This window comes from Loxodonta africana, chromosome 9 (assembly GCF_030014295.1).
Source record: "Loxodonta africana isolate mLoxAfr1 chromosome 9, mLoxAfr1.hap2, whole genome shotgun sequence".
Lineage (NCBI taxonomy): Eukaryota > Metazoa > Chordata > Mammalia > Proboscidea > Elephantidae > Loxodonta > Loxodonta africana.
This window is the reverse complement of record NC_087350.1, coordinates 17,707,147-17,779,235: the sequence shown is the minus strand read 5'-3', so window position 1 is coordinate 17,779,235 and position 72,089 is coordinate 17,707,147. Positions and strand designations below refer to the sequence as shown.

At 39.1% G+C, this 72,089-nt stretch overlaps 1 protein-coding gene and 1 pseudogene across 4 annotated transcripts; one reads left to right on the top strand and one right to left on the bottom strand.

Annotated features, from left to right (window-relative positions):
• Nucleotides 1–12,439: 12,439 nt before the first annotated feature.
• Nucleotides 12,440–65,574, bottom strand: LOC100674703 (zinc finger protein 782-like). Of its 4 annotated transcripts, none has more exons than XM_010587472.3 (5): nt 65,457–65,574; nt 62,713–62,771; nt 21,839–21,965; nt 19,967–20,062; nt 12,440–17,874 (listed from the first exon to the last, which is right to left on the bottom strand). In XM_010587472.3, the coding sequence occupies exons 1-5, from the start codon at nt 65,521–65,523 to the stop codon at nt 15,749–15,751; spliced, it is 2,475 nt and encodes an 824-aa protein (XP_010585774.3). In that variant the 5' UTR covers nt 65,524–65,574; the 3' UTR covers nt 12,440–15,748. The 4 variants fall into 4 exon arrangements, with proteins under 4 accessions (XP_010585774.3, XP_023400438.2, XP_023400437.2 ...); XM_023544670.2 differs by having other exon boundaries at nt 65,452–65,569; XM_023544669.2 differs by lacking the exon at nt 19,967–20,062.
• Nucleotides 49,522–50,714, top strand: LOC100674417 (zinc finger protein Pegasus-like; annotated as a pseudogene).
• Nucleotides 65,575–72,089: the final 6,515 nt, after the last annotated feature.

Sequence of the window (72,089 nt, the reverse complement as noted above, 5' to 3'; positions counted from 1 at the left end):
TGCCTTCCAACCTATGTGGTGTAATGTTCTAGAAAAGACTAAGCAGGAATCTTCACACAGTATAGGTGTGGTAGATATGATGACAAGACTGAGTAAGGAGATTGGCAAAAAGACCACTACTGCACCACATGAGTAGACTTGGAAAAGTTTTATGTCTGGAGAGAGCAGAGGTTGGAGAGAGTGGTGAAAAGCCACTCTGGTTGTGGCTGACGGACAGGAGACAGGGGTGTGGGTTGTCAGGAAAGGGGACACCAGAGGAGGAGAGGGACAAGGGGAACAGAAACGTGAAGAGGGAGAGGATAGTTAAGGTTAGCATTGTGAATGTAGTCCACACTGACGACCACGAAACCGGTGAATTCAGAAGAGCACAGGCTGGAGGTGGGACCGGTAAACTGCTCAGGCAGGGGAAAATCAGATCCATATGTTCCCTGGGTGTGCTGGTGACCAGCAACCAGAACCCTCAGGAAACTTGTAATGAGTATATGATTGAGGGGGACAACCAATCATTTAGTCATATTTGGAGGGGAGAACCCTCAAAAAGAATCCCATAAGATGAGAAGAAAACGGGAAGTTTCATGTAAAGAGAAACACACACATACACAGCCTCTCTCTCTCTCAAGAAAAATAAATTGCCAGGACCTGACAATCAGTAACATTAATAGAGAGAGAGAGGAAAAAAAAAAAAAAAGGAAAGAAAAAAAAATTAAAATCACAGTAGGAAAAGCAGAAGTCATGGCCGATGCAACCGAGGCCCCCCAGTGAAGGTCACCTGCAGGAAGAAGGGGGTGGCAGGAGATGACAGGCAGAAGGAATTCTTACATTTTCTGGGAAACAGAATTTGACAGTTTCCACTCTCAAATTATTTCAAATATATTTAGAATAGCGACAAGAAGACTAAAGCAACAAAAACATTTTTCAGAAGAAATAATTTCTATGATCCCAACTCGACATCCCCATTTATTTGGATTTCTTTAATTTTTCATTCATATGTCCAGTTGTTTATGTTGTCATCATTTCTGTGTAACTTCAGGTTCTAAGTTTTTCACAGTATTTTGTCGAATGAGGTGGAATTTTCCTCATTTAGCACTAAATACTGATACATATTCTTTCAAAGAATCTGTGTAACGTATTTTACTTAACGAGAGCAATAATGATCTTTTTAGTCTTTTATGGACTATCAATAACAATGAAGCCATGAACGGAAGCTTATTAGTAATTTCAAACTCTATCTTTAGGATAAATGCACAAAAAGTGTTAAAAGTTTATGAACTTTTTTATTTATAAGATGATTCATTTTATATTATAAATCAAATAAAAAATATTTTACTTCTTTAAAAATGCCATAATTCTTACAGCATAAGCGATAAATCAGCAGACAATTCCCTGTCACTTCCTTTTGTCTTTCCTCCATTTCCCGAATGCTGCTGGTCAGACCCCTAGATCTAAGGAAAGCACCCATATGCTCTGAACCCAGTAACTAAGTTTTAAAATTTTTATTGAGGTGAAATTAACAATGTAAAATTGATCATTTTAATGTGAGCAATTCAGTAGCATCTAGTATACCAATCATTAATGTTGTGCGGCCACCACCGCTATCTAGTCCAAAGCATTTCCATTGCCCTAAATTAAAACCTCTTACCCATTACGAAGGAGCCCTGGTGGTGCAGTGGTTAAGTGCTCGTCTACTAACCAAAAGGTCAGCAGTTTGAACCCACCAGCCGCTCCGTGGGAGAAAGATGTCGCAGTCTGCTTCCCTAACAATTACAGCCTTGGAAACCCTACGGGGCAGTTCTACTCTATCCTACAGAGTTGCTGAGCCAGAATCAATTGGGCAGCAATGGGTTTGGTTTTGGTTTACTCATCAAGCAGTTTGTCCCCATTCGTCTCTCCCCCAAACCCTGGTAACCACCAATCTGTGTTTTGTCTGTATGGATTCACCTATCCAGATATTTCATATAAATAGAATCTACACAATGCGACCTTTTGTGTCTGGCTTATTTAACTTAGCAGAATATTTTGGTGGTTCATCGACATTGTAGGATATTGATCAGTAGCTCATTCTTTATGAAGTACGTATGAATACACCATGATTAGTTTATTCATCCACTGAATTACAACTGAGCTGTTCCACATTTGGCTATTATAAACAGTGCTGCTATGAACATGCATGCACGTATACTTGTTTGAGTACCTGTTTTCACTTATTTTGGGTATATAACCAGGAGTGAAATTGTAGGGTCGCATAGTTATTCTATTTTTAACTTTTTGAGAAACCACCACACTGTTCCAATGTCTGAACGATTCTGCATTCCCGCCAGCGATGTATGAGGATTCCAGTGTCTTCACATCCTCACTAAAACTTGTTATTTTGCATTGTTTTGTTTATAACCGTTCTAGTAGGTGTGAGGTGGTATTTCATTGTGGTTTTGGTTTGCTTCCTGTAATAACCAATGATGTTGAGCATTTTTCATGTGTCTGTTGGTCATTTGTATTCATCTTTGGAGAAATGTCTCTGCAAGTCCTTTGCTCGTATTTTAATTGGGTTATTTTCCTTTTTGTTGTTGAGTTGGAAGAGTTCTTTATATACTCTGGATATTGGACCCTTACCAGATGTATGATCCAATAAAGAAATTTTAAAAAAGAAAAATGCATGTGGTATTGATTCTAGATTTCCTGAAAGATATAATCTATTTCAAAAATTGGATTTTATTATTAATACTTGCTGATGGAGATAACTTCTTAGAATATGGAGAAAATCAAATGTAATTGTGGAATCCATGGGAGTGAGAGCAAACTGTAAAGATATACAACCCCTTGTTACCAGCCATAAATGTGATTGTGAATCTGTGCTTTCATTCCATGGTTAAATCTTCATTCCTGCCCAACGGACAGTTCCAGAAAGGCTTCCAGCCTTTCATAGTCCAGAACGCCCACAAGTCAAAAAATCTGATAGAATCAATTAATATTTATTTTCTGATTACAGCAAAAATATGAGAAATATTTAAATAAAAACTAATTGCAACACTCAGAGGTGATCGCTCTTAGTATTTGAGTATATTTCCTTTTATCCCATGGTCTTTGCATAAACACCGTAATTATTACTTTTTTTTTTTTTTAGATCTGGGAACATATTACAAACAATATTGAAAAGTTATTAAAGTATATTGTTGATATTTTCAATGAATATAAATTAACACTTATAATTTTTAATAGCTGCATGGTTTATTATTCATTCAAGTAAAACTATATTGTAAAGCCTAAACTTTCACGTGATGCCTTACCATCTTTGAGACTCATAAGGCCCCAAAGGCCTGTGAGCCCCCCACCAGCAGGAATGGCTCCTATTATAGATGGAATTGTGTGCCCCCATTTGGGAACAGGGATAGCAGTTATGTTAATGAGACCATATCAGTGTAGGATGTGTCTTAAACCAATCACCTTTGAGATATAAAAAGTGCAGATTAGGCACAAAGGAGTAAGCACAAATGGAGGGGAATATACACACCACGTGAAGATTTCCAAGGAACTCAGGAACAGAAAGTGAAAAGAGACAAGGATTTTCTCTCAGAGCTGACAGAGAGAGAAAGCCTTCCCCCAGAGGCAGCACCCTGAATTCCAACTTTTAGCCTTTTAAACTGTGAGAAAATAAACTTCTGTTCATTAATGCCACCCACTTGTGATATCTGTTATAGCAGCATTAGGAAACTAAGACAGCTCCCCACCTGGCTAATTCCCCTATCAGCTGGACCAGCTGCACTCCATCAGTCCCGAACCTAATGAGTTTCACCTCCCTGTCAAGCCTGGGGAATTACTCAAACAAGTCAATCACACTCTCCCAAGGAAACCAGAGGGCACAGCACCCTATTATTACTATATAGCTTGCCTTCCACAGCCACTGCTTGTTTAGTTTCTTCCAACTGTAACCCTGTGTGGCCCTGAATGGCATGCATTGTCCTCTCCCCCAGAGCTGTGAGTATATGTGACCAATAAACTGAGGCCACCTCATCTGTCCAGTATTGGATGCTGTGTTCTGCCATTCCCAGGACTCTAAGGGGAACACTTTCTCAACCGAACTGAACCTCTAATAGAATTTATTATGTAACTCATTGCCTGCTTTGGAAATGTTCACTGACTCTAAAGCTTCAGACCACTTTTATGTACACTTATGGTTTCTATGAGTTATAAACCATTATCTCAATAATTATTCTCAAAGGTGCAATTTCTTTAGCACCCAGCAGGTTGGTGTTATATCAGGATCTTTATTCCTGAGTTGAGAATGAAGACCATCTCTGAAAGGACCAGAAATCATGGCCATAATGTGCCAAGGGTGGCCACAACCAGGAAAGGGGCTAGCAGATGCCTCTGGGCCTTCCTGTAGGCTTCACCCCAACTCTACCCTGATAGTTACTTAACGGGAATAAGAGAATCCAGAACTCCAAGTGGGGCTCAAGGGTCATCCAGAGCCCTGCACATTCTTCTCAAAATCCTGACCCTAAGATGAAAGGAGTATATATTGGAGAGGCTGTCAAATGAGCTGGGCTGCAGACCATGACGTTCATAAGTTTCGTGTGAGTAGCTCTAAGGAGTGGTTCTTGACAATTTTGAGTCATTTATGTTAGTGACCATAAGGTTTTCATTGGCTTATTTTTGGAAGATTCCCAGGCCCTTAGTCTGTGTTAGTCTGGAAACCACTGAAACCTGTCTACCATTGGGTGACCCTGCTGGTATGTGAAATACTGGTGGGGTAACTTCCAGCACCATAGCAACACTCAAACCACCACAGTATGACAAACTGGATGATACGAAGAACATGGCATCAGGACTCGTGGAAGACTCACTAACAACATGTGGTATGTAGATGACACAACCTTGTTTGCCAAAAGTGAAACAACTTAAAGTGTTTACTGATGAAGGTCAAAAACTACAGCCTTCAATATGAATTAGACTTGAACATAAAGAAAATGAGAATCCTCATAACTGGCCCAATAAATAACATCACGATAACTGGTGAAGAAATTGAAGTTGCCAAGGATTTCAGTTTACTCGGATCAACATTCAGTACCTATGGAAGTTAAGCAGTCAAGAAATCAAATGATATACTGCTTTGGGCAAATCTTCTGCAAAAAACCTTAAAATCTTAAAAAGCAAAGACGTCACTTTGATGACTAAGGTGTGCCTGACCCAAGCCCTGGTTTTTTCAATTGCCTCATATGCATGTAAAAGCTGGACAATGAAAAAGAAAGACTGAAGGAGAATTGATGCATTTGAATCCTGGTTTCAGTAAAGAATACTGAATATACCCTGTACTGCCAGATGAATGAACAAATCCATTTTGGAGGAAGTACAGCCAGAATGCTTCTTAGAAGCGAGGATGGCGAGGCTTTGTATTGCTTACTTTGGACATGTCATCAGGAAAGACCAATCACTAGAAGAGGGCATTGAGTCTGCAATAGCAGCTGCTTACAGGAGCTCTCAGGTGGGATGTCACATTGTTAATCTGCAACAGCTGCCATTCTTAAGAGCATGGTTTAGGGCTGGATATGCAATCCTCCAGGCAGTGACTCTTACAGTGAGTCTGCAATAGCTGCAGCTCCCAGGTAGGGAGTCTGGTGATAGATCTCCACAGCTGGGGCGTCCGGGAAGGAGGGGTGGAATCTTGTGGTGAATAATCAGCAACAGTTGGTGATCTCAGACAGGGAATCTGGTACTGGAGTACAACAGCCATCTCAAGAAGAGATTTGATGCACTGAACACTATTGACTGAAGACCAGATGAGTTGTGGAATGACATCAAGGACACCATACACAAAGAAAGCAAGAGGTCATTAAAAAGACAAGAAAGAAAGAAAGAAAAGACCAAAATGTATGTCAGAAGAGACTCTGAAACTTGCTTTTGAATGTAGAGTATCTAAAGCAAACTGAAGGAATGATAAAGTAAAGGAGATGAAGGAAAGATTTCAAAGGGTGGCTCAATAAGACAAAGTAAAGTACTATTAATGACACATGCAAAGACCTGGAGACAGAAAATCAGAAGGGAAGAATACACTCAGCATTTCTATAAGCTGAAAGAACTGAAGAAAAACTTCAAGCCTCAAGTTGCAATACTGATGGAATCTATGGGGAAAATATTAAACGATGCAGGAAACATCAAAAGAAAATGGAAGGAACCCAGAAAGTCGCTGTACCAAAAAGAATTGGTTGCCGTTCAATCATTTCAGGAGGTGGCACATGATCAAGAACTGATGGCAACAAAAGAGGCCCAAGCTGCACTGAAGGCGTTAGCAAAAAACAAGCTTCAGAAATTGACAGAATATCATTTAGGATGTTTCAACAAACAGATGCAGCACTGGAAGTACTCATTTGTCTACGTCAAGAAATTTGAAAGACAACTACCTGGCCAACCAACTGGAAGAGATCATATTTGTACCCATGCCAAAGAAAGAAGATCGAACAGAATGTGGAAATTATCGAACAATATCATTAATACCACACATAAGTAAAATTCTTCTGAAGATAATTCAAAAGCAACGACAATAGTACATCAATAGAGAACTGCCAGAAATCCAAGCTGGATTCAGAAGAGAACATGGAACATAGGATATTGTTACTGATGTCAGATGGATCATGGCTAAAAGCAGAGAATACCAGAAAGATGTTTACCTGTGTTTTACTGACTGTGCAAAGGCATTCGACTGTGTGGATTGTAACAAATTATGGATAACACTGCAAAGAGTGGGAATTCCAGAACACTTAACTGTGCTCATGAGGAACCTGTACTTAGACCAAGAGGCAGTCATTCAAACAGAACAAGGGGATACTGCATGGTTTAAAATCAGGAAAGGTTGCGTCAGGGGTGTATTCTTTCACCATACTTATTTGATCTGTATGCTGAGCAAATAATCTGAGAAGCTGGACTGTATGAATAACGGGGCATCAGGATTGGAGGAAGACACATTAACAACCTGTGTTATGCAGATTACACAACCTTGTTTGCTGAAAATGAAGAGTACTTGAAGCACCTACTGATGAAGATCAAAGACAATAGCCTTCAGTATGGATTACACCTCAACATAAAGAAAACAAAAACTCTCACAACCTGACCAATAATAAACAGCATGATAAGCGGAGAAAAGATTGAAGTTGTCAAGGATTTCATTTTACTTGGATCCACAATCAGCACCCATGGAAGTGGCAGTGAAGAAATCAGAGGATGCACTGTATTGGGCAAATCCGCTGCAAAAGATCTCTTTATAGTATTAAAAAGCGAAGATGTCACTTTAAGGACTAAGGTGCGCCTGACGCAAGCCATGGTATTTTCAATCACCTCGTGTACATGTGAAAGCTGGACAATGAATAAGGAAGACTGAAAAAGAATTGAAGCCTATGAGTTACGGTGCTGGTGGAGAACACTGAATATACCATGGACTGCCAGAAGAACGAATAAATCTATCTTGGAAGACATAAAGCCAGAATGCTCATTAGAAGCAAGTACGGTGAGACTTTGTCTCGCGTACTTTGGACATGTTATCAGAAGGGACCAGTCCCTGGAGAAGGACATCAAGCTTGGTAGAGGGTCAATGAAAAAGAGGAAGATCCTCAACGAGATGGACTGACAGAGTAGCTTAACAATGGGCTCAAAAACACACCAATGAGGATGGGACAGAACCCGGCAGCATTTTGTTTTGTTGTACACAGGGTCACTATGAGTCAGAGTTGACCCAATGGCACCTAACAACATATAAACAACAACATATGAACAGAAAACCAAATCCACTGCCGTCGAGTTGATACCAACTCATAGCTACCCCATAGAACAAGGCAGAACTACCCCATAGGATTTTCAAGGCTGTCATCTTTACAGACGCAGACTGCCACATCTTTCTCCACAGTGTGGCCTATAGGTTCAAACTGCTGACCTGTCAATTAGCAGCTAAGTGTTTAACCACTGAGCCACCAGGATTCCATTATATAAACAAAAGCTGAGGGAATTTGCTACTATTAGACCTGTCATACAAGAAATGCTAAAGGGTGTCCTTTATTGGAAATGAAAGGGCACACTAGGCAAGAGACTAAACAACAAAGCCACACATATGGGGTGTAGGGGTCTCTCCATTAAAGGTAGTTTCTTGCCACGTTTAAAGGACAAATTTAAGGTATTTTTGGTTGATACAGTTGTTACATCCTTCAGGCTTTATAATGGAAAATGCATAAAAATAAATGTAAATTTATGTTAAATGGTACATGATATATAAAATGCAGTGGAGGAGCAGGGAGAAGGCTGATAGAGAAACAGAGTCTTTGTATGTTACTGAAGTTAAGCTGGTATTAATTTAGGCCAGGCTGTTACAAATCTAAGACATAAAACATAATCCTCATGGTAACCACAAAGAATATAACTAAAAAAAAAAAACACAAAGGGAAAGGAGGAAGAAAACAGAACGGTTCACTACAAAAAAAAGTCACCTATACACAAAGGGCAATATTGGAGGAGATGTGAGGCAAAGAAGGCGTAAGACACAATATTCAGCAAAAAGGCAGAAGTCTTCCCCATCAGTAATTACAAAGAATGTAAATGGTTAAACACCTCAGTCAAACTGTGGAGTGTCAGAATAGATTAAAGTATATGATCCAACAATATGCTGTCAACAAGAGACACATCTTAGGCACAAAAACACAACTTAGTTGAAAGCATGGAAAAATACTTTGTGCAGATAGTAAAAAAAAGAGAGCTGGCACAGCAATTTTAACATCAAACAAAATAGGCTTCAAGTCAATATCTATTATAACAGGGCAAAGAGTGACATTATATAAAAGTGCCAATTAATCAAGATGTAACAATTATATATGTAAATGTGCCTAATATCAGAGTCCAAAATATACAAAAAAAAAAAAAAACTGACAAATTTGTAGAGAAATTTACAGTAATAGTTGGGAACTTTAATACATAACTTTCAATAATGGATAGAATATCTAAAATTAGTATCAATAAGATAGAGGTTTTGACCAATGCTATAAACCAACTAGACCTAACAGACATATAGAGAACACTCTACCCGACAGAAGAATAGTTTACACCCTTCTCCAGAGCACATGGATTATTCTCCACAATAGACGATATTATCAGGTCACAAAGCAAGTCTCAACAAATTTAAAAAGATTAAAATCATACAAAGTGTCTTTTCTGACCACAATGGAATAAAACAAAAAATTAATAACAGAAGGAAAACTGGGAAACATACAAATATGGGGAAATTAGATAACATTCTATTTAAAAAACCCAATTGATCAAGGGAGAAATTAGAAAATACTTAGAATTGAACAAAAATGAAAACACAACATACCAAAATTTATGAGATGCAGTGAAGACAGCACTCAGTGAGAGATTTAGAATGGTAAATGCCTACATTAAAAAAGAAGAAATGCAACGATAAAAATAATGCAAGAGAGATCTCATGTCAATAAACCTAATTTTACAACTAAAGGAATTACAAAAAGAGAAAACCAGGCCCAAAGTTACCAGAAAGAAGGAAATAACAAAGGTAAGAACAGAGATAAATGAAAGAGAGAATGCAGAATCAAAGAAACCATAGGTTGGTTTTTTGAGATCAATAAAATTAACAAACCTTTAGCGAGACTGACAAAAAAAAGGCAGTGAAAGATCTAAAATTAGAAAATAGAGACATTACACCTGACTCTACAGAAATAAAAAGGATCATAAGAGAATACTTTGAAAAACTGTAGCATTAATAGATTAGATAACTTAGAGGAAACGGACAAATTGCTAGAAACACATAAACTTCCTACATTTACTCAAGAAGAAATAGAAAATCTTAATACGCCCATAACAAGTGAAGTGATTAAATCAGTAATTCAAAACTTCTCAAGAAATAAAACTCCTTGACCAGATGGCTTCATTGGGGAAATTCTATCAAACATTTATAGAAAACTAAAAAAAAAAAAAAAGTTTTTTTTCACAACTGCAATACTGATTAAACATTTCAAAAAAAATAGAAGGAACACTTCCAAACTCATGCTATAAGGCCAGCATTACCTTGATAGCAAAGCCAGAGAGACACCACAAGAAAACAGCAGACCAATATCCCTTATGAATATAGATGCAAAACCCTTAAAAAAATGCTATTAAACTGAATTTTAAAAAGCTAACAAAAGGATTAAACCCCATGATCAAGTGGGATTTATCCCAGGAATGCAAGGGATTCAGTGTTAGAAAATAAATTGATGTAATACACCACATTAGAAGAACAAAGGAAAAGAATCGTATGAACAACTCAATCAACACAAAAAAGCATTTCACAAAATCCAGTGCCCCTTCACCATTAAAACACTCAACAAGCTATGAATGGAACGGGAATTTCTCATTATACTAAACAGTATTTATGAAAAAACCCATCGCTAATACCATACTATATGGAGATCCTACCCCTTAAAAACAGGAATAGGACAACAATACCTGCTCTCACCACTGCGACTTAACATCATTCTGGAAGTCCAACTTAGATGAATTAAGCAAGAAAAGGACAGAAAGCCATCCAAAACAGGAAGCGAGGATGGCAAGACTGTTGTCTCGCTTACGCTGGACATTTAACCAGGAGGGACCAATTGATGGAGAAAGACATCATGCTCAGCAGAAAAAAACAGAGGGTCAACAAAAAAGAGGGAGACCCTCAATGAGATGGACTGACACAGCAACTGCGATAATGGGCTCAAACATAGCAACAAATGTCGGGATGGCAACAGCAACTAAGAACAACAACAAAGCAGGAACGAAGTAAAAGTATTCCTCTTTGCAAATGACATGAACCTATATATAGAAAACTCCCAAGGTTCCACATGAAAGCTATTAGAGCTCATAAATGAATTCAGCAAAGTGACAGGATACAAGGTCAACCCACAAAAACCAGTCAGGATTCTATATATTAGCAATGAGCATTCTGAAAAGTAAATTAAGGAAGCAATTCCATTGATAATAGCATCTAAAAGAATACATATCACACAATAAATTTAACCAGGAAGGTGAAATGCTTGTACACTAAAAACCATAAAACATTACTGAGGTTTTAAAAACAAATAAATGGAAGGACATTTTGCATTCACAAATTAGAAGACTTAATGTTAAGATGCTAACACTACCCACAGGCATCTACAGATTCAATGCAATCCACATTAAAACTCCAACAGCCTTCTTCGCAGAAATGTAAACAATCCTCAAATTTATGTGAAACATCAAGGTGCCTCCAGTATCCAAAACGATCTTGAAAAAGAACAAACTAAGATGACGTATACTTCCTGATTTCAAAACATACTATAAAGCTACAGTAATCAAAACCAGCCTGGTACTGGTAAAATGTTACACATGTAGACCGATGGAATAGAACTGAGTAGCCAGAAATAAACCCATACACCTACGGCCAACTGATGTTCAACAAATATGCTAAATCCAATCATAATGCTTCAGGACCTAGTTTTTGCTTCAGGGTAATGCTTCAGAACCTAGTTTTTAACAAATGAATTCTTAGATGTGACACCAAAAGCATAAGCATTAAGAGACAAAAGCAACAAATTGGACTTCATCAAAATTAAAAACTTTGATGCATCAAAGTGAAGTGATAACCAAGAGACCAGCAGAAAAATTTTGCAACCATGTATCTGCCAAGTGTTTAAAATCTAGAATATATAAAGCACTCCTGCAACTGAAAACAGACGATGAACAGCCCATTCAGAAAATGGGTAAAGAACATGAATAAACATTTCACTGAAGAGAATATACTCATGGTCAACAAGGACATGAAAAGTTGCTGAACATTATTAGTAATCAGGAAATGCAAAACAAAACCACAATGAGATACCACTTCACCCCCACTAGAAGGGCTATGATGAAAACAAGAAACACCAAAATGAAAACAGTAGGTGTTGGTGAGGATATGGAGAAGTTGGAACCCTCATCCATTGCTAGTGGGGATGCAAAATGGTATGCCTATGTGGAAGAGTTTGATAGCTCCTCAAAAAGTTAAACACAGAACTACGATGTGACCCAGCAATTCCAATGTAGATATATACCCAAAACAATTGAGAGCAGGAACACAAACAGAAACTTGTACACCAATGTTCACTGTAGCACTATTCACAATAACCAACAGGTAGAAACAACCGAAATGTCCATCAACAGATAAATGAATAAAGAAAATGCTGTATATACATACAATGGAATATTACTTAGCCATAGAGAAAAGAAATTCTGATAAATACTACAACATGGTAGTAGTATGAACCTTGAAAACATTATACCAAGGAAATCAGTCACAAAAGAACATATTGTATGAGCCCACTTAAATGCGATAGGCTAATGTATGGAGACCAAAATTTATTAGTGGTTACCATGGTGGGAGGAAGTGGCGGGGGGGGGGGGCCGGGGAGACAGTCATTGGTTAGGAATTGATTTTCTGTTAATGGTGGTGGAATAATTTGGAAAAGGATAGTAGAGATGGTTGCACATTATGAATGTAATCATTGTCACTGAATTCTACATATAAAGATTGTTGAATTGACAAATGTTTTGGCATATGTACTTTTAATAGGCACAACTATCCACCATTTTTTCAAAGTAAATTCAAGAAATATTAATGATGGTAGTGGTGGTTCGTAATAAAACAGTACTAACACATATATGACAACTGCCATGTGCCAGATGTTCTTCCATTTGCATTAGATAAATTTAATCACCATAGCAACCTTACAATGTAGGTGATAAAAAAAAAACAAAAAACCTTACAATGTAGGTGATATGATCCCAATTTTGCAGATGGGGACACTAAGGTACACAAATAGTGTCCTATCCAATGTCCCACAGGGATCTGGTATTTCAGCACATGGAGTCTAGCTGCAAGTACATGTTATCAACCACTATGTTATATATATCACCAACCCCTGCAAGAAAAGAGCAGAGGACCCTACATGACACTATCATAAGACAGCACAAATGTAGATACTGCATGGGTTATAGAGGATTAGGATTTACACAATGCAACAGCATTATTTGCCTAGGATGGCCATAACAGAGTACCACAAAATGGGTAGCTCAGAAATTTGTCGCAGTCCAGGAGGCTAGGAGTCTGGCAACAGGATGTCAGCCATGTTGATTCCTTCTGACAGCTCTAAGAATCTCTTCCATGTCTCTCACCTATCTTCTGGTGATGAATGGCTTCCCTTGGCATTCCACGGTTTATAGATTCATCTTCACATGGCTGTCCTTCCTCTGTCTCTGTCTCTCTTCTCTCTTTTATAACACCACTCATATCTGATTAGGATATACCCTCTCCAGTGTGATCTCATATTAACATTTTCAAAGACCCTATTTTTAAGCAAGGTCACATTTGGAGGTACCGGGGGTTGGGAGTTCAACATGTTTTCAGGGTACACAAATTCAATCCACGACACCAAGCTATGCAGGCACTTCACTGAAGCATATAAAGAATATGGAAGATAGAGGCTATTTTCTTACTGGGCACCACTATTCACAGCTACTCTTCAAATTAATCAGGGTCATTTTTACAAAAACTGTTTGTGGCCTTTATATTTTATATATTGGTAACACTAAATGCATTGCTGACCCTGAAGCAGTACAAAAGTTTACAGAAAATATCGTTTGGCTTTTTTGCCAAAGAGGCCATTCTGTAACAACGGTTTTTCCTATACACAAATGCGAAGACAATAGCAGAAAGGGGATGAGGGATGGCACTTTTTTTTTCAAACATTTCTCAGAAATGGTTTATTGGTCAAGAGCTATCTGGAAAAGCTAGGCTTATATCATGGTAGTTATTAAGCACAGAGTACAGAATTCCTTCTACAATGACGTGGGCTCCATCACATATCAAATAGCTATTAAATGGCATGCGTACATACAGACAAGTCCTACAAAGCCCAGGGAATATTCACGTACACATTTAATGCTCTGGCTCTGGTAATGCACTTTATTCCTGGTTTTTCAGAAGCTTTCTATACCCAGGGCATGTCTATAAATATTTTGTAGTGTTATTAAAAGTTCTGACATTACATATAAAGAGCTGTGATGTAAAAGTCTCTAGATAAAGGTTTCTACACACATTTTCCAAGTTGATAGATTTCCCTCAGAACAATCGAGATAAAGTTTGAAAATTTGTTGAAAACTTCCACATATCCAGAACAATTTATACCCTTAATTACATGATATTTAATGAGAAATTTCTTGGTAAAGACTGCCCTGTGTCTGCTGAAATGCTGGACTTCTCCACTGGTATTAATACATCATTAATAACGAACTGTGGATTAAGACTTAAAATCACTTAAGGATGTGGTGAGGACTCTCTCCCGTGTGGTTTTTCCATTATACACTGAGTCTTGACTTCAAACACAACCATGTTCATAGGCTGTATTAACTGAGGGATCTCTACATAACTAGTACAGCCAAACCTGAAAAAGCTCAGTAGAAAATAACTTATTTCTGTATCACCAAAACTTCAACATTGTACATGGGGGGAATTTCCTGGTCACTCTTGGACCCTGGCTTCTTCCATTATGTGGCCTTGTATCTTCTGTTCACGCGTCCCAAGGTCTTCAAGTGAGTAATTTCTATTCCATTTTGATGAGGAACATACACAGAACATGGAAGATTTGAAGGGGTGTCTTTTATAGGACTCATCACTGACCCCCACATTATAAAATTAGTCATAAATTAGTGACATACCCCACTTGAAAGAAATAGTGGTTGGGAAACTTACAACAGGCGTGAGCTTAGGGAGGAGAAGAAATGGTTATTGGTATGAAATTAGTCAATATATGACATATGGAAATTACCAGTGTGTAAGTCAAGTTGAAAGTTGACCTCTGGTATGAAGGACGGTCCACATCCCTGATCTGCCTAAGATTGCTTTTGTATGTGTGTTGATATACTATGATATCTGTACCCTCTGAGAATTTTTTGCTGTATTGAGAAAGGTGGCTTCCAATTACTAGTCATCACACTTCACATTCTAGGTTTTCTTTACTGTGTGATTCCTCTGATGTTCAATGACCTGTGAGATTTCCAGAAGAATGTCTGCACATTTACCTTGCTTTTAGAGAACTTCTGTGAAATATGAGTTTTCTGAGGGCTAAGTTCATACCTTTTCCTATATTACCTTCAACAGCTTTCTTGCCTGGGTGGGTAAAAAAGTGAGGTCTGACTTTCTGTGAAATGTCCCATATTCATTACATTCATAGGGCTTTTCTCCTGTGTGTCTGCTTATGTGCAGTGAGAGTCGCTTTTTTGAAGAGATACTTCCCACAGACATTATATTCATAGGGTTTTTCACTATATGAGTTATTTGATATTTTCTTATTCCTGACTTTGGCTTTGGCTGAAAGTTTTTCCACATTCACTACACTCAAAGGGTTTCTCTCCTGTAAGTACTCTCTTATATAGTAAGAGGGATGACTTCCAGCTACACGTTTCCTGTATTTGTCACATTTATAACCTGTGTGAGTTCTCTGATGATCTCCAAGATGTGACTTCTGGCTGAAAGCTTTCACACATTCATCACATTTACAGGGTCTATCCCATGTGGGAGTTCTCTGGTGACTTCTGAGGTATAACTTCTGGGTTAAACCTTGTCCACATTCATTACATTCATAGAGTTTTTCCCTGGATGTGTTGTCTAGTTTATAATCTGAAGTCTGATTGACAGTGGAAATTTTTCATTACTATCCTAGGGTTTCTATTTTGTGTGCATTCTCTGATGGACTCTGAGGGTTGCCTTAGAGCTTAAAGTTTTCCCGCATTTATCACATTTATATGGTTTTTCCCGCGTATGTGTTTTCTGATGACCTCTAAGATGTGACTTCTCTCTGAAAGCTCTCCCACATTCATTACATTCATAAGGTTTCTCTCCTGTGTGAATTCTATGATGTCTCATCGCTCTTGATTTCCTGCTAAAAGTTTTCCCACATTCAATACATTCAAAGGGTTTCTCCCCTGTGTGAGTTCTGTGATGTACCGTAAGGTTTGACTTCCAGTGAAAAGATTTCCCACATTCATTACAAACATAGGGTCTCTCACCTGTGTGAGATCTCTGATGTTGTGTTAGCTCTGACTTATTCCTGAAACCTTTTCCACATTCATCACATTTACAGGGTTTCTCCCCTGTGTGAATTGTCTGATGAATTCTGATATATGATTTACAAGTGAAAGATTTCCCACATTCATCACATTTATAAGGTCTTTCCCCTGTGTGAGTTCTCCGATGACCTCTGAGAATTGAGCTCTGGCTGAAACCTTTTCCACATTCAAGACACTCATAGGGTTTCTCCCCCGTGTGTGTTCTCTGATGACTTCTGAGGATTGAGTTCTGGCTGAAACTTTTCCCACATTCACCACATTTATAGGGTTTCTCTCCTGTGTGAGTCCTCTGATGTTTCCTTAGGGCTGATTTATCACTGTAAGTTTTCCCACATTCATTACATTTAAAAGGTTTCTCTCCTGTGTGCATTCTCTGATGTAGTGTGAGGTTTGACCTCCTGCTAAAAGATCTCCCACATGCATCACATACATAAGGTCTCTCACCTGTGTGAGTTCTCTCATGTTTTCTTAGGTCTGACTTATACCTGAAACCTTTCCTACATTCATTACATTCAAAAGGTTTAACCCCTGTGTGAGTTTTCTGGTGTTCACTGAAGCGTGACTTCCAGCTGAAAGATTTCCCACATTCATTACATTTATAAGGCTTCTTACCTGTGCACTTGCTCTGATGTTTGCTTAGGTATGACTTCAGCTCGAAAGCTTTCCCATGTTCACTGCATTCAAAGGGTCTCTCCCCCAGGTGAGTTCTCTGATGGTTACTTTGTTCTGAGTTCTTCGTGAAAGTTTTCCCACATTCATTACATTCACAGTGTTTCTTCTCTGTGTGAGTTTTCATATGGAAAATGAAGTATGACTTCCTAGAGAAAGATATTTCACATTCTTTGCACTCATAGGGCTCTATGCTTGTATGAGTTCTCTGATGTATGTTTAAGGCTGACTGGAAGTTAATGGTTTCTCTGCATTTGTTATACATACAGGATTTCTCTGCTATGTGAGTTTTCTCACATACTGTAAGGGCTGAGTTATGGCTGAAGCTTTTTCCACATTCAAGTGGTTTCATCCCTGTGTGAGCTGTCTGATGTCCTCTGAGATCTGAGTTTTTGCTGGACATTTTGTTTACTATGTCTTTTCTCTGAAGTTGAGTTATCCTAATGAAATTAACCCCATTTTTGTTAAATTCATTTTCATTAAGTTCACAGGTACTCTTCTCTTCTGTGTGAATGCTATGAGAGACAAGGGTTGACTCATGTAAGTTTATACCATATTTATTATAAGTATAGGATTTTAGTTTTATGTGAGCTGTCCTAGGTGTAATGAAGGTTGCCTTCCCATAGAAGGCTTTTCCATTTTCATTACATTCAAAAGTTTGCCCAAAAGTCTGAATTGTCTGATGCTGAACACACGCATCCTCCTGACTAAGGGTTTTCACGTCTTGATTATAAGCTAAAGATTTCTCTCCGGTATTCGTTCCCTTATCTCGAATAGTGAGACACTTCTCACATGCATTAAACTCATAATCTTTCTTTCTTGAAGACCTACAATGTGGAACCAACGGTATGAGACTCTGGTAATCAGGCCCTGTAATGTCACACTTACAGGGCATTTTTCTTGAAGTAAATGTATCTATGCTCTGTGTACATGGTTTTCCTGAAATTTTCTCTTGTTCAGTTGTCAATATTTTATTGGTGGTGAAAAAAACTTGCCAAAGATGTTTGTCTTGGTTTTCCGGGCTCTTCTCTAACCAGTCATCATGTTGGCAGTCTTCTAAAAATTAGAAAATTAAAAACAACATATGAGACTGAACATATTTTTCATTGCTTAAAGTCTCCTGGTGGGTAAAAACATACTCAGTTGAAGGACATCATTGTAAAGTAGGGGTTGATAAACATTCTTTGTAATGTCAGGATAGAAAACATTTTAGGCTTTGCAGGCTACACGGTCCCTATCACTAGTCAGCTCTATTGTTGTATGAAGGCAGCAACTGACTATATATAAAAGAACTAGCATGGCTGAATTCCAAAAATCTACAGGTAAGAGTTCAGATATGGCCCAAAGGGCTACAACGTGCCAACCCTTGTTCTAGAGTCTCAGCTGCTATCCACTATATTTGGTATAAAACCAGAGAAACATATTAGGGTCTACTACATTTAATGTGCTTCTGTTTCTCCTTAAAGCATTTACAATTGTTGATTGATAGATCTTGATGATATTTATTTGTTGCATAAATAATCAAAAAATTTATTCTGTCCTTTAAAAATGGTCTGTATTTTATAATTATTATTCAAATGACCTCTGTAATGTATTTAATTGTGCCCCCCAAAAGAGTATGTTAAAAGCCTAAACTCTGTGCTGGTGAATGTCACCCTTGTTTGGATACGGGATCTTTCTTTGGAGATATTACCAGTCAAGTTAAAGAGGTCATACTGGAGTAGAGTGGGTCCTAATACTTACTGAATGGTGTCTTACAAAAGCAGAGATCAGACATGGAGACAGAGTCACACACATAGGGGAGGGTGGCAGGTGAAGACACATCTACAAGCAGTAAAGGAATGCCAAGGACTGCAGGCAGCCACTAGAGGCTAGGAGAGAGGCATGAAACAGTTCCTCACTCAGAGCCCTCAGAAGGATTCAACATGGCCGACATACTGATTTAGACTTCAAGTCTACAGAATTCTGAGGCAATACATTTTTTTGTTTAAAGCAACCCACTTGTGGTATTTTGTTACAGTAGCCCTAGGAAACTAAGATATCTTTTTTCTAATTTAATGTTTTGCCTGAATTCAATCTTAAGTGATAAATAAAAGATCCCTGCATTATTTCTATGATTATTGGTTCATTAATTCACTACAGGCAGTCCCTGGATTACCAACAAGTTCTGTTTCTAACTCTGTCTTTAAGTCAAATTTGTACATAAGTCAGAAGTTAGATATGGTTTGTATCTAATGCCACTTAGTCAAATGTTTGTCTTAGTATATAGTACAGAGTGTGCCTTTCTATGCATAAAAACATTATAAAGAAACACTTCCAGATACACTAAAACATCTCCAACATAATACATAATAATATTTTAATGCACCTTGCAAAGTAGTGCCCATTTGTTATTATAAACCATTTTATGTACCTCAAATTTTTATGGGAGTTACTTCATAACCATGGGATGTACGTAAGTCAGAAGTTCCTAACACAGAGACTACCCATATTTTATATATTAAACTTTCCATATAATTTTTTAGGTAGATCTCTTTGGTACAATATGATAGCAATTTCTCTTATTGGTGACTCTAACACAATGACATTAGTTGATATGGCAGATATGTTTATCTTAAGTTATGCAGAGCTTACAAGAGTTCTGATTTTGTTCTGTTAAGTTTTTCTTCTAATAATCAGGAGGGTTGTACTGTTGCTCTATTAGGTAGCTTTCTAATTACAAACATATATTTCATTAATCATCTATCGAGACAGTATCTAATTGCTATGGGTCAAAAATGGACTCAATGGCACCTAACAACAACAGTAATTCTGCTGCAGGTAACCAATGAGAAAATTGTTTTCTCTCTCTCCCTTCCAATCCTTTAACTCCCATTTTGAGTTGCTTTCACAATTTTATTTAGTTTTTAGCACTTTACTATTAAATACAACTCTATTCCTTGGTTTGTGAGCTGTAAATAATTTATTTCGGACCCCAGCTTTTGAAGATGAGAAAATCAACACAGTTATATTGATCACCTTCCATATTTTATTGGATCTATGCTTTATAAATTTCCAAACAGAAAGGGCTCTAAAAGCATCCACTTCTAGCTGATCACTGTAGATTCAATTTCTCCTGAATACCTTCTGTTAGTATTAAATATCTCACCTGGGTAGCTCCTGTTTAGAAAGTCCTCGTCTAATAAGCTTGGATCTTTTGCTTGCTCCAGCTTTAAGATCACTTCTGGTTTTGTAAAGCAATACCCTGTAAATAAGAAATGATTCAGGATTTGATCAGGTGATGGGCTTCTATACTTATGAATGGGAAGGAAGGTATAACTTAGCTGCTGCACATTAAATGTGATAATTTGACGCTTTTGGGGGTAAGGTAACAAAAGGAATAAATCTCCTTATTCCCTGAATCTCAACCCTAACTAACATCAAATTTTAATAACAGTCCAGGTGTACTGGGTTTTACAAAAGGGACTACAAGGGACTTACACTTTTGGCCATGATGAAGTATCAGGGACCAATTTACCTTGCCATGTCCAACTGATAACCATATAAAATTAAACAACAGGAAGTGCAGAGCAGGGATTCCTAAGAAAAGAGAAACAAATTAGGTGAGTCCTATGACTGCCACAGCTTATAGCCTGGAGAGTTTCCAGGCCAAGCACAGAAAGAAGAAGCCAAAGGAGAGCCTGAGAGTCTCAGTAAGTTAAGGAGCTACTGCTGGGAGTTTAGGAAGTTCAAGGCAACTAGAATTTGTGGGACAAAATACTGAAAAAGAAAGAGCTGTACTAAGGGAGAGCCATGGGGATTTGCAGTAAGGTCTCTGTGAATCTTCCACGGGGTACTAACTTTTTCAACAATATAAGGAAACTACCAAATGTTGGTGGAAAAAGCACCAGAATAGAATAGGCTGAAGGGGCCCTGGTGGTGCAATGGTTAAGTGCTCGGCTGCTAACCAAAAGAAAGACCAGCAATTTGAACATACCAGTGGTTCCATGGAATAAAAGATCTGGTGATCTATTCTCGTAAAAATTATAGCCTAGGAAATGACACAGGGCAGGACTACTCTATCACGTAGGGTCACAATGAGTCGGAATCGACTCAGCACACAACAACAACAGAGTACGCTGAAAAGTCACCAAAGAACATAAAGAGGTGGGAATAGAATAGAAAAATCTCTTTAACAGTCTGATAATGCAGTAGAATAACATAATGAGTACTTCCTTAGTAGAGGGACCAAATTAGCCCTATACTAAAAGGTGCTCTGAATCCAAGATAATAAAGCTTAAAAGTAAACCCTGAAATGATTAAACTAGCCCAAGTAACTACATTCCCTAAAAAGTACAAAAATATTTAAAAGAATTCAACACATCTGTGAACGAACAAAGTAAAATTCACATCATGAGGCATCCAATCAAAAATTACCTGGTCTGCAAAGTAGGCACATATGACCCTCAAACAGGAGAAAAGCTGATCAATAATTTAGTGGGCAGAATTGTGTTCCCTAAAAAGTCTTAACAGCCGAGATCTGTGACTGTGATCTTATTTGAAAATTAGGAGATGTAATGAAGATGAGATCATACTGCATTAGGGCAGGCCCTAAATCTAATAAATGACATCTTTATAAGAAGACAAAGATTTGGAGAAGAAGAAAAACACACAGAGCCAAGTGAAAACAGAGGCAGAAATTGGAGTGATGCACCTACAAACCAAGGAACGCCAAAGACTGCTGACAATCACCAGAAGCTAGGAAGAGACAAGGCAGGTTTCTTCCATAGAACCCTCAGAGGGAGCATGGCCTTGCCAACAGTAGGATTTTGAACTTTAGTCTTCTAGTCTCCAGAATTGTGGGAGAATAAATTTCTGTTGTTTAGCCACCAGTTTATAATCATTTGTTAAGACAGCCCTAGAAAACCAATAGCAATCAAAAGAGAATAGAAAGTGACACACAGGATAAAAAAGCAACATTGAAGCACAAAAGAACAAAGAAAACTGCATTCTACAGAGTTACACGGTAACGTCTGCTCACCCACTGAGATGAGGTGGCTGTAGTTCTCCAGCATCACATCTCTGTATAGGATCCTCTGAGCAAGGCTCATGTACTTCCACTCGTCTTGGGTGAACTCCACAGTCACATCTTTGAATGACAACGATGCCTGTAAAAATACATTTTTGGTCAGTCTGAAGAGTTCAGAAACAGGCGACATGCAACACACTTTTGGAAACGCATCATATCTACTGTTGAAAATTTAAAACAAAATATAAATGAGTTTTTCTTAGACCTTGGAAGTATCACACAATTAGTACAAACATTATTCTCATGTCCTAATTTGTTTGTATTTCGTTATAAAATATATGCATACACTAGCAGTTAATATATTACTGGATAAAGCTTACCATCTTTGTTTTAGATAAAGTTATTATAAATAGGCTTCCAGTAATCTTCCAGATACCCTAATACAATCAGGACTGTCCTGAGCACTTTCTAGGGTACACACAACCAATGCTCTCTCATGGTCTCAATAAAGACCTTGATGTAAGCCCTGGGGTTATCACACACCATCAAACTTGTATTTCAGAAGCAATGTTCAAGAAGTGTAGAGTATTTTAAAAGCAGTTAAAAAGAAGAGACAAATTCAAGAGATGAATACCTATATTAAGGAAATACAATAGGGATAAAGATAGGAAACTAATTTTAGAAGAGAAAGAAAGAAAATTTGATCACTGATTTATTGGGCATTTACACAGAAAAAGCACATAAGCAGTTAGGTAGATGTTGATGTCATTAATTGAGGCTGGAAGTATAGAGTTGGGCAGAGGATCAGTATACAATCTTGCTTTAATCTTAGCTATGGAAAATATAGGTGGAATTATCCGTGAGCACATAAGGGAAGTCTAGGATGAAGATAAAATTTAGGAGCCGTTAGCCATTAAGGGGGTAACTAAAGTCATAAGAGAATATTCACTGTCTCAGAAAGAATCTACACACTGAGGAAAGAAAATGACCACGTGCAAAATTCAAGAGTGCACCAATTTTAAGAGGCTGGCGGAAAAAGAATAGGCTAAGGAGTAAGTTTCTAAATGGTGAGAAGAAAAACCAGAGTGAGTAGAGTGTTAAAAATTAAGAGAGACCATTTCAGCATAAATGATTCCTCTAGTTTAAGATAATAACTGTTGTCTGTTTGAGGACAGACTGTAGTGGAGCAATGCTGGAAGCAGTGACAATTCAGAAATGATTTCCATAATCCCAGCAAATGGTCATGGTGTTAAGGGTGTTAGCAATGGTATTACTTTAAACACCTCAGCTTTTGAATGTATCTTGCAGGTAGAGTCAGCAGTATGAACGCGCCTGTTTAACCACAATTTGCAAATGTGTGTACTGTCAATCTAATTTTTGCAAAAATAATAAAGTCAGAATTATCTTTTCTTAGACATAATCCCATAATATTACCTAAACAAAGGAAGAGAGAGATTTGTGCTTACAAATTGGAAAACTCAATATGATATCAATTCATCCCCAACTGATCTACAGACACAGAGTACTCACAATTAAAATCCAGGAAGCTTTGCTGAGATACATTATAAAACGTATACAGAAAAGCAAAGGACCTAGAATATCCAAAACATTTTCGAAAAAAAGAATACATTTGGAGGACTCACATTACCTGATTTCAGAACTACCTGTACACAAGCAACAGTAATGAAGAACATACAGTATTATCAAAGAAAACAGATTCAGCTGGAACACAATATAAAGTCTAGAAATACGTGTGTGTACTATCTACTGATTTCCAAAAGAGGTGCCAAGGCAATTCAATACAGAACGTTTATACTTCTTAACAAATGGTGCCGTAACTTTCAAAGTGGACTTGAATTCAATGTAAATGTACACTGCAAATTCTAGGGCAGCCACAAAAATAATTATAAAATGATGGAGAATTGAAATGCTAGAAGACGAAAGAAAATGGAAGACTATAAAACACTCAATTAAAACTGAAGACAGGGATGGGGACCAAGATGGCTGACTAGGTAGAAGCTTCTGCTGATCCCTCTTGCAACAAAGACTTGAAAAAACAAGTGAATCGATTACATACATGACAATCTACGAACCCTGACCATCAAGCATAGAACTAAGGAGTTGACCTGAGTGACAGCGCAGTGAAAGGCCATGAACTGAGGCAGCGATCACTTCCAGAGCCAGCATGCCATGCCACAGCCTTGGGCCCTCGCAGTTCCCTGGAGCCAGAGCTGTGGGGCTGATCGCAGCTTATTGAGACGGGGCAAGCATGGGATGCAGCCCTGGCTCCCTGGAGTAACCTTGGCGGGGACCCAGCCAGTGCACGCAGGCTGCATGCTGACATGGCTGATAGAAGAACGAGAAACCACAGGGGAGCAGAGACTGGTTTCAGAGCCTGGCGTGCAGCGTCCCAGCCAGAAAACCTTGGCGCTGGGCTTTGGCCTAAACGTGCAGGAGCTGATCACGGCTTCCTGAGATGGTGCAGGCACGGGACGCTGCCCTAACCTCTGGGGGTGATCTTGACCCAGCCAGCGCACACAGGCTACACGGCCCTCTGGAATCTCAGATAAAACAGTCCTCGCCAAACAAGATCAGTAACTTTGTCTACCTTGCCGGCGCTACTCTCTCCTATCTATCTGATCCCTCCCCTCCCTGCCCCAGCTGGCTTCATTAACATTGGAATTCCCTGGGCCAGGAAGTGAAGTGCTCTGTGGGGGGAAGGGGATTTTTTTTTTCTAACCCATTCTCCTGGCCTGAGAGAAGCAGCAATTAACAATCAGGGGGAAAAATCCTACCCTGACTTCCCTAAGCTGGAATAATAACACAGAACCAGCTCCAGCCAAGAATAAGAGATCCATGGTCTTTGGCTTTCATCCCTACAGGGAACCAGGTGGCTATTATAATGCAAAGGCAATTCTGATAGAGATCTGACTGTAACTGTTTTAGCTGAGCAGTAGAAAGGCAAGTTTTGGAGGTCTGATACCTCTACCTATTCAACAGAGCCCTCAGTGATCCACAGCAGGGAACTGAGGGCTAAAGCTCCACCCACACCACCTAGCCACCTGCTAAAGGGGTCTGAGGATAGTGACGTCTACCAATCTTTAGAGGTACAAGCATTGGGTGCCTAAGGTACAGCTGCAGAGCACACCCACCACAGTACTCTAAAGAACAGACACACTCCCAACTCACTGACACGTGGGGGAAGGCTGTCAGCATCCTGCCCTCCTCGGAGTGTGACCCCCTGCCGTTACTAGAATCTAGTACATACAACCATTGCCACTACTCCTCTAAGTTAATAAGTGACAGTCTACACCACACACTTGGTGACCCAAAATCAGGACACCTAAGCTGATTCTATTCAAGAATAGTGAATGGACTCATAGGCTCATGTATCTGGTAACAGCTCAAACCAGCTGGTAACAGGACATAAGCGATTCAAAGGGTACAACAATCAAGGTAGCACAATCTAGTAGCCCATCTGGGTATAATGAAAAAAACAAGAAGATAAGACTCAGTGAGCAAATATAAAATAAATCATTACAATATCTGATAGATGGCTTGGAGACAGCAGTCGATATCAAATCACATAAAGAAGCAGACCATGATTGCTTCTACAAACCACCAAAGAATCAAAATCTTTCCCAAATGAAGATACATTCCTGGAATTGCCAGGTGTAGAATATAAAAAACTAATATACAGAATGCTTCAAGACATCAGGGATGACCTCAGAAATGAAATAAGGCAGGCACTCTACAGAAAAAGCAAAGAAACACACTGATAAAGCAGTTGAAGAAATCAAAAAGATTATTCAAGACCATAGTGAAAAAATTAATAAGATGCAAGAATCCACAGAGAGACAGCATTCAGAAATCCAAAAGATTAACAATAAAATTACAGAGTTAGGCAACACAATAGGAAGTCAGAGGAGCAGAATCAAGGAACTGGAATACAGAGTGGGGGAGTTGGAGGATAAGGCAATTGACACCAATATAAAAAAAAATTTTTTTTTTATAGTTGAAGAAAAGTCAGATAAAAGAATTAAAAAAAATGAAGAAACCCTAAGAATCATGTGGGACTCTATCAAGAAGAATAACTTGCGTGTGACTGGAGTTACAGAACAGGGAGGGATAAAAGAAAATACAGAGGGAATAGTTGAAGATCTGTTGGCAGAAAACTTCCCTGGCATTGTGAAAGATGAAAGGATATCTATCCAAGATGCTCATCGAACCCCATACAAGATAGATCCCAAAGAAAATCACCAAGGCATATTATCATCAAACTTGCCATAACCAAACAAACATAAGGAGAAAATTCAAAAAGCAGCCAGGGATAAACGAAAAGTCACCTACAAAGGAGAATCAATAAGAATAAGTTCAGACTACTCAGCAGAAACCAGTCAGGCAAGAAGACAATGGGATGACATATATAGAACACTGAAGGAGGAAAACTGCCAGCCAAGAATCATATATCCGGCAAAACTCTCTCTCAAATATGAACGTGAAATTAAGACATTTACAGATAAACACAAGCTTAGAATTTGCAAACACCAAACCAAGGCTACAAGAATTACTAAAGGAAATTCTTTGGTCAGAAAATCAATAATATCAGATACCAACACAACACAAGGTCGCAGAACAGAATATCCTGATATCAACTCAAATAGGGAAATCACAAAAACAAAATAAGATTAATTAAAAAAAATGCTGAAAACGGAATCATTGAAGTCATTACGTAAAAGATTACAATAATCAAAAAAGAGGGACTAAATACAGCAGGCACAGATCTTCCATATGGAGAGGAAACTAAGGCAATATAGGACAACACAAGTTAGGTTTTTACATAGAAAAATAGGGGTAAATATTAAGACACCACAAAGAGGTCTAACAATTCCATACTTCAAAATAAAAACCAAGATAAACATAACGACTCAGCAACAACAAATTCAACTACTATGAAAATGAGGAACTATTTATATAGAAAAACTTCTCCGCACAAAAAATTAAGTGGAAAAATGAAATTGTCAACAACACATAAAAAAAGGCATCAAAATGACAGCGCTAAACTCATCTATAATTATGCTGAATGTAAATGGACTAAATGCACCAATAAAGAGACAGAGAGTCGCAGCTTGGATAAAAACAACACGATTCGTCTATGTGCTGCCAACAAGAGACACACCTTAGATTAGACTTAGGTTGTAGTTGTTCTTAGGTGCCGTCAAGTTGGTTCCTACACAGCGACCCTATGCACAACAGAATGAAACACTGCCCAGTCCTGAGCCATCCTTACAATTGTTGTTATGCTTGAGCTCATTGTTGCAGCCACTGTGTCAATCCACCTCATGGAGGGTCTTCCTCTTTTCCACTGACCCTGTACTCTGCCAAGTATGATGTCCTCCTCCAGGGACTGACCCCTCCTGCTAACATGTCCAAAGTATGTAAGACACAGTTTTGCCATCCGTGCCTCTAAGGAGCATTCTGGCCACACTTCTTCCAAGACAGATTTGTTCATTCTTTTGGCAGTCCATGGCTCATTCAATATTCTTCACCAATACCACAATTCAAAGGCGTCAACTCTTCTTCGATCTTCCTTATTCATTGTCCAGGTTTCACATGCATATGATGTGACTGAAAATACCATGGCTTGGGTCAGGCGCACCTTAGTCTTCAGGGTGACATCTTTGCTCTTCAACACTTTGAAGAGGTCCCGTGCAGCAGATCTGCCCAATGCAACACGTCTTTTGATTTCTTGACTGCTGCTTCCATGGCTGTTGATTGTGGATCCAACTAAAATGAAATCCTTGACAACCTCAACCTTTTCTCCATTTATCATGATGTTGCTCATTGGTCCAGGTGTGAGGATTTTTGTTTTCTTTATGTTGAGGTATAATCCATACTGAAAGCTATGGTCTTTGATCTTCATTAGTAAATGCTTCAAGTCTTCTTCACTTTCAACAAGCAAGGTTGTGTCATCTGCATAACGCAGGTTGTTAATAGTCTTCCTCCAACCCTGATGCCCCGTTCTTCTTCACATACTCCAGCTTCTTGGATCATTTGTTCAGCATACAGATTAAACCAAATCAAAACCAAGCCCAGTGCTGTCGAGTCGATTCCGACTCATAGCGGCTATATAGGACAGAGCAGAACTGCCCCATAGAGTTTCCAAGGAGCACCTGGAGGATATGAACGGCTGACCCTTTGGGTACAGCTGTAGCACTTAACCACTATGCCACCAGGGTTTCTGCAGATTAAACAGGTATGGTGAAAGAATACAACCCTGACTCACACCTTTCCTGACTTTGAACCAATCAGTATCCCTTTGTTCTGTCCGAAAAACTGCCTCTTGATCTATGTAAAGGTTCCTCATGAGCATAATTAAGTGTTCTGGAATTCCCATTCTTCGCAGTGTTGTCCATAGTTTGTTATGATCCACACGGTCAAATGCCTTTGCATAGTCAATAAAACACAGGTAAACATCCTTCTGGTATTTTCTGCTTTCAGCCAGGATCCATCTGACATTAGCACGTCCTCTCCCGAAATTGGCCTGAATTTCTGGCAGTTCCCTGTCGATATATTGCTGCAGCCATTTTTGAATGATCTTCAGCAAAATTTTGCTTCCATGTGATATTAATGATATTGTTCTATAATTTCCACATTCATTTGGATCACCTTTCTTGGGAATAGGCATAAATATGGATCTCTTCCAGTCAGTTGGCCAGGAAGCTGTCTTCCATATTTCTTGGCATAGACGAGTGAGCACCTCCAGTGCTGCATCTGTTTGTTGAAACATCTCAACTGATATTCCGTCAAGTCCTGGAGCCTTGTTTTTCGCCAATGCCGTCAGAGCAGCTTGGACTTCTTCCTTCAGTACTATCGGTTCCTGATCATATACCACCTCTTGAAATGGTTGAATATTGACTAATTCTTTTTGGTATAATGACTCTGTGTATTCCTTCCATCTTCTTTTGATGCTTCCTGCATCGTTTAATATTTTCCCCATGGAATCCTTCACTATTGCAACTCGAGGCTTGAATTTTTTCTTCAATTTCTTTCAGCTTGAAAAATGCCGAGCATGTTCTTCCCTTTTGGATTTCAATCTCCAGCTCTTTGCACATGTCATTATAATACTTCACTTAGAGACAGAAATAAACTAAAACTCAAAGGATGGAAAAAAATATATCAAGCAAACAACAATCAAAAAAGAGCAGGAGTGGCAATCTTAATTTCTGACAAAATAGACTTTAAAGTTAAATCCACCACAAAGGATAAAGAAGGACACTACATAATGATTAAAGGGACAATTTACCATTAAGATATAACCATACGAAATATTTATGCACCCAATGAAAGGGCTGCAAGATACACAAAACAAACTTTAACAGAACTGAAAAGTGAGATAGACACCTCCACATTTATAGTAGGAGACTTCAACACACCACTTTCAGTGAAGGATAGGACATCCAGTAAGAAGCTCAGTAGAGATACGGAAGATTTAATTGCTACAATCAACCAACTTGACCTCACAGACTTATACAGAACACTCCACTCAACGGATGCAAAGTATACTTTTTTTTTTCCTAGTGCACACGGAACATTCTCTAGAATAGATCACATTTCAGGTCATAAAACAAACCTTTGCAGAATCCAAAACATCGAAATATTGCAAAGCATCTTCTCAGACCATAAGGCCATAAAAGGAGAAATCAATAACAGAAAAATCAGGGAAAAGAAATCAAATACCTGGAAACTGAAAAATATCCTGCTCAAAAAAGACTGGGTTACGGAAGGCATTAAGGAGGGAAAACAGAAATTCATAGAATGCAACAACACTGACAACACTTCCCATCAAACCTCTGGGACATAGCAAAAGCAGTACTCAGAGGTCAATTTATATCAACAAATGCACACATACATAAAGAACAAAGGGCCAAAATGAGAGAACTGTCCCTACAACTTGAATAAATAGAAAGAGAGCAACATCAGGCACCAGAATAAAACAAATAATAAAAATTAGGGCATAATTAAATGAATTAGAGAACAGAAAAACTACTGAAAGAATTAACAAAGCCAAAAGCTGGCTCTTTGAAAAAATCAACAAAATTGATAAACCATTGGCCAGACTGACTAAACAAATACAGGAAACAAATAACCCGAATAAGAAAAGAGATGGCCCATATCACAACAGACCCAACTGAAATTAAAAGAATCATATAAGATTACGAAAAATTGTACTCTAACAAATTTGAAAACCTAGAAGAAATGGATGAATTCCTAGAAACACACTACCTACCTAAACTAACACAAACAGAAGTAGAACAACTAAATAGACCCATAACAAAAAAAGATTGAAAAGGTAATCGAAAAACTCCCAACAAAAAAAAAGCCCTGGCTCGGACAGCTTCACTGCAGAGCTCTACCAAACTTTTAGAGAAGAGTCAACACCACTACTATTAAAGGTATTTCAAAGCATAGAAAAGGATGGAATACTTCCTAACTGATTCTATGAAGCCAGCATATCCCTGATACCACAAAAAAAGAAATACAGAACTATAGCCCTCACGAAGTTAGATGCAAAAATCCTCAACAAAATTCTAGCTAACAGAATTCAACAACATATCAAAAAAATAATTCACCATGACCAAGTGGGATTTATACTAGGTATGCAAGGTTGGTTCAATATTAGAAAAACAATGTAATCCACCATATAAATAAAACAAAAGACAAAAATCACATGAGCTTATCAATTGATGCAGAAAAGGCATTTGAGAAAGTCCAACACCAATTCATGATAAAAACTCTCAGCAAAACCCGTATAGAAGGAACATTCCTCAACATAATGAAGGGCATTTATACAAAGCCAACAGCCAACACCATCTTAAATGGAGAGAGCCTCAACGTATTTCCCTTGGGAATGGGAACCAGACAAGGATGCCCTTTATCACTGCTCTTATTCAACATGGTGCTGGAGGTCCCAGCTAGAGCAATTAGGCTAGACAAAGAAATAAAGGGCATCCAGATTGGCAAGGAAGAAGTAAAAGTATCTCTATTTGCAGGTGACATGATCTTATACACAGAACACCCTAAGGAATCCTCAAGAAAACTACTGAAACTAATAGAAGAGTTCGGCAGAGTATCATCAAACAAGATAAACATACAAAAATCAGTTAGATTTCTCTACATCAACAAAAGAACATTGAAGAGGAAATCACCAAATCAATACCATTCACAGTAGCCCCCAAGAAGATAAAATACTTAGGAATAAATCTTACCAAAGATGTAAAAGATCTATACAAAGAAAACTACAAGGTACTACTGCAAGAAACCAAAAGGGACCTACATAAGTGGAAAAACATACCTTGCTCATGGATAGGAAGACTTAACATTGTAAAAATGTCTATTCTACCAAAAGTAATCTATAGATACAATGCAATTCTGATCCAAATTCCAATGATATTTTTTAATGAGGTGGAAAAACAAATCACCAACTTCATATGGAAGGGAAAGAGGCCCCAGGTAACCAAAGCATTACTGAAAAAGAAGAACAAAGTGGGAGGCCTCACTCTACTCGATTTTAGAACCTATTATACAACCACAGTAGTCAAAACAGCCTGGTACTGGTACCACAGACACATAGACCAATGGAACAGAATTGAGAATCCAGATATAAATCCATCCACATATGAGCAGCTGATGTTTGACAAAGGCCCAGTGTCAGTTAATTGGGGAAAAGATAGTCTTTTTAACAAATGGTGCTGGCATAACTGGATATCCATCTGCACAAAAATGAAACAAGACCCATACCTCACACCATGCACAAAAACTAACTCCAAATAGATCAAAGACCTAAAAACAAAGTCTAAAACGATAAAGATCATGGAAGAAAAAATAAGGAGAACGTTAGAAGCCCTAACACAAGGCATAAACAGAATACAAAACATTACTAAAAATGCTGAAGAGAAACCAGATAACTGGGAACTCCTAAAAATCAAACACCTATGCTCATCTAAAGACTTCACCAAAAGAGTAAAAAGACCACCTACAGACTGCAAAAAAATTTTCAGCTACCACATCTCCAACCAGCACCTGATTTCTAAAATCTGCATGATTCTGCTAAAATTCAACCACAAAAATACAAACAACCCAATTAAAAAATGGTCAAAGGATATGAACAGGCACTTCACTAAAGTAGACATTCAGGCAGCTAACAGATACATGAGGAAATGCTTTTGATCATTAGCCATTAGAGAAACGCAAATTAAATCAACAATGAGATTCCATCTCACTCCAACAAGGCTAGCATTAATCCAAAAAACACAAAAGAATAAATATTGGAGAGGCTGTGGAGAGATTAGAACACATACACTGCTGGTGGGAATGTCAAATGGTACAACCACTTTGGAAATTGATTTGGTGCTTCCTTAAAAAGCTAGAAATAGAACTACCATACAATCCAGCAATCCCACTCCTTGGAATATATCCTAGAGAAATAAGAGCCTTTACACGAACAGATATATGCATACCCATGTTTACTGCAGCACTGTTTACAATAGCAAAAAGGTAGAAGCAACCAAGGTGTCCATCAACAGATGAATGGATAAATAAATTATGGTATATTCACACAATGGAATACTACGCATCGATAAAGAACAGTGACGAATCTGTGAAACATATCATAACATGGAGGAACCTGGAAGGCATTATGCTGAATGAAATTAGTCAGTTGCAAAAGGACAAATATTGTATAAGACCAGTATTATAAGATCTTGAGAAACAGTTTAAACTGAGAAGAACACATTCTTTGGTGGTTACAACAGGAGGGAGGGAGGGATGGTGTGAGAGGGGTATTTACTAATTAGATAGTAGATAAGAACTAATTTAGGTGATGGGAAGGAAAACACTCAATACAGGGGAGGTGAGCACAACTGGACTAAACCAAAAGCAAAGAAGTTTCGTGAATAAACTGAATGGTTCGAAGGTCAGCGAAGCAGGGGCAGGAGTTTGGGGACCATGGTTTCAGGGGACATCTAAGTCAACTGGCAGAATAAAATCTATCAAAATATTCTGCATCCTGCTTTGAAGTGTGGCGTCTGGGGTCTTAAATGCTAGCAAGCGGCCATCTAAGATGCATCAATGAGTCTCAACCCACCTGGATCAAGGGAGAATGAAGAACACCAAGGACACAAGGTAATTTCGAGCCCAAGGACAGAAAGGACTACATCAACCAGAGACTACATCAGGCTGAGACCAGAACTAGATGGCGTCTGGCCACAGCTGATGTCTGCGCTTACAGGGAACACAACAGAGAACCCCTGAGGGAGCAGGAGAACAGTGGGATACAGACCCCAAATTCTCATAAAAAGACCAGACTTAACGGTCTGACTGAGACTAGAAGGACCCTGGAGGTCATGGCCCCGAAACCTTCTGTTGGCCCAGGACAGGAACCATTCCTGAAGTCAACTCATTAGACATGGATTGGACTGGACAATAGGTTGGAGAGAGATGCTGATGAGGAGTGAGCTACTTGCCTCAGGTGGACACTTGAGACTACGCTGGCATCTCCTGTCTGGAGGGGAGATGGGAGGGTAGAAGGGGTGAGAAGCTGGCATAATGGTCACGAAAAGAGAGACTGGACGGAGGCTGCAGGCTGTCTCATTGGGGGGAGAGTAACTGGGAGTATGTAGTAAGGTGTATATAAGTTTATATGTGAGAGACTGACTTGATTTGTACACTTTCCTTAAAGCACAGTAAAAATTATTAAAAAAAAAAACTGAAGACAGCAAAAAAAAGAGGGAATGATAAAAAGAAAACAAAGTTCAAGTGCAACAAATAAAAAAGTTATGAATATGGTAGATAGTAATCCAACTATATCAATAATAATTTTAAATATGAATGGTCTAAATACACCAATAAAAAGAGACTGACAGTCTGGATTTAAAAAAAGAAAAAAGACTCAACCACATATCCACAAGAAACCCATTCTAAATAAAAAAGACACAAATAGATTTAAATTTAGGAAACATAGAAAGATATGCCATGCTAAGATTAATCATGTAAAACTGGAACACTTATATTAATTTCAGACAAAGCTGACTTCTGAATAAAGAAAATGATCAGGAATAAAGAGGGGCATTACATAACAAGAAAGGGATCAATTCCAAAAGAAGACATAAAATATATATATACGGAAACCCTGGTGGCATAGTGGTTAAGAGCTATGGCTGCTAACCAAAAGGTCGGCAGTTTGAATCTACCCGGTGTTCCCTGGATACCATATGGGGCAGTTCTACTCTGTCCTATTTGGTTGCTGTAGTCAGAATCGGCTCAATGACAATGGGTTATACATATAAGCAAATACATATATACATATAAAACACATATATACACACACACATATACATACACGGGCACACACACATGAGGTAAAAACTGGTAGAACTGCAAGGAAAGACAGACAAATCCACTGTTATAATTGGAAATTTATTACATCTACACCAGTAACTGACAAATTCAGTGGGCAGGAAATTACTAACATATAGTTGAACTGAACAACCCTACCCACCATGTGGATATAATTGACATTTATAGAATTCTCTATCCAAAAGCCACAGAGTAAACATTCTTCTCAAGCTCATATGGAATATTCAACATGACAGACTACATTCTGGGCCATAAAAAACATCCTGACAAATTTAAAGGGCTATAAATCATACAAAGTAAACTCGCAGACCACAGTAAATTTAACTAAAAATCAGTAACAGAAAGATATCTAAAAAAACCCCAAATATTTGGAAATTAAGCAACTACTATTAATAACACATGGGTCAAAGATGTCTCCAGAGAAATTAAAAAGTTTTTACTAAATTAAAATATGACTTCAAAATAGGATGTAGCAAAAACAGTGCTTAGAAAGAAATGTATAGCATTCAATGCATAGATTAGTAGAAGGAAGAGCTAAAATCAATAAACTAAGCTACCTTAGTAAACCTGAGAAAAAGAGCAATATAAACCCAAGAAGCAGAAAAAAAAAAAGTAATAAAAAAAACATTAAACATAAACATTGTTGTTCTCAGGTGCCATTGAGTTGATTTTCGATTCACAGCGACCCCCGTGTGACAGACCAGAACTGTTCCAGAGGTTTTCTTGGCTGTAATCATTATGAAAACAGATCACCAGGTCTTTCTCCCACAAAGCTGCTGGGTAAGTTTGAACTGCCAACTTTTTGGTTAGCAACTGAGCGCTTAACTGTGGAGCCACATGGCTTCTGGTTAAGCATTAACCAATGAAACTGAAACAATAGAGAATCAATGAAACCAAAGGCTGGCTCTATAGATTATAAATATCAGAAACTAAAGAGGGATCAGTACTACTGATTCCACTGACATATATCCCATTGATGATAAGAAAAATTATAAATCCTATGCCCTCAAATTTGAAAACTTGCATGAAATGGAACAAATATTTGAGAGACACAATTACCAAACCTCACACAAGGATAGATAAGCTGAATAAACTTACATCTAGCAAAGAAATTAAATCAATAATTAACAATCTTACAAAAAAGAAACTACCAGGCTGAGACGGTTTCACTGGTGAATTCTATAAGGACGCAATAATACCAATTCTCTACAATCTTTTCCAGAAAACATAAGCAAAATATAGAAACAGAGAACACTTCGTAACTTATTCTTGCTACCCCTACACCAAAACCAGAAGACAACATTACAAGTAATGAAAACCTTAGAAAATTGCTCGTGAATGTAGGTGTAAAAATCCTCAACAAAACATCAACAAATTAAATCCAGCATATATAAAAGGAATTACCATAGCGCAACTGTCATGAATTGAATTGTGTCTCCCAAAAATATGTGTCAACTTGGCTAGGCCATGATCCCCAGTATTGTGTGGTTGTGCTCCATTTTGTGATCTGATTACCCTCCATTTTGTGATGTCTTGTAAATTCCAGCCTCTATGCCCTACATTTCCGTCAGTTTGTCATACTGTGCGGGTTTGTGTGTTGCTGTGATGCTGGGAGCTATGACACTGGTATTCAAATACCAGCAGGATCACCCATGGCAGACAAGTTTCAGCTGACCTTCCAGACAAAGACGGACTAGGAAGAAGGGCCCAGCAGTATACTTCTGAGAATAATTAGCCAGTGAAAAACTTAAGAAGAGCAGAGAAACACTGTCTGATATAGTGCCAGAAGGTGAGCCCCTCAGGTTGGAAGGCACTCAAAAGACGATGGGGGAAGAGCTGCCTCCTCAAAGTAGAGTCCACCTTTACGACATGGATGGAGTTAAGCTTTCAGGACCTTCATTTACTGATGTGGCAGGACTCAAAATAAGAAATAATAGCTGCAAACATCCATTGATAATCTGAACCTGGAATGTACAAAGTATGAATCTAGGAGAATTGGAAATGGTCAAAAATGAAATGGAGCGCATAAAGATCAATATCCTAGGTATTAAAAAAAAAAAAGGTATTAGTGAGCTGAAATTCACTGGAAAAGGTCATTTTGAATTGGACAATCATATGGTCTACTACGCTGAGAATGACAACTTGAGGAATGGCGTTGCATTCATCGTCAAAAAGAACATTTCAAGACCTATCCTGAAGAACGATGCTGTCAGAGATAGGATAATATCCACACGTCTACAGGAAAGACCAGTTAATACGATTATTCAAATTTACGTACCAACCACTAAGGCCAAAGATGAAGAAATTGAAGATTTTTACCAACTTCTGCAGTCTGAAATTGGTCATACATGCAACCGTGATGCCCTGATAATTACTGCTGACTGGAATGCAAAAGCAGGAAACAAAGAAGAATCAGCAGTTGGCAAATATGGCCTTGGTGACAGAAACAATGCTGGAGATTCCATGATTGAATTTTGCAAGACCAATGACTTCTTCACTGAAGATACCTTATTTCACCAACATAAATGGTGACTATACACATGAACCTCACCAGATGGAATACACAGGAATCAAATCGACTACATCTGTGGAAGGAGATGATGGAAAAGCTCAATATCATCAGTTAGAACAAGGCCAGAGGCTGGCTACAGATCAGATCATCAGTTACTCACATGCAAGTTCAAGTTGAAACTGAAGAAAACTAGAACAAGTCCATGGGAGCCAAAGTACAACCTTGCGTATATCCCACCTGAATTTAGAGACCATCTCTAGATTTGATGCATTGAAAACTAATGACTGAAGACCAGATGAGTTGTGGAGTTGTGCAAGGACATCATACATAAAGAAAGCAAGAGGTCATTAAAAAGATAGAAGAGAAAGAAAAGACCTAAATGGATGTCAGAAGAGACTCTGAAACTTGCTCTTGAATGTCGAGTGGCCAAAGCAAAAGGAAAAAATGACGAAGTTAAAGAGCTGAACAGAAGATTTCAAAGGGTGGCTGGAGAAGACAAAGTAAAGTATTATAACGACTTGTGCAAAGATCTGAGATGGAAAACCAAAAGGGAAGAACACACTCAGCATTTCTCAAGTTGAAAGAACTGAAGAAAAAATTCAAGCCTCAAGTTGTAATACTGAAGGGTTCTACAGGGAAAACATTAAACAACACAGATGATGAAAGGAATACACAGAGTCACTATACCAAAAAGACTTGGTTGTCATTCAACCATTTCAGGGGGTAACTTATGATCAGGAACCAATGGTACTGAAGGAAGAAGTCCAGGCTGCACTGAGGGCATTGGCAAAGAACAAGGCTCTGGGAATTTGCAGAATACCAATTGAGATGTTTCAACAAACAGATGCAGCACTGAAAGAGCTCACTCGTCTATGCCAAGAAATTTGGAAGATAGCTACCTGGCCAACCAACTGGAAGAGATCCATATTTACGCCTATTCCCAAGAAAGGTGATTCAACCGAATGCAGAAATTATTAAACAGTATTATTAATGTCACATGCAAGCAAAATTTTGCTGAAGACCATTCAAAAGCAGCTGCAACAGTACATCAATAGGGAGCTGCCAGAAATTCAAGCCATATTTAGAAGAGGATGTGGAACCAGGGATATCATTGCTGATGTCAGATGGATCCTGGCTGAAAGCAGAGAATACCAGAGAGATGTTTACTTGTGTTTTATTGACTATGCTAAGGCATTCGACTGTATGGATCATACCAAATTATGGATAACATTGTGGAGAATGGGAATTCCAGAACACTTAATTGTGCTCATGAAGAATCTCCACATGGCTCAAGAGGCAGTTGTTCAGACAGAACAAGGGGATACTGATTGGTTTAAAGTCAGGAAAGGTGTGCGTCGGCGCTGTATCCTTTCACCATACCTATTCAATCTGTATGCTGAGCAAATAATCCGAGAAGCTGGACTATATGAAGAATAATGGGGCGTGAGGATTGAAGAAAGACTCATCAGTAACCTGTGTTACGCAGATGACACAACCTTGCTTGCTCAAAGTGAAGAGGACTTGAAGTACTTACTGATGAAGATCAAAGATGATAGCCTTCAGGCTGGATTACACCTCAATGCAAAGACAACAAAAATCCTCACAACTAGACCAATAAGCCACATTATCGTAAACGGAGAGGAGACTGAGTTCATCAAGGATTTTATTTTACTTGGATCCACAATCAACAGCCATGGAAGCAACAGTCAAGAAATCAAAAGACACACTGCATTAGGCAAATTGGCTGCAAAAGACCTCTTTAAAGTGTTGAAAAGCAAGGATGTCACCTTGAGGACTAAGGTGTACCTGACCCCAAGCCATGCTGTTTTCAGTTGCCTCATATGCACGCAAAAGGTAGATAATGAATATGAATACCAAAGAACTGATGCCTTTGAATTGTGGTGTTGGTGATGAATATTGAATATGCCATGGACTGCCAAAAGAACGAACAAATCTGTCTTGGAAGACGTACAAACAGAATGCTCCTTAGATGCAAGGATGGTAAGACTACTTCTCACATACTTTGGACATGTTATCAGGAGGAATCACTCCCTGGAGAACATCATGCTTGGTAAAGTAGAGGGTCAGTGAAAAAGAGGAAGACCCTCAATGAGATGGATTGACACAGTGGCAGCAACAATGGGTTCAAGCATAGCAACAGTTGTGAGGATGGCCCAGGACTGGGCAGTGTTTCATTCTGTTGTGCATAGGGTTGCTATGAGTCAGAAGTGACTCGAGGGCACCTAACAGCAACAACAACATGCCTGTGGTTATGGTCCCACTAGCGAGTGAGCTGTCTCTTATGTTAATGAGGCAAAATTAGATTATGCTAATGAGAATTAGGGTGGGATACAACATCCTTACTCAGGTCACAGCCCTGATCCGATATAAGGGGAGTTTCCCTGGAGTGGGGCCTGCATCACCTTTTATCTTACAAGAGATAAAAGGAGAGAGAGGCAAGCAGAAAGAGAAGACCTCCTACCACCAAGAAAGAACAGCCAGGAACAGAGTGTGTCCTTTGGACCTGAGGTCCCTGTGATGAGAAACTTCTAGACCCAGGGGAAGACCGATGACAGACAGAAGGCCTTCCGCTAGAGCCAGCGCCCTGAATTTGGACTTCTAGCCTCCTAAACCATGAGAGAATACATTTTTTAAAAAGTCATCCACTTGTGGTACTTCTGTTATAGCAGCACTAGATGACTAAGACAACTACTAAGTACAAATTATTCAAGGTGTGCAAAGTTGGTTCAACATCTGAAAATCAATCACCATATTTTATGCAATAACACGCACATCTACATTTTTCTGCTAATAAACCAAACCAATAGCAACAGTAAAAAAATTAGCACAGAATTCTTACAGAAATACCTTGCAGGGGAGGAGAAAGGGTGTGGTTGCAAAAAACGTAAAATACACGCATTATTTGCATAAAAATATGCTAATGTAACCTACAACATCGACAGACTAAGGAAGAAAAATCTTACGATCATATCAATAGATAAAAAAAAATATATTTGATGAAATGCAAGACTCGGTCATAATAAAATCTCTAAGTAAACTAGGAATAGAGAGGAACTTTCTGAACACGGTAAACAAACACAGATAACCCTCACATCATACTTAGTGATGAGAAAGTACATGCTTTCCCGCTAAGATCTAGAACGAGTAAGCATATTCCCTCTACTACTCCCACTGAACACCATATCAGAAGTCCTAGAAAATGTGATGAGAAAATAAAAGGTGTACAGATTTCGAAGAAATAAAACTGTCATTTTTTGTAGGTGATATGACTGTTTATACAGAAAATCCCCAGGAATCAAAGAAAAAGAAACAACAACAAAAACTCCTGGACCTACTAAATGATTATATAAAAGCTGCAGGATACAAAGGTAATATACAAAATTCCATTTCTTCTCTATAAACCAGCACTGAACAGTGGAATTTTGAAATGAAAAATAATACCATTTACATTAGCACCAAAAAAAAAAGAAAAGGAAATACTTAAGCATGAATGTAACAAAATACATACAAGTTATATGTGGGAAAGTACAAAACCCTGATGAAAGATCTAAAGAAATCAAGAGATATTTCCTGTTCATGGATTAGAAGATTCAATATTAAGATGTCAGTTCCTCCATATTTAAGCTATAGGTTCACTGTAATTCCAATCAAAATCCCAGTACATTATTTTGCAGATATTAACAAACTAATTCTAAAGTTTATGTGAAAGTCAGATGACCCTAAACTGCTAATACAATACTGAAGAACAAAGTCAGAGGTCTGCTACTACTAACTTCAAGACTTACTATCAAGCTATGGTGATCAAGATGGTGTAGCACTGGTGAAAGAATGAACCAAATGGATCAGCAGAACAGGACAGAGAGCTCAGCAATAGATCCATACAAATATAGTTAACTGACCTTTGAAAATGGAGCAAAGTCAACCCTATGGAGAAAGGAGACCTTGTTCAACAAATGGTACTGGAACAATTGGACAATCACATCAAAAAAAAAAAAAAAAAAACCTAGACAGAGGCTTTACACTTTACAAAAAAAATAATGCAAAATGAATCTCACATCTATATGAGAGCACAAACCATAAAGCAGAAGAAAACCTAGGTAACCTAAAGCTTTAAAGAGTTTTTTTAAGATACAATACCAAAAGCATATTCTAAAAAATTGGTAAGTTGGACCTGAGTAAAATTAAAAACTTCTGCTCTGCAAAAGATAATGTTTAGAGAATGAAAAGATAAACCACAGACTGGGAAAAATATTTATAAAACATTTATCTAAAACAGGACTTATTACCAAAAAATACAAAGAACTCTTAAAACTCAACAATAAGAAAACAAACAACTCAATTAAAAAATGAGCCAAAGAACTGAAGAGACACCTCACTAAAAGAAGAAATACAGATGACAAGGCTATGCAAAGATGCTCAAAATCATGTCTTGTTATGCACTGAATTGTGTCCCCCAGAAAAATATGTTAAAAGTCCTAACCCCTGTACCTGTGATTGTGACCTTGTACAGGAATAGCGTATTTCTTCGAAGACGTTGTTGGTTAAATTACGGAGGTCATACCAGAGTAAGGTGGCTCCTAAACCCTACTGAGTGGTGGCTTATATAAAAGAAGAAAATGGACAGACACACGAGAACAAGGCACCATGTTGAGGATGCATCTAAAAGCCAAAAAATGACAAGAAATGCCTGGGGCTGCAAGAAACTGTAAGGGATAAGGAATGATCTTCCCCTAGAGCTGTCAGATAGGCCATGGCCCTGCTGACAACCTGAATTCAGACTTCTAGACTCCAGAACTGTGACACAATAAATTTCTGTTCTTTAAAGCCATCCACGTTGTGGTATTTCACTACAGCAGCCCTAGGAAATGCAGATATATGTCATTAGGGAATTGAATATTACAATAACAATGAGATACCATGAAATGCCTACTTGTTGTTGGGAGCTCTGGGGGTGCAGTGGTTAAGAGTTTGGCTGCTAACCAAAAGGTCAGCAGCTCAAATCCACCAGCTGCTCCTTGGAAATCCTACAAGACAGTTATTCTCTGTCCTATAAGGTAGCTATGAGTCAGAATCGATTTGACAGCAATGGGCTTTTTTTTGGTTTTGTCGTTGTTGTGTACCCTTGAATCAATTCCGAGTAACAGTGACCCTGTATGACAGGGTAGAACTGCCCCAAAGGGTTTCCTAGGCTGTAATCTTTATGGGAGCAAATCTCTAGGTCTTTTCTCCCGTGATGCCGCTGGTGGGTTGGAACCACTGACCTTTTGGTTAGCAGCCAAGCACTTAACCATTGTGCCACCAGGCCTCCTATAAATACTTATTGGAATAGCTTAAAAAAAATTTTTTAAATGACAATACCAAATGCTGACAAGGATGTGAAGCCACAGGAACTATCATTCATGGCTGGTGGGAAAGCAAAAGGTACTATAACTCTGGAATACAGTTTGACACTTTCACACAAAAGTAAACAGTCTTACCATACGATCCAGCAACTGTGTTCCTAGGGATTTATCCATGTGAATTAAAAACTTTTATCCACAGAAAAACTTGCACACGAATGTATATAAGCAGCATTATTCATTTTTGCCCTAAACTGGAAGCAACAAGATGTCCTTCAAAAGATGAATGGATAACCAACTGCGGTTCGTCAATAAAATGGAATATTATTCAGCAATAATAAAATGATGTGAACTATCAAGCCATGATAACAAACAGAACAACCCAAATATAGGAACCTTAAATGCCTATTGCTAAATGACTGAAGCTAGTCTGAAAAAGGCTATATACTATATTAATCTAAGCATACAGCATTCTGGAAAAAGCAAAACTATAGAGATGATAAAAAGATCAGTGGCTGCCCAGAGGACTGGAAGTGGAGGGGGAGGGTGGGATGAACAGGTGAAACACAGGATTTTTAGGCCAATGAACTATTCTGTATGATACTCCAGTGGTGGATACATAACCTCATGCATTTGGCAAAACCCAGAAAACTGTACAAGACAGAGAGTAAACACTAACGTAAACTATGGACTTTATGTGTCAATACGGTTTCATCAATTTTAACAAATACACCACATTAATGTGAGATGTAACACGTTGTCATGGATTGAATTGTGTCCCCCCAAAATATCTGTCAACTTGGTAATGTCATGATTACCAGTATTGTATGATCATCTACTATTTTGTCATCTGATGTTATTTCCCTACGTGCTGTTAATTCTATCACTATGATGTTAATGAGATGGATCAGTGGCAGTTATCTTGTTGAGATCTACAAGATTAGATAGGGTCTTAAGCCAATCTCTTTTGAGATATAAAAGAGAAGCTAGCAAAGAGACATGGGGACCTCATACCACCAAGAAATCAGTGCTGGGAACAGAGCACGTCCTTTGAACCTGGGGTTCCTACGCGGAGAAGCTCCTAGTCCAGGGGAAGATTGATGACAAGGACGTTCCTCCAGAACCAACAGGGAAAAAGCCTTCCCCTGGAGCTGACGCCCTGAATTTGGACTTGTAGCCTACTAGACTGTGAGAGAATAAATTTCTCTTTGTTAAAGCCATCCACTTGTAGAATTTCTGTTACAGCAGGACTAGAACTAGACACATGTCAATAACAGAGAAAACTGTGAGGGAGAAGGGCAAGGAGATATAGGGACTCTTCTTACAATCTGCTTAATTTTCTGTATACTTAGAAAATAAAGCATTGTAACTTTCATATACAGTTGAGCCTTATTATTTGCAGATTCCATATCTGCAAATTCATCTACTTGCTAAAATTTACCTGTAACTTCAATATCAATACTGACAGGACTTTCCTGAACATTCTTGACATGCAGAGAGGGGTGAAAATTTTGAGTCACCTGATGCACACACTTACAGGCAAAATCAAACAAGGCAGCGCTCAGACTTTGTTGCAGCTCTGATATATAAACAAGTATCCTTTAAGTGGTCTACTGAGTGCCACAGTTTTTGCATTTTGTGCTTTTGTTTTGTTGACTTTACTGTTTAAAACGGTCTCTGAGCACAGGGCCAAAGTGCTGTCTAGTGTTTCTAAGCACAAGAGGGCTGTAATGCACCTTGTGGAAAAAATATGTGTGGGAGATAAGCTTCATTCAGACATGCTTTATAGTGCTATTGGCCATCAGTTCAATGTTAAGAAATCAAATATACATTAAATAAGGTGCCTTTAAACAGAAACACACACAAAGCAATGTAATATATTAACCAGTTGATGAAAATGTGTCCACACTCACAGGAACCTAACCCTCTATTTCCCTTAGGAGCAATGGATTGGTTTTTGCTAACTCACTGTTTGCAGTGACATAACCACTGTGAATTAGAATAGACTCATACGGCAGAAGCAAAAATAATTAAAATGGTACACTAAGAAATACCTGTTTAATACAAAGAGAGTGATAAAAAAGGAACAGAAAAACACAATAAGACATTAATACACACATAAAAGAAAATAAAATGATAGATATAAGTACTGTCTTATCAGTAATTACATTAAATATAAACAAATTAATCACTCAAAATAAAAGGCAGATTTTGGCAGAGTGGATTAAAAAAACATGATACAACTATATGCTGTCTACAAGGAACATGCTTTATACTCAAAGGTACCAACACATTAAAAGTAAAAGAATGGAATAAGACATTCCAAGGCAGCAGTTCCCAAAAGAGAACTGGAGTAGCTATATAAATATCAGATAAAATAGATGTGTAAGATAACAATTGTTACTACAGATAAAGGACATTTTATACAGATAAAAGGGTCTATCCATTGAGAAGGCATAACAGTTATAAACATATATGCACCTAACAACAGAGCCCCAAAATACATGAAGCAAAATCTGACAGAATTCAAGGTGAAAAAAAAAAAGTTCAACAATAATAGTGGATGACTTCAATACCTCATTTTTAATAACTGATGGAACCAAAAGCTAGAAGACCAACAATAAAAAACTTGAGCAAAAATATAAACCAACTAGACCTAACACATCTTAGAACATTCTACATGAAGAGCAGAATACATATTCTTCTCAAATATACATGGAATGTTCTCCAGGACAGACCATACTCTAGGCCATAACACAAGCCCTAGTAAATTTAAAAGAACTGAATCATACATATATGTTCTCTAACCACAATGGAAGAAACCAATAACAGAGAATATTTAGAAACTTCACAAATAAATGAAAATTAAACAAGAAACCACTTAATAACCAATGGTTCAAAGAACAAATCACGAGGAAAAAATAGTTTAAGATGAATGAAAGTGAAAGTACAACACATCAAAACCTATGACAAAAAAGAACCTATGGGAGGAATGGAAATTAAAAGCTCTAAATGCCTAAATAAAGTGGAAAGATCTCAAATCAATCACATGACCTTCTACAACAAGAAGCTAGGAAAAAAGCAAACTAAGGCAAAAGCAAGCAGAAAGAAAGAAAAAAATCAAGAAATTACGGAAGTTAAAGAAATAAAATTTAGAAAATAAAGAAAATCAACAAAAACCAAAGTTGGTTCTCAGAAAAAGTCAGCAAAATTAACAAATCTTTAGCTAGACTGTTTCTTGTCGAGAAACAGATAATCTGAATAGACATACAAGAGGTAAAAAGATTAAATTAAAAATAAGAAACTTCCCACAAATAAAAGCCTCAGTCCACATGGCTGTACTGGTTAATTATTACCAGTTAAAGAATAATTAACAATAAATTTTCACTAATTTTTCCAAAAAAATAGAAGAGGAAAGAACATTTTCCAGCTCATTATATAAAGCCAACATTATCCTGATACCAAAACCACACAAAGATATCACAAGTAAACTGCAAACAACTACTTCTTATGAAAATAGATGAAATAATCCTTATCAAAATACTACCAAGCCAAAACCAGTAACAAAAGAAGTATTATACATCATGAACAAAAGGTATTTATGTTAGCAATGCAAAGAGGGTTCAACATAAAAAAAATCAATGTAATACACCATTTATTCACTGTCTTCCATCCTTTGTTAACGGCTTCTCCTGAACACATTCAATTCCCTTAGAAGACATATAATTTGCAAATTCTTTCTTTCTGGGAGAGTTGCCTTTTCACTTTTTTTTAATTAAAAGAAAATTAATAGATGAAGTCCAACTTATCCTTGATTTTTCTTTTTTTGGCTGCTTTTTGGGAGTATGTGGGTGGTAAAAACGGTTAATACGCTCAGCTGCTAACCAAAAGGTTGGAGGTTTGAGTCCACTCACAGACACCTTGGAAGAAAAGCCCTGGAGATCTACTGCCAAAAAGTCAGCCATTGAAAACCCTGGGCAGCACAATTCTACTCTGACCACATGGGGTCACTGCGAGTCAGAGCAACTTGACCTCGACTGGTACTAGTAACACAAAACAATGTATATTTTTGAGCTGTCTCTCCTCGCCTGAAAACATGCTACATGAGGGCAGAGATTTTTTGTCCGTTTTATTTACTTTTGCCTATTTTGTTCACTGCCGGTTAGAAGAATACGTACTATGCAGTTGATGCTCATTTAATGAATGATGAAAGAACACATCTTTTGCGAGTGGAAATACAAAATGGTGCAACCACTCTGGAGGATAATGGAGCAATACTTATGAAAATAAAAGACTCATTTAACCTCTGACCAGGTCAACCCCCTTCTACCATTTTATCTTATGGTTGCAACCCCTTCCACCCGCGCACACACACATGAAATTATTCTTATATAAGCTGCAATACCCGTAAAAAATTATTTAATAACTTTCTTTGCAGAAATAGAAAGTCCAATCCTCAAATTTTTATGGAAGGGTAAGGGACTCCAAATAGTTAAAACAATCTTGAAGATGAAAAATAAAGTAGGAGGACTCACACTTCCTGATTTCAAAACATACTACACAGCTACAGTAATTAAAACAGCCTGGTACTTGTATAGCAATAGACATATACACCAATGGAACAGAACTGAAAGTCCAAAGATAAATCCATACATCTGCTGTCAACTGGTTTTCAACAAGGGTGCTAAGTCCATTCATTCAATGGGGAAGAAGAGTTTCTTCATTAAATGATGCTGAGAAAACTGGATTTCCACATGCAGAACAATGAACCAGAAACCATGTTTCTCATCATACACAAAAACCAATTCAAAATGGATCAAGGACCTAAATGTGAAAACTAAAATCATAAAATTCATAGAAGAAAATGTAAAGGTGAGGCTGTGGAATCTAGTATTTAGCAACAGATTATCAGATATGATAACAAAAGCCCAAGAAGCCAAGACAAAATAAATAGAACCTCACAGTGAACAAAAAATTTTGTATATCAAAGGACTTTATCAGCAAAGTAAAAAAGGAGCCTACAGATTCGGAGAACATTTTCAGAAACCATATGTGAGATAAGGGCCTAATAGCCAAAACATATATAAAACTTCTACAACTTAACAACAAAAACACAAACAATCCAATAAAAAAAAAATGAGCAAAGGACTTGAACAGAGGTTCACCAAAGAAAATACTCAAGTGAAGATAATCAAAAAACATTCACACAAGCACATAAAAAGATGCTCAATATCATTAGCCACTGTAGCTGTTAAGTGCCATTAAATGGGTCTGGCTCATAGCGGATCCTACAGCCAAACAGCCATTAGAGAGACGCAAATCAAAACCATAATCAGATCATCACCACAATGTCATTAGAATGGCAATGATTTAAAAAAAAAAAAAACAAGAAAGAACAAAAACAGTGTTAGCGAGGACATGGAGAAATTGGAACCCTCATTCATTGCTAGTAGGAATGTAAAATGGTGCAGCTACAGTGCAAAACAGGTTGGCAGTTCCTCAAAAAGTTGAACATAGAACTACCATATGACCCAGCAATCCCAATCCTAGGTACATACCGAGAAAACTTGAAGACAGGAACTCAAACAAAAATCTGCATACCAATGCTCATTGCAGCACTTTTTACAATAGCCAAAAGGTGAAACAACCAAAATGTCCATCGACAGATGAATGGATAAGCAAAATGTAGTACACAGGTAGTCCTTGACTTACAATGTATTTGAGTTATGATAAACTGCACATACGACCACTGGGTTTTTTTAAAATCTTATCGTTGTAATATGTACTACATACAACGTTGCAGCACATAACTTGCTGATATTATCATTCCTGTACCAACCCCCAAAGACGGATAAAGATTGGATTTATAGATACTGATATTAAAAGACAACAAGAATGAAAAAAAAAAATGAGATATTCAACTTACATCGGAACAAATTTACTACGGCATTGTCAGAACAGAACCCTGTCGTAAGCTGGGGACTAGGTGTATACGTACAACAGGATATGAGGCAGCCATGAAGAGAAATGAAGTTCTGATGCACACCACCACATGGATGAACCTTGAAAACATTATGCTGAGCAAAATAAGTCAGTCATAAAAGGGCAAATACTGTATGATTTCACTTGTATGAAATAAGCTAATATAAAAATCAAAGATTATTAATGATTACCAGGGATAGAGGGGGAGGAGGAAAGGGCGTGTTATTGTTTGGAAGGTGTTGAATGTATTTTAATGGTGGTGGTGTGTTTTGGATGCAGATAATGATTAATAGTGGCACAACATAAAAAATGTAATCAATGGCATTGAGTTTTAAAGGTGGAAGTTCTTGTGTTGGTGGATGCAGTGGGATCAATCACTTTTATATGGCCTTTCTCACCATGGTTTTGTAACTCCCACCAAAAGACTGAGTGGAACTATACAAATAAGGGCTTGTGGCCCGACATGGAGATTGGTCTGTTTTGCCATCCCGCTAGGCTTAAAATGAGCCATCCCAGAGGCAGGAAGGAGGATCTCACCACCACCAAGAAAGAAGAGCAAGGAGTGGAGAGTGTCCTTTGGACCCAGGATCCCTGAGCTGAGAAATTGCAGCAACAGAGGCAGGAGACAGCGTGGTGGGCTTCCCCGCCCACAGAGCAAGAAAGCTGAATGTGTTTGGGCAGGAGGCTGGCTGGCCGAGTAGGGTACCTCTGGGCACTTGGTAGAGCTAGGTTTGCTGACCCACGAAGCTACAGGTTAGCACTTTGACCCAAGGCTTACTGGCAGTGTGGGGTACCTCAGGACACTTATCAGCAGAGCTAAAAGAGCTCTGTAATACTTGCCAGAGCAGGGCAGAGGCTGAGGGCCAGAGAAAGGCATGCCAGTGGGCTCAGCTGAGAAGAGGCTGTCCTGATAGAGGAGCTGTATCCTGAGTGTTCCTGAACCTGAATCATAACCTGTTACTTCCCTAATGAACTCCATAGCTGTTGAGTACAGTCTGTGTGCTCTGTGTGGCCATTACAATGAATTATTGAACTCAACAGAAAAGTAATGCTGTGGAGGGATGGCTGGTGTTGGAACTGGTAAAGGACATGGAGAGAGAAAAGATGTCCCACCTCCACCTCACAGGAATCAGCCTTGCGCTGTTGATCTTAATTCTCCTTTCTCCTTGTGAAGTTAGAAGAGGTCAGACACCTCCGCCAGACCGTTTTTACAGCAGATGTTTTGGTGTGTATGTTTTCACAAGAGAAAACACTTAGATTCAAAAATGTAGAATTTGCCTTTCTTTGGGGCTTCTGGACATGGTGAGACTATTCACGCAGGGGAAACAGTGTGGATGATGGAAGCGTCATGCCAGGACCTCTCCCAGTCCTTGCCTGATGTGTCTCTCCGGTTGCATCCTTTCTGGTTATAATGAATGGGTAACTGTTTCTCCTAGGTATAACAAATTGTCAACTTCGAAAAGCAGCTAAGATGGATGAAAGGAAACCAGAGTCTTTGGCCTTCAGGAAAGATTTTCAGGAATACCTGGCTCAGCAGATCCATCATGTGAACATGAATTCCGGATCAGTTAGTGGGAACAGAGAAGCGGGGGCTCTTCAGGGAACTGAAACAGACGGCGATTAAAATGGACGGTTGAAGTTTCCCTGAGTGAAAACTCAGGAATGTTAGCACACGGGTTCGAAAGGACCTCTGACAGGGAGCTCGAATGTCAATATTGCAACTATGCTGGCAAAAATGACAGCCCAGCTTATTACACATATTAGAATCGACACAGGTGAGAAACCTCATAGATGTCGCTTATGTCCATTTGCACCTGTTTATGAGCTTCATCTGGATGCCCATATGTGCTCCCATCCTGGAGAAAAAACATGCAAATATGAGTTATGTTCCTTCTGCTGCAGTGATTGGAGTAACCTGTCCCATCATCGAAAATGCCAGCATAAAATGGTACCAACTAAAGGTGCTAGGTCTTTCTCGAGCATTAAGAAAATGTGTGTGTTGGGGACGGGGGGGCAGTTAACAGAAGAAATCAAGTAACGTGGGGTACAGTAGAAGAGCACTAATCAACTCAAGAACACCTTCCATGGTAGTTCAAAAACCACCACCTTAAGGATTTCACCCACGAAATTCCAAATATTCAGACTGATTTCTATGAAAGTATGATGCAAACCACTCCCACCGGTGCCTACCAAGAGACCCCCAAGAACTCATGGTTGACAATCCTTTAAATCGGCTCTTGCTCTAGCAGGACAGCTGTCCAATTTGCCACCTGAAAACCAAAACACCACATCCCCTGATAGAGTTCCCTGCCCCGATGAAAAGCCATTCATGGTTCAGCAGTCACAAGTACTCCTCAGAGCTCCTCTCCCACAAGCCCTGAGCCTTGGCCATTACACAAAGTGGCAGGTCTGAGCAGTGAACCAAGTGCCCACACGGGTACTCCCAGCATAGGAAACAGCCAGCCAGCACTCCAGCCCCAGCCCTCATGGTCCAGGATCCTCAGCTTCTGCTCAGCTTCTGCATCGCAGCCAGAATTGTGACATGTATTTTGCAGACAAAACTCTTTACGTTAAAGAGCCCTGGTGCACAGTGGTTAAAGGCTCAACTACTAACTGAAAGATCGGCAGTTTGAACCCACCAGTTGCTCCACAGGGGGAAAATGTGGCAGTCTGCTTCTGTAAGGATTACAGCCTTGGGAACCCTATGTGGCAGTTCCACTTTGTCCTATGGGGTCACTGTGAGTTGGAATCAACTCAATGGCAGTTTTTTTTTTTTTTTAATTCCTTACACTACTCATATAGGATGCTGTAGATATGAAAACCCTTTCCAATGTAATATGTGTGGATGCAAACAAAAAAACAAGTATGATTTTGCCTGTCATTTTGCAAGAGAGAAATATAACCGACACGGACTGAAAACCATCATATCATGCTTTGTTTTTGCCATTTTGTGTTTTCTGGGGTTTCTTTTTTGTCATCCCTAGTAAGATATCTGCTAATTTAAAGTTTATACATTATACTTATAGAATATTAGTTTGACAATGGAAACATAATTGTCCCCCGCCCTTTTTTTTTTTTTCCATAAAAATCTAGCCAAGGCCATTTATGTGTTAGAAGAGCTAGACAGATTGATGTCTGTTTTTTCCTTTTATTTAGACATTTGAGACCTAGAATCTAATCATAATCTTATAGATGTCCATTTAAATTTCCCACATTTATGGTCTACAAACACTTCAAGGCTAATCCATGCTCTTGATATTTTCAATATATATATTGCAAACCAAAAAAACCAAACCCATTACTGTCAAGTTGATTCCAACTCATAGCAACCCTACAGGACAGAGTAGAACTGCTCGATAGGGTTTCCAAGGAGTGGGTCATGGGTTCAAACGCTGGACCTTTTGGTTAGCAGCTGAGCTGGTAACCACCGCACCACCAGAGTTCTACATACATTGTAAAAAAAAAAAAAAAAGCTAGCTGTTACTTCTGCCATATTTCACAAAGTAAAATACATGACTTTCTTTCAGAAAATCTGGTACATATTATCCTCAGTGTTTAGCAGGGGAGCTGTCTTTAAATTTGCTCTGAATTGGAATACAATTTAATTCAGATAGTTTAAGTGGAAAAGCAATAGCATCTTTTCAACTGATATAATGAAATTATTTCAGTGCAGTAAATCTTTTTTCCACAAGGTGAAATATAAAGCAGTTTGATTTTTTTTAACGGAAGTTACAAAAATATGAAAGTTATGAATGGACGTTCAGAAAAGAAACAAAATCTAAGACATTAAATTGAAAATGTATTATCTTTTCCTTCCATAACTGAAGAAATTAGGGTTTAATACTTTAAAAAAAATGTTGTTTCTAGTTTAAACATGTCAGCTTTCCATTGGATTCTTTTTATTACACATCCAGTTAAAAAAAAAAAAAAAGACACACAGAGGCAAATAAATGAGAGCACAAGAAAAATCAGAAGAATATCTATAAAGATGTCTTCTTTTTTCTTTTAATTTGAACCTTTCATTTAAATCCTTCATTTTGATGTTATCAGCATCAGACGAGGTTGCTCTCATTCCTCTGATGATAAAAAGAGGTACAATGGAACGTCATTCATCTTATTAGTGCTAAAAAAAGCCAGTCCTTCGAAAAAAATCTTTGACACTTCCTTTTCCTGCCTTCTGTCCATTTTATGCCCATTTTATGGGTGCAGAAACACATGGAAAAACGCGATGGTGAACTAACATTTACATGAGTGCATGTGTTCAAAATGGATTCTGGTGTCCTCTTCAGAGTTGGCCAATTTAAATAATTTCTGTGAATTCAAATTGCAATTTTATCAGTCTTCATTACAGTGAAAAAACTATGGAAACTGTGAATTGTCACCTTAGTAGAAAACGATAAAATGGTGTGAAAATGGGTATAAAATGCATTTAAACTTGATATTTGTTTATTAAAAAAAAGACTTGTTAAATAAATCTAGAGTCATTCACTTTGAATAGAAGGCTATTGTTTTTATATTGTATAATAACTAGCTTACTCTGAAAAATAGCTTGGTCAAACAACAAAATATATTGTTACTAAAAAAAGGGAGAATTTGCTATGAAAATGTAAAGAAAATACAAGAAAAAAATGAAGGACCCAGAGTTGAGATATGACCAGTCAACAAACTGATTCAATAATCAAAACCTTCATAGACACACACCAAAAAAAAAAAAAAAAAAAACTTCCATGAAGTCCTACTGACAGATGTTTCACAAACTTTATAAAGAAGAGGTAATTCCCTCATGTTAGTTAAAGAAAAAAAAAAGTGACAAGAAAAAGTGGAAAGTTTCCCCAATTCCTTTTATGATGCTATAACCATGGTATCATAAATGGACAGAAACATAGAAAAGAAAATTACAGGCTTATCTAACTTATGATGAAGAAGTAAAAATCCTAAAATAGTATTAGCACAATAAAAAAATATGTTAGCAAAAAGTCCCAAGAAACAATATAAAAGCAATTCAGCATGTTCATTACCAAAAACCAAACCCAGTGCCGCTGAGTTGATTCCGACTCATAGCGACCCTACAGGGCAGAGTAGAACTGTCCCATAGAGTTTCCAAGGAGCGCCTGGCGGACTCAAACTGCTGACCTTTTGGTTCACAGCCGTAGCACTTAACCACTACGCCACCAGGGTTTCCTAAGTAGGATCTATATAGGAATTAGGAAACCCTGGTGGTGTAGTGGTTAAGAGCTACAGCTGCTAACCAAAAGATCGGCAGTTCAAATCTACCAGGCATTCCTTGGAAACTCTATGGGACAATTCTGCTCTGTCCTATAGGGTCACTATGAGTCGGAATCGACTCAACAGCAACAGATTTTTGGTTTTATATAGGAATTCAAGAATGAGTTAACATGAGAAAATCTATTATACTATTAAAAAATTTTAAAGGCAAATACACAGAGACCAAAGTTTATTAGTCATCACTAGGGGCTGGGGGGAGGCAGGTTATTACTTATGGAGTACTGAGTTTCGGTTTACAGTGATGAAAAAACCACACTGATTAAGGGTATGTTGCAGAGTCCATTATTGCAATTGCTGTCAGTAAGTTGTACACCTGTAAAAAGCTGAACTGGCAAAAGTTGTGTCACAGATATATTCACAATAACAAAACAAAACAAAAAAAAGCGTAACTGCTGAGGCTGCTTATGCATAACCAAAACCTCATGGGATTTAGTTCCTTGGTTTGGAGGTTGAGGGTCACGGTTTCATTGGACATCCCAGTTAATTAGCCTAACATGTTTAGTGTTTCTGTTCTACCTCCTAGTTCGTTGAGTGCCTGGGGTCTTAAAAACTTACAGCCTGCCCTTCAAGGCACAACTGGTCTCTATTTGCCTGGAGCAACAAAGAAAGTGAGGAACAGTAGGAAGAAATGGATGTACAGCTAATTGCATCCATGAACAACTGCCTCTTTTGCCTTGGATGGTGCCTGGCTCACTTTACTGAACATTTTGATCAGAGACTCCGTAGAAGAACCCTGATCAAAAGGGGGAACTCACAGGACAGAATTTCATACGCAATCCAGAATTTCTGGAGCCATGGTGGCTGGATGAACCACCCCCCGCTCCCAAAACTACTGCCATGAGAGCCAAAAATACCCTCTGAAATCTTCTTGCTAGCTTAACTAGTAAAGAATGTCTGCATTGAGCATTGTGCTCTGTTAAGATCTACCTATATGGGATCAAATTGACAACAACTCAAAAGTTTAGACAGGAACCTTAGGGGACAATGAGTTTGTGCTAATGGGGGAGAAACGACGTAGAAAAGGAGGGTGAGAATGGCTGCACAATTTGAAGAATGTAATCCATATCACTGAATTCAAAATGCAGAAACCGTTGAATTGGTGTACTTTTTGCTGTGTATATTCTCAACAACAAAAAAGATAAAATAATTTAAAATATTTGAAAGATAAAAGAAATAAGCTTTATCTTTGTTCTAACACATACAGAAAAAGTATTCAATATAATTCAATACATATCCATGACTAAACTGAAATCTAAGCAAACTGGTAACTGGGAGGAAGCTACTTACTCTGACCAAAATTACCTATCAAAAGCCAACAGTAGTGGAGCCAAGGTAGCGGAAAAGACAGATGCTTCCGTTGAGCCCTCTTTACAACAAAGACCCCAAAAAACAAGTGAAACGAGTATATTTGCGACAAGCTGGGAGCCCTGAGCAACAAAGGCAAGCTTAGACAACAAACAGAGGGGCAGGGGGAAGAAGAGGCCATTCAGAAGTGGAGAGGAGTTACCGGACCTGAATCGCGGGGAGCCCTCAGGCACCATTCCCTGAGCGGTGGCGGCAGTGGCGCCAGCGGGCTGGTACTAGCATTCGCCTGCGGCTTCCTCAGGGAGAAGCAGACAGCCACACAGCCCGCTCACACCTCCGGAACCTGAGGAGAACGGCGTGCTCTCGGCAAAAGCTAAATACTTGCATATATGTTACCGAACCCCCGCAACCCCCAAGCAGGCTTCAGTGGCTGAATCCCTGGGCTTGAGATAGACCCTGGTGAGCACCTAGAGCCGTCCTCTCGGCCTTGGGGAAGGAAAAAATTTGCAACTGGGGGGAAAAGATAATTTGCTAGCTCCATTAACCGGGGGAGCTCAGGACAAAAGCAGCTCCTGTCCAGGCATAAACCGTCCGTGGACCTTGAGCACCTTTCCCTTCTACATGGACCTGTGTGGGCCTATTTCAGGAGAATACGCCCTTGTTGCAGACTCCAACCGTTTCAGCTGTGAGGTGGAGAGAGGGGTGTCTGACATTTGACATTGCTTTGCCTATTAAACAAGGTCCTCACCTACCCACAACAGGGACATAAGGACTGGTAGCCCCACTCAGGTCACCCAGCCACCCACGACAGGGGTCCAAAGATAACTGGTACTTCCCAGTCCTTACAACCAAAAACTTTGGGTGCCCATGGTCCCTCTGCAGAGCCCACCCACCAGCATGCTCTAGGGAACAGAGACGTGTTTTTCTCAGAGACATTCGGGGCTCGGTTCTCAGCCCCTTGCCTTGTTCAGACCGTGACCCCCTGCTCCAATCAGATACTGGTACATACTCCAATCACCCCTGCCCCTCTAAGACTGTAGGACAGAGCCTGTACCACACACTTGATATCAGCTACCTGGAAACCTGAGCTGAATTCATACAAGAAAACTGAATGGGCTCCTAGACTGATATACCTGATAACAGCTCTAGCCAGCTGGGGACAGGACACCAGAGCTCCAAAGGTGAAAATAATCAAGCTAGCTCACTCAAGCAACGCACAGGGGTATACCAAAACAAAACAAAGCAAGCAGCTACAACACAGTAAGCAAGCATAAACTAACACAAAAACTTATCGATGGCTCAGAGACAACAGTCGATATCAAGTCACATAAAGAAACAGACCATGATCACCTCAACAGGCTCTCAAAACAAAGAATCCAGGGATCTTCTAGATCAAAGTGCATTCCTGGAACTATCAGATAGAGTCACTATGAATCAGAATTGACTCAACGGCACTGGGCTTGGTTTGGTTTTGGTTAGAATACAGAAGTTTAATATACAGAACCCTTCAAGACATCAGGAAGGAAATGAGGCAATACGCAGAACAAGCCAAGGAGGACACAAATAAAGCAACTGAAGAAATCAGAAACATTATTCAGGAACACAATGAAAAGCTGGAAAAATCCATACACAGCAATCAGAAATTCAGAAGATAAACAATAAAATTACAGAATTAGATGACTCAGTAGAAAGTCAGAGGAGCAGAATTGAGCAAGCAAAAGCTAGAATTTCTGAACTCGAAGATAAATCACTTGGCACTAATATATTTGAAGAAAAATCATATAAAAGGATTTAAAAAAAAAGAAGAAACATTAAGAATCATGTGGGACTCTATCAAGAGAAATAACCTACGAGTGATTGGAGCACCAGAACAGGGAGGGATAACAGAAAATACAGAGAGGAATTGTTGAAGATTTGTTGATATTCTGAAAGATGAGAAGATATCTATCCAAGTCGAACTCCACATAAGGTAGATGTTAAAAGAAAGTCACCAAGACATATTATAATCAAGCTTGCCAAAACCAAAGATAAAGAGACAATTATAAGAGCAGCAAGGGATAAAAGAAAAGTCACCTATAATGGAGAGCCAATAAGAATAAGCTTGGACTACTTGGCAGAAACCATGAAGTCAAGAAGGCAATGGGATGACATATTCAAAAAATTGAAGGAAAAAAATTGCCTGCCAAGAATCATATATCCAGCAAAACTGTCTCTTAAATATGAAGGTGAAATTAAGACATTTCCAGATAAACAAAATTTGAGGGAATTTGTAAAAACCAAACCAAAACTACAAGAAATACTAAAGGGAGTTCTTTGGTTAGAAAATCAATAATATCAGGAATCAACCCAAGACTAGAACACTGGGCAGAGCAAACAGAAGTCAACCTAGACAGGGAAATCCAAAAAAACAAAGCAAGATTAAAAAAAAAAAAAAAGCCCAACACAGGGTAACGGCAATGTCATTATATAAAAGAAGACAACATTAAAATAATAAAGATGGACTAAGAAATGTAATCAGACACCTTCCATATGCAGAGGAAGATATGGCGATACAAAGAAATAAAAGTTAGTTTTAAATTTAGAAAAATAGAAGTAAATAATAAGGTAACCACAAAGGAGACAAACTATCCTACTCATCAAAATAAAAGACAAGGGAAAAATACAGACTCAGCAGAAACAAAATCAACAACAATAATATGAGGAAAGGATAATATATAAAGAAAATCTACTCAGCACATAAAATCAAGTGGGAAAAAGAAACTGTCCACACACACAAAAAGACATGAAAATCATAGCACTAAATTCATACCTATCCATAATTACCCTGAATGTAAATGGACTAAATGCACCAATAAAGAGACAGAGAGTGGCAGAATGGATTAAAAAACAAGGTCCATCTATATGCTGCCTACAAGAGACACACCTTAGACTTAAGAGACACGAACAAACTAAAACTGAAAGGATGGAAAAAATATATCAAGCAAACAACAATCAAAAAAGAGCAGGAGTGGCAATATTAATTTCTGACAAAATAGACTTTAAAGTTAAATCCATCAGAAAGGATAAGGAAGGACACTATATAATGATTAAAGGGACAATATACCAAGAAGATATAACCATATTAAAAATTTATGCACCCAATGACAGGGCTGCAAGATGTATAAAACAAACTCTATCAGCGTTGAAAAGTGAGATAGACAGCTCCACAATAATAGCAGGGGACTTCTACACACCACTTTTGGTAAAGGACAAGACATCCAGAAAGAAGATCAATAAAGACACGGAAGATCTAAATGCTACAATCAACCAGCTTGACCTCATAGATATACAGAACACTCCACCCAACAGCAACCAAATATACTTTATTTTCTAGTGCACATGGAACATTCTCTAGAATAGACCACATATTAGGTCATAAAGCAAGCCTTAGCAGAATCCAAAACATTGAAATATTACAAAGCATCTTCTCTGACCATAAAGCCATAAAAGTAGAAATCAATAACAGGAAAAGCAGGGAAAAGAAATCAAACACTTGGAAACTGAACAATACCCTGCTCAAAACAGACTGGATTATAGAAGACATTAAGGATGGAATAAAGAAATTAAGAGAATCCAATGAGAATGAAAACACTTCCTATCAGAACCTTTGGGACACAGCAAAAGTTGTGCTCAGAGGCCAATTTATATCAATACATGCACACATACAAAAAGAAGAAAGGGCCAAAATCAAAGAATTATCCCTATAACTTGAGCAAATAGAAAGAGAGCAACAAAAGAAACCCACAGGTACCAGAAGAAAACAAATAATAAAAATTAGAGCTGAACTAAATGAAACAGAAAACAGAAAAACAATTGAAAGAATTAACAAGACCAAAGGCTGGTTTTTTGAAAAACTCAATAAAATTGAAAAACCACTGGCCAAACTGACAAAAGAAAAACAGGAGAGGAAGCAAATAACCTGAATAAGAAATGAGATGGGCGATATTACAACAGACCCAACTGAAATTAAAAGAATCGTATCAGATTACTATGAAAAACTATACTCAAACAAATTTGAAAACCTAGAAGAAATGGATGAATTCCTAGAAACACACTACCTACCTAAATTAACACAAACAGAGGTAGAACAACTAAATAGATCCATAACACAAGAAGAGATTGAAATGGTAATCAAAAAACTCCCAACAAAAAAAAGCCCTGGTCCAGACGGCTTCACTGCAGAGTTCTACCAAACTTTCAGAGAAGAGTTAACACCACTACTGCTAAAGGTATTTCAGAGCATACAAAAGGACGGAATACTACCAAACTCATTCTGTGAAGCCACCATATCCCTGATACCAAAACCAGGTAAAGACACCACAAAAAAAGAAAATTATAGACCTATATCCCTCATGTATGTTGATGCAAAAATCCTCAACAAAATTCTAGCCAATAGAGTTCAACAACATATCAAAAAAAATAATTCAGCATGACCAAGTGGGCTTCCTACCAGGTATGCAGGGATGGTTCAACATTAGAAAAACAAATAGTGTAATCCACCACATAAATAAAACAAAAGACAAGAATCACATGATTTTATCAATTGATGCAGAAAAGGCATTTGACGAAGTTCAGCACTCATTCATGATAAAAACTCTCAGCAAAACAGGAACAGAAGGAAAATCCCTCAACATAACATCACCCTAAATGGAGAGAGCCAGAAAACATTCCCACTGAGATCGGGAACGGGACAAGGATGCCCTTTATCACCACTCTCATTCAACATTGTGCTGGAAGTCCTAGCCAGAGCAATTCGGCTAGATAAAGATATAAAGGGCATCCAAATTGGCAAGGAAGAAGCAAAAGTATCTCTATTTGCATATGACATGATCTTATACCCAGGAAACTCTAAGGAATCCTCCAGAAAACTACTGAAACTAATAGAAGAGTTCAGCAGAGTATTGGGATACAAGATAAACATACAAAAAATCAGTTGGATTCTTCTACACCAACAAAAAGAACATTGAAGAGGAAATCACCAAATCAAGGCCATTTACAGTAGCCCCCAAGAAGATAAAATACTTAGGAATAAATCTTACCAGAGATGGAAAAGACTTATAAAAGAAAACTACAGTACACTTCTGCAAGAAACCAAAAGAGACTTACATAAGTGGAAGAACATACCTTGCTCGTGGATAGGAAGACTTAACATTATAAAAATGTTTATTCTACCAAAAGTGATCTACACATTTAATGCAAATTTGATCCAAATCCCAAATCCAACCCAAATCTCATTCTTTAATGAGATGGAGAAACAAATCACCAACTTCATATGGAAGGGAAAGAGGCCCCGGATAAATAAGGCATTACTGAAAAAGAAGAACAAAGTGGGAGGCCTTACTTTAACTGATTTTAGAACCTATTATACAGCCACAGTAGTCAAAACAGCCTGGTACTGGTACAATAACAGACACATGGACCAATGGAACAGAATTGAGAATCCAGATATAAATCCATCCACATATAAGCCGTTGATATTTGACAAAGGCCCCAAAACAGTTAAATGGGGAAAAGACAGTCTTTTTAACAAATGGTGCTGGCATAACTGGATATCCATCTGCAAAAAAATGAAATAAGACTCATACCTCACTCCATGCACAAAAACTAACTCAAAATGGATCAAAGACCTAAATATAAAATCTAAAACGATAAGCATCATGGAAGAAAAAATAGGGAAAACGTTAGGAGCCCTAATACATACATAAACAGTATACAAAACATTATAAAGAATGTAGAAGAAAAACTAGATAACTGGGAGCTCCTAAAAATCAAACAGCTATGCTCATCCAAAGACTTCACCAAAAAGAGTAAAAAGACCACCTACAGACTGGGAAAAAGTTTTTAGCTATGACATTTCTGATCAGCGCCGATCTCTAAAATCTACATGATACTGCAGAAACTCAACTACAAAAAGACAACCCAATTAAAAAATGGGCCAAAGATATGAATAGACACTTCACTATAGAAGACATTCAGGTATCTAACAGATATATGAGGAATGTTCACGATCATTAACATTATAAAGAATGTAGAAGAAAAACTAGATAACTGGGAGCTCCTAAAAATCAAACAGCTATGCTCATCCAAAGACTTCACCAAAAAGAGTAAAAAGACCACCTACAGACTGGGAAAAAGTTTTTAGCTATGACATTTCTGATCAGCGCCGATCTCTAAAATCTACATGATACTGCAGAAACTCAACTACAAAAAGACAACCCAATTAAAAAATGGGCCAAAGATATGAATAGACACTTCACTATAGAAGACATTCAGGTATCTAACAGATATATGAGGAATGTTCACGATCATTAGCCACTAGAGAAACGCAGATCAAAACTACAACGAGATTTCATCTCACTCCAACAAGGCTGGCATTAATCCAAAACACACAAAATAATAAATGTTGGAGAGGCTGTGGAGAGACTGGAACACTTCTACACTGCTGGTGGGAATGTCAAATGGTACAACTACTTTGGAAATTGATTTGGCGCTTCCTTAAAAAGCTAGGAAAAGAACTACCAGACCATCCAGCAATCCCACTCCTTGGAATATATCCTAGAGAAATAAGTGCCTTTACATGAACAGATATATGCACACCCATGTTTACTGCAGCACTGTTTACAATAGCAAAAAGATGGAAGCAACCAAGGTGCCCATCAACGGATGAATGGATAAATAAATTATGGTATATTCACACAATGGAATACTACGCATCGATAAAGAACAGTGACGAATCTGTGAAACATTTCATAACATGCAGGAAACTGGAAGGCATTATGCTGAGTGAAATTAGTTGCAAAAGGACAAATATTGTATAAGACCACTATCATAAGAACTTGAGAAATAGTTTAAACTGAGAAGAAAACATTCTTTTGTGGTTACGAGAGGGGGGAGGGAGGGAGGGCGGGAGAGGGGTATTCACTAATTGGATAAAAAAAATAAAATAAAATAAAAACTACTTTAGGTGAAGGGAAAGACAGCACAGAATACAGGGCAGGGCAGCACAATTGGATTAAACCAAAAGCAAAGAAGTTTCCTGAATAAACTGAATGCTTCGAAGGCCAGCATAGCAGGGGCAGGGGTCTGGGGACCATGGTTTCAGGGAACATCTAAGTCAATTGGCATAATAAAATCTATTAAGAAAACATTCTGCATCCCACTTTGAAGAGTGGCGTCTGGGGTCTTAAACGCTAGCAAGCAGCCATCTAAGATGCATCAGCTGGTCTCAACCCACCTGGATCAAAGGAGAATGAAGAACACCAAGGACACAAGGCAATTAGGAGCCCAAAAGACAGAAAGGGCCACATGAACCAGAGACGACATCATCCTGAGACCAGGTTAGCTAGATGGTGCCTGGCTACAACCGATGACTGCCCTGACAGGGAACACAACAGAGAACCCCTGAGGGAGCAGGAGAGCAGTGGGATGCAGACCCCAAATTTTTATAAAAAGACCAGACTTAATGGTCTGACTGAGACTAGAAGGACCACTGTGGTCACGGCCCCCAGACCTTCTGTTGACCCAGGATAGGAACCATTCCCAAAGCCAATTCTTCAGACATGGATTGGACTAGACAATAGGTTGGAGAGGGATGCTGGTGACATGGACACTTGAGACTATGCTGGCATCTCCTGCCTGGAGGGGAGATGAGAGGGTGGAGGGGGTTAGAAGCTGGCAAAATGGACACGAAAAGAGAGAGTGGAGGGAGAGAGCAGGCTGTCTCATCAAGGGGAGAGTAATCGGGAGTGTGTAGCGTGGTGTATATGGGAAACTGACTTGATTTGCAAACTTTCACTTAAAGCACAATAAAAATTATTTAAAAAAAAAGCCAACAGTAAACACTAGAGTTAATGGGGAAACCGTATATTATTTTCCCTCAAGACTGACTTAATCTACTTCTGTTTTTCCTTTTCCAGTTAACGCATGGACCCTGATAAACCTCATAAATCCATCACAATACAAAGTGGGGAACATAAACAGCTCACCTGAGACGTGTTCATTTTCTGCTGCTCTTGGGAGACTGTAGGGAATTGCAAAGGTTTAGCTGTGGGGACAGAAAGATGACTGGTGTTACGAGATCTGCTTGACTTAAAACAACTAGATTTATCTTCCAAATCTCAGTACCTCAGGCGGGGAGCAGCCTCCTGATGCTGATATGCCCTTTAGCACTTGGAATGGATCACATACAGACAGCAACACCTGTCCACAAGAGACTTTGAAGTGATCACATAAACTTGTCACATGAGACTTTAAAGTGATCACATAAACTTGAATCTTTTCATTTGTTAAATAGGAACTTTATTCATTTTTTTTTTATTCATTTAGCAGTGATTTATGTATTCTTAAAACTGATTAACAGGAAAAAAAAAAACTAAAAACAAGAAATGGTTAGCAAAATTAAAACATACCAAAGGCAGTTCTATTCTGCATGCGTGGGGTTGCCATGAGTCTAAATCGACTTGACGGCAACTAACAACAACATATATTTAAATCAATATGCATATACTGGAGAGATACCTTTAAAAAAAAAAAAGAGTACACCAAAGGATAAAACACTCTTTTTCACCAAAATTAATGTAGCAGTAAAATACCCAGCCTGCATCATTTACCTATTTTCCTGGTATACTGTTTAAGCCTTGAGTGACGACAGGGATTTCAAGGAATTGTAAAAATTATGTTTAAACTGAGTTGCAGCTTCTGAAAAGGCCCCTTTAATCAAAGCCTTTTGGTGGCTGACTCTTGACAGAGGGAACGGCATGTCTTTGACTCCTGCCTCTCACAAACTTGCTCGCCCTTGACTGCTCACTGATGCTCCCAGATGCCATTTGTTTAAAGCTCTTAAATGAGTCAGAGTACTCTGGAAACCTCAGTGAACCATCATTCTGCATTTCTCTGAGCCCAGGATAACATCACTAGTGCTATTAAGTGTTGATGGATATGTGTGACAGCAGCCCAGAATGTGTAAAGAGCGAAGAACAAAAAGATTTTGGGACATTTCAGAATAGGTGGAACAGAATTTCCTTCCTCTGGCTGGTTTCCCCTCACCCCCAGACCTTGCACACACAAAATCTCCAATGAAGTGGCCCTTCCTGGGCAGACTACTCCTGCACCATCACAGCTCTTCTCAAAACTGGCCTGAATCCTCCACTGCCACACAGTCTGCAGTGGCTTTTGGAGGCGGCAGCATCACCAAGTCTGGCTCATTCTGGGCAGCAAGATCAAGAGCTGCTTCTGGCCAAGAAAATGTTGGACCTGCTCCTGCTGGGCCCTTTAACCTCTGTTCTAAAGATCTGGGAAGGGCTCAAAGGTCAGAGGCGCATTCTCTTCCAGGTAAGATTCCTGTTCCTGGAGATTCCCTGGTTCACAAGTACTGCTTTGATCCAGGGAATCTGGGACCTGGGCCTGGGAAACAAATTAAGGCCAAAACTCTGACTCTTGGAATCTATTATAATATTGGACTTAAATGATAGACAGCCAGCCAGTGCAGGAGCGGCCAGGAAGTTCCGTCTGATCCAAGGGACCTGATGAGACACTTAAACCATTTACCAATTCCAACTCATGGCAACCCCATATATGTCAGAGTAAAATAGTGCCACATAGGGTTTTCAATGGCTGATTTGTCAGTAGATCACCTGGCCTTTCTTCCCAGGCATCTCTGGGTGGACTTGAACCTCCAATCTCTTGGTTAGCTGGCAAGTGCATTAACCATTTGCAGCACACAGAAACTCCGAAGACACTAGAAATTCAAGAATACATTTGCCACCTGATCTCACCCCATCTACATTCGCTACCAATTATGTCACTCAGGATTTGGAGACAGGCCACTCTTTCAAGTGCTATGAAGGCTGCAATGCTGGTTGTAGGCAGGTACGACGTTAGAAAGGGCCCGAGACTGAGAGTGAAGCACATCTGCCATTGGATCCAAGCCTGTCTCCACTAACTTGTGGCCTGAGCATATCACTCTATCAGCCAGAGCCCCAGTTTTGTTTTGTCTGGAATGTGTATAGTAATACCATTTCCTTGTGGCATGATGCAAATGGCTAAGCACTCAGCTACTAACTGAAAAGTTGGTGGTTCGAATTCACCCAGAGACGTCTCAAAAAACAAAAGGGGTAGTGGGGCTTGGAAATCTACTTCTGAAAGATCAATCATTGAAAACCCTTTGGAGCACAGGGCTACTCTGAAACACACAGGATTGCCATGAGTCAGAACTGAGGAACGACAACAGGGTACGGTTTTTTGGTTCTGGCTCACAGAACTCAAGCTCTCACTGCAGACCCACCACCCGCGATTCAGGGCAAGTTCATCATCAACGTTATAAACACGAACTGCCTTCCTGTGCACAACATGGATTTATCCTGGTTGTGCGAACACCGGGCTGGGCCCACAATATCCCACCCCCCGCCTCACAGAGCACCTCCTCCTGATGAGAACTCAGTGGTCCCAGCGCCACCGGAGCCCGCGGACCCGGGCTGGGGATCACCCCGCCGGCCACGCACTGGGGGTTCCAAGGGTTTCCTGCTCCACCCCCTGGGCACGAGCCCACACCTTGGGGATGGTCCCCTTGCACTCTTACGTCATCTGCGCTCTGAGAGCTTAGGGGCCGAAGCTAGGGGTCGCCCCTACAGGCCACGAAGGGGCAGCAGTAGAGTTTCCCAGGGCCTTCCCGCTGCCACCCCTGTGCAAAAGCCTACACCGCGTACATGGTCCGCACCCGTTCTTACCTTACCTGCAACCCGCTTTCCGAGTAAACACCAAGCGTTCTGGAATGAACGGACTAGGCTACCACCATACATGCGCAGAAGGAGTCCAGAATCCTGTTCCCAGAGTGCTGCTCGAGGAGTCAATACAAGACTACATTTCCCATAAAGCACCGCCTTCCATTTTCAAGTAAATCTTTTGCCGCTGCTCCATTTTTATAATTTCATAATTTAGCCTGTTGGCGAAAGATTTTCTTTTAAAGATCTCTCCTGCCAAGGATTTCTCAGAGCCCAAATGATTCTTTGTTAATACCGACAGCTTGATCTTCAAATTCATACAAAAAAGGGGGCGGGGAAGGGGGCTTATATGGAAACACAAGGGATACAGATTTGCCAAACACTTCGGAAAAGAACAAAGAGGGAGGACTACCACTTCCCGATTTCAAAATCTGAATTTTTACTCTACTAAAGAGCTTTTTTTTTTAAAGAGCTACAGTAACCAAGACAGTGTGCTATGAGCATCCTTATGGATGATTTGATGGAATAGACTGGACATAAAATAGACATATGGATCAGTGGAATAGAATGGAGAGGCCAGAAATAAATCCTTAGATTTATAGTCAATTGAGTTTCATTAACTCAAAATGAATCATGTCCTAAATGTAAGAGCCAAAGCTAAAGCTATAAGAGTTAAGGGCTTCGGCTGCTAACCAAGACTATCGGCAGTTTGAATCCACCAGCCCCTGGAAACCCTATGGGACAATTTTAGTCTCTCCCATAGAATCATTACCGGTCACAATCAACTTGACGACTATGAAACTTATAGAAGACACAGAAGTAAATCTTTATGACCTTAGATTAGGCAATGGTCTCAGATATGACACCAAAAGTCCAAGTGGAAAAAAAAAATTACATAAATTGGACTTTATTATTTAAAAACTTTTGTGCTTTGTAGACACCATCAAGAAGCTGAAAAAGTACTCCTGGATTGAAAGAAAGTATTGGCACATCATTTATCTGATAAGGGAATTGAATGTGTTCAAGGGTGGAAGCCAGTGGATAAATGCTCCACCTCCTCTCCCAGGTGAAACCTTCTTAGGGATAGTCCCTACCGTTCCTTGAAGTATTCCCACAGGAACTCAGCCCATAATTCAATGAGGTGAGAAAATCAATAACTCACCCTCCACAATAACTACCTCAAACCTCCCTCCAGTAGACACCAGATTGCTCACAAGCACCTTCAATACCCCATATGACTTGTCTCCTTTTACCTCATCTGCCATTTTTCCCTTCCTTATAGTGACCCAGCCACACTGGCCTGCTGGCTCTTCATTGAGCAGCCTGGAGCAATCCTGCCTCAGGGCGTTTGCACTAGAGATTTCCTCAGCCTGAAATATTCTACCTCAGATATCTGCATGACTTGCTCCCTCGTGTGCTGAAAAGCTTTTCTCAAGTACCTCTTTTCCAGGAAAGCTAATCCTAACATTTTCTTTAAAATTCAAATCTGCCTCCCAACACTCTTCCACACTCCTTATGCAGTTATATTTTTCCAACATCAATGAACAACTTAAAAAAATAGCATAATGTATTTTTTAAAGTTTATTGTTCATGTTTCTCCCCTGAAAGTATGCTACATGACAGCAGAGATTTTTGTTTATTTTTTCACTCCTGTCTATTTTGTCCACTGCTGATTAGAACAGTGAGTGCTACACAGCAAATGCTCAATTAATGAACGATGAACGACCAAATATGGTGTAAGCAGAAACGCAGAATGGTACAAACACTACGAGGAACAACGGAATATTTATGAAAATGAAAAACGTATTTAATCTATGACTAGGTAATCTTCCTTCTACCATTTCACCTTATGGTTTCAACCATTCCCACTCACCCCCAGATACATATATGAAACCCTATAGGACAGAGTAGAGTGGGCACATAGGGTTTCCAAGGAGCGGCCGGTAGACTCAAACTGCCAACCTTTTGGTTAGCAGCCGAGCTCTTAACCACTGTGTCACAAGGGCTCCAATATACAAGCTTACTCATTTTAAATAACTTAAGTTTTCCTCAGTAAGAAACTGATTAAGGTAAAGGAGCCCCTGGTGGTACAGTGGTTAAGCACTCAGCTGCTAACCAAAAGGTGTGGCAGTCTACGTCTGTAAAGATTACAGCCTTGGAAACCTTGTGGGGCAGTTCTACTCTGTCCTATAGGGTTGCTATGAATCAGAATCGACTTGACGGCACAGGTTTGTTTTGTTTTGTGTTTAAGCTAAGACAGAAGTGTGTTAGGTAGTTATATAAAATTATGTAAAAAGTTTTTAAATTTATCTTTAAACTGGGTTGGAGTTTCTGTAAAGGTCCTTTTGATCAGACGCGTATGGTGACTGAGCCATGACAGAGTGAACAGCACTGTCTTTGATTCCTGGCTCTGACACAAGCTAGGCGGCCTTGGACATTCACTGACACTCTCAGGTTCCATTTCTTTAAAGCTGTTAAACCAGTCAGGATAGGTAACCATGGAAACTCTTAATAAATCATCATTCTGAGGCTCTGCCAGACCAAGATAACATCACTAGTGTCATATGTGGTAATGAACACATGCGAGAGCAGCACAGAATTTGTAGAGTGAAGCATGAAAAGTTTTGAGGGCCATTTAAGAAAAGGTAACCTATTGCTGTCAAGTAGATTCCAACTCATCGTGACCCCATGGGTGGTGCAAATGGTTAACGTGCTGGGTTGCTAACTGAAAGTTGGAGGTTACAGTCCACCCCTTGGAAGAAAATCCTGGTGATCTACTTCTGAAAAATCAGCCATAGAAAACCCTATGGAGCACATTTCTACTCTGACACACATGGGGCTGCCACGAGTTAGGAATGTCATTTTTAGGTGCTATTGACTCAATTTCAATTTATAGTAACCCCAGGCAACAGAGTAAACCTGCCCTATATGGTTTTCTTGGTTGTAATCTTTACAGGAGCAGATCGCTAGATCTTTCTCCTACAGAGCCGCTGGGTAGGTTTGAACCACTAACCTGTCGGTTAGCAGCTGAGCGCTTAACTGTTTCTGCCACCAGGGCTTCTTGTTTAGGAGTAAGTGAGGACAATTTCCTCACCTCTGGCTAGTTTTCCCTCAATCACAGACCCAGTCATGGAAGCTCTCCAATGAAGTAGCCTTTCCTGGGCAGCCTAGCCCTGGACCATCCCAGCTCACCTCACTCTTCTCAAAACTTACTCAAACCCTCCACTGTTACACAGTCTAATATCGCCAAGTCTGGTCAGGGGAATCAAGAACTCCTCTGGCAAAGAAAATCTAGGACCTGCTCCTTTCTGGTCTCTCTTGCCTCTGCTCCGAAGCTCTGGAGAGAGGTCAAAGGTCAGAGGGGCATTCTCTTCCAGGCAAGATTCCTTTTCCTAGAGTTCTCCTGCTTAAGAGCTGCTTTATTCTAAAAAGAATTTGTTTCCCAGGAGCTGGGACCTGGGCCTCAGACACTGATTTGAGGGCCACAAGCCTGACTCTTGGGATTCACTACAAAATCAAACTTAAAACACAGTGTGCCAGGGCAGGAAGGATCAGGAACCTTTTCTGACATAAGGAGCTGAAGAGACACGGGAAATCACAGAATCCTTTTGTCACATGGTAAGAGTCCATCTATATTCACTTCCAAAACATCATTGGAGATTTGGAGACAGGACACTCTTTTAAGTGCTGGAAAAGACACAATGCTGATTGTAGACAGGTGTGATATTAGAAAGGGCCTGAGCTTGGGAATAAAGCCCACCTGCCCATTGAATCCAAACTTCCTCACCGCTAGCTTGGGACTTAAGCTTATCACTCCACAAACTTGAGCCTCAGTTGTTGTTGTGTTTTTAATGCATACAGTAATACCAACCTCATAAAACACTTATGAAATTTACACAAGCCACTCAATGAAAAGGACAAAGTGTGTTCTAAATATAATCACACTTGCTACTTGTTTACAGGTGATTACTTATCTAACTCTCAGACCGACACCATTAAGCAGCCATTATACATATCCTCGTTTTCAAATGAGGAACATGACTCTTACCCAGGTTACTTATCTTGACCCTGTTTACAGGTGACAAAGCAGGAATTTACCTGGGTCTTCCTGACTCCAGAGTGCAGCATCAGCAGTGCAGTGGTAGAATTCTCACCTCCCATGCAGGAGACCGGATTTGTTTCCTACACAATGCAGCTCATGCATAGCCACCAGTCCGTCAGTTTGTCAAACATGTTGGCTTGCCTATTGCTATGATGCTGGCCAGGTTTCAATGGGGATTCCAGACTAAGACTAAAAAGGAAATGGAACATTGTTAGATCCGCAACCCATTATGCGGAAGCTGCAGGACTAGGCAGTTGTTTAGTTCCCTGGTGCATGGGATCTCCATGAATGGGAGGGGACTCTGCGACAACTAGCAAGGACATCCTGGCTCCAAAGCTCTCACCTCAGAGCCAATGCCAGCGCTTCCTAGCAAGCTAGTCCTCAAAGTTATAAACCCTCATTTCCCTCCAGACTCTGGCGTGGGCTTCTGCCCCCCGCCCCCACTCAGCGCCACCTGTGCCTGAGCACTGGGGGTCCAGCCTAGGGGTCCCCCGGACTTCCTGGTCCCGCCCCCAGGTCACAAGTCCACCCTTCTCTGAAAGTGCTCAGGCCGTGTGGAGCCAGAGTTGCCCGAGCTTTCTCCCTGAGGTACAACCCTTCCTATCCATCCAGAACCGGAAGTCTTTGCGATCCTCGCCACGTTAAACACTGACTACACTAGCGGAAAGGTGGGGCTGGAGCCGCATATGGTTAGAAGTGAAGCTGCCCAGAGGGCTTCCCCCACTGCACTGCAGTTTCCCTCCTCCCTGGCAGCCTGCCAAGACACGGTTTCTAACTGCATTTTGGCCGTATCACTGAGGCCCAACCCGGGTTTGAATTTGGTGCCAGAACCCCGCTCAAGCGCAAACCAGAATCTTGGCGCATGCTCAGGACCTGAGGAGCCGTTGCCCTGAGCTTGACTCCTGACGTGAACGTCCCTGGAGAAGAAGGTATTTTCCAGCACACCACGGTGCCTGAGGCCATTTGGAAAACGAGAGGTCCCTTCCTTTGCAACATGACTCAGCACCTGGATCCCCAAATACAGGTATAAGAAGGATAGAGGTTTCGGATTTTGGGTGCCAATCCCTGTAACCTTGGGACTGGAGGACTTAAAATCTCCCTTGGGGCGGGGAGCTCGTGGTCTTTCGGCTGCTAGGCCTCACATTGCTCCTTGTTTGTGCAAACAAGAAATTTGCATTTTGTTTCCCCTGCAACTGGTGATGTGGCCTCCATCTTATTTCCATGCGCAAATAGGACAGGATAAGAAGCAGCCTTTGGTTACAGAAAGAGTCGCCAGAGTGCTGAGTGGAGAGTTAGAAGAATTCAAGACATTTGCCATAAACCACAGGGGCCATGCCTTGTAGCACTGCAGCATGCACGCTTTTAAGAGGAATGAAAGATGTAATTCGTGTCCCGACAGGTTTTTCCAGCACCCCCGTCTTGCCCAGGTTCTCTCAGTCCCCACAGTTATGGGTTAAACTCGAACTTTAAAAATACAATGTAGTCCTCGATCAAATCTTGACCGAAAACAAGAGCCAAAGACGAAGAGGATAATCTGATAAATTCGAATATGATATGTGGATTAGAAATATTAAGGAGCATTATGCTTACTCCTGTTAAGTGTGGAAACATTAGAAGTATATCAGCAAATGTACTAATTTTATAAAGGCATGCATAATGGGATGTTTAGGATTGAAATTATGTTTCTGTAAATGTACAGATTTTTAACATACATGTACAAAGCATAAAGGACAAAATATTAAGATTTATCAAATTGAGGAAACTGGTATATATGGATGTTTATTTTACCATTGTCTGCTTCTCTGTGTGTTTGGACATTTTGCAATGCAAACAAAAAAAGAAAAGAAAAAAATAGGTTCGTTCTCCATCATTTTGCTTTTTATACTGAAAGTTGCCCAGAGAAATCAAGGTACAAATATTTCTTGAGAATAAACTTGTGGCACATGTGAAAAATAATAATAATAAAAGAAATCTTACTCTGATTTAAAAGGTTTTTCTTACCCACAAAACCAAAAACTAACAACAAAAAGGCCTGACCCAAATTGAACAGTATTGACTCGTTTTTTGTTTTTGTTTTACCTAAAGCTACTCTGCAGTGTTGTAAATTCGTCTTTTGCAGCTAGTCAGTAATAAAACCATTACCTCACCATTTGATGAAGACTCTGGGCTTCCTCAATTTTAATTTCAAGAGGCCTCGTAGCTACAATGGACAGAGGGCTAAATTTTCATCAGTTACCTTTCTAATGCTAACTCAGCAACCAATAAGTACATGGTCACCATGGAAACTTGTATTCATAAAGAAAAAAATATTTAAGCTTCTGTTCAACCTTCAATTCTCAGGAGTATTTCTTTTTCATTTTTCCTTCATGCATGGGAGACTCCGCTCCCACAATTTGCAAATTGTTTTTTGAATTGTGAAATGAACTATTATTGTTTTGAGCTAATTCAACCGTTTATTTTTTATAATTGTAACTAGCCTACTTTGAGCCACTTGTTTTTAGAAACGAAATGATCTCCCTGCATGCATGTACATAGAATGACT

Coding starts and splice junctions, on each gene's coding strand:
- LOC100674703 (XM_010587472.3), bottom strand. CDS start 65,523: ATGTATGGTGGTAGCCTAGTCCGTTCATTCCAGAACGCTTGGTGTTTA. Junction 21,966..62,712: donor AGAAAATGAACACGTCTCAG/GTGAGCTGTTTA, acceptor GTATTTTTACAG/GCATCGTTGTCATTCAAAGA. Junction 17,875..19,966: donor TCTAAACAGGAGCTACCCAG/GTGAGATATTTA, acceptor TCTAATTTTTAG/AAGACTGCCAACATGATGAC.